General features: G+C 42.2%; 3 protein-coding genes across 3 annotated transcripts; 2 read left to right on the top strand and 1 right to left on the bottom strand.

Moving 5' to 3' along the window:
* Positions 1-5,466: 5,466 nt before the first annotated feature.
* On the top strand, positions 5,467-6,792 carry LOC308299916 (pyrin-like; the record flags this gene model as incomplete). The annotated part of the gene is made up of 2 exons (XM_080743694.1): positions 5,467-5,528; positions 5,871-6,792. 2 exons carry the CDS (start codon positions 5,467-5,469, stop codon positions 6,790-6,792), a joined length of 984 nt encoding a protein of 327 aa, XP_080599820.1.
* An 8,798-nt stretch (positions 6,793-15,590) lies between these two features.
* LOC308299915 (proteinase-activated receptor 2-like) lies at positions 15,591-24,379 on the bottom strand (the record flags this gene model as incomplete). The annotated part of the gene is made up of 6 exons (XM_080743693.1): positions 24,338-24,379; positions 22,353-22,621; positions 19,422-19,546; positions 18,567-18,776; positions 17,188-17,385; positions 15,591-15,891 (listed from the first exon to the last, which is right to left on the bottom strand). Exons 2-6 carry the CDS (start codon positions 22,497-22,499, stop codon positions 15,591-15,593), a joined length of 981 nt encoding a protein of 326 aa, XP_080599819.1. The 5' UTR covers positions 22,500-22,621; positions 24,338-24,379.
* A 10,802-nt stretch (positions 24,380-35,181) lies between these two features.
* LOC308299914 (proteinase-activated receptor 2-like) lies at positions 35,182-46,424 on the top strand (the record flags this gene model as incomplete). Its single annotated transcript, XM_080743692.1, has 7 exons — positions 35,182-35,272; positions 37,561-37,735; positions 39,140-39,284; positions 39,947-40,185; positions 41,905-42,117; positions 44,091-44,267; positions 46,307-46,424. The coding sequence occupies 7 exons, from the start codon at positions 35,182-35,184 to the stop codon at positions 46,422-46,424; spliced, it is 1,158 nt and encodes a 385-aa protein (XP_080599818.1).
* Between the last annotated feature and the right edge of the window lie 25,665 nt (positions 46,425-72,089).

Raw genomic sequence — 72,089 nt, 5'->3', positions numbered from 1 at the left:
ATCTGACTCTCATTGACTGAATAGCTGCTGCACTCAATGTGTTCTGTTTGGTCTTCATTTCTGTTAGTTTAAATTCTGTTGATTGAGAACATGGCTTGCTGTGCGTTTGAATGTATTGATGTAATTACCTTGCTTATTGTAAATCGCTCTGGATTAAGAGTGTCTGCTAAATGCTTAAACTGTAAATTGTTGTAAACAAGCCATAGTGCTTTCACTGGTTTAAAACTCCTATTAGTAGACCAAAAGCTCCACCGGCTGTCTGTCAGTCTGTCTGTCCGTCACGTCACACTTTTCCCCTACATATATCTCTGCCACCGTTGGCCTGTTCCATGCCAAACTTTGCACACACACTCCTTAGCTGCCAAACCACAACCTCCACCCACTCATTTCTCACATGGCCCTCTTCTAGCGTCACCATGAGGCCCATTCTTGAAAGACACATTTTTGGACATGGACACTGCTCCTACAGATTGTGCCCTAAAATCACGCAAAGTGGTACCAGGGGTATAGTTCTGCCGATTTAAAATGACTCCAATACGGAACTAAAACTTCCCATGATTGGCCGCTAGTTGCGCTGTTTCCCCCCCCCCCGGCCGATCGCAAAAAGAATTTCCCAGCATTGGATCCCATTCATTTTCCCCTTTCGTTTTCTAACCTTAATTAACATTTTCATGAATACTGTATGGTTCCTATCGCTAGTTATCGCTAGCCTTTCAATCACCATCATATTCGTTTTGTCGAAATGTGGTCCAATGTATTTTAAAATAAATGATAAAGTTGTGGGGGGAGGGGGGCAACTAAACTGATAGCAGCCGGCTGTGTTCTTCTTCGTGTGCTGTATTTCGGGAGGCTCCGACTACATTCTCCCATGTATCCCTGCGTTGCACGTGACCGTTGGCAGCCAATAGCATCTCTGATGCCTTTACAATTCTATTTATTTCTATGATGGCGACACCCATTCCAAGGGGTAGAAAGGGCCATTTGCGCTGCTTAGAAACCAACGGCTTCATTTCGTCCATATTTTTCTACAGTCTATGAGTGGTACACAGTATCTCTACAGTCATGTCAACAACATGGCATCTGTCCCATCTAGCGCCACCATCAGGCCGATTTTTGCAAAACACATTTTTGGACTCTGCTCCTACAGATTGTGCCCTAAAATCATGCAAAGCGGTACACAGTATCTCTACAGTCATGTCATCAACATGGCATCTGTCCCATCTAGTGCCACCATCAGGCCGATTTTTGCAAAACACATTTTTGGACTCTGCTCCTACAGATTGTGCCCTAAAATCATGCAAAGCGGTACACAGTATCTCTACAGTCATGTCATCAACATGGCATCTGTCCCATCTAGTGCCACCATCAGGCCGATTTTTGCAAAACACATTTTTGGACTCTGCTCCTACAGATTGTGCCCTAAAATCATGCAAAGCGGTACACAGTATCTCTACAGTCATGTCATCAACATGGATCTGTCCCATGTCCCATATTCCCTCCTGATTGGCTAACATTGCCTTCTAAAGTTTGTGTCTGCCCGATTAGGGAGTCTTACTGGTACTAGAGCTTGTATCTGAACCTATGTGAACTGCTAATAAAGTAACGTGACCCTCGTATCCCCATCCTCCGATGGAGAAAAGAAGTGCACTGAAGAACTCCATCAATGAGGTTGAAACAGCCTCAAGTGTTTGTTTGTCTCCCCTCCTCCTCCATACACTGTGTCCTTTATAGTTCCTTCTCAGCAGGGCGTCACAAGGGGGGGAAAGTGGGACTGAGTTACCAGGGCCCAAGGTGGAGGGGCCTTCATTATTTTATACTTTAGCTATTGAGAAATAGCAGATATACAAGCTCAGAGTGCCGCACTGTGAGCTTGTAGATCTACTATTTTTGAAAAGTCGTGAAAACGTGTGCTAATCTTTGAATATATGTATTTTTTAAGCAAACTTTTGTACTAAAATGTTGATTCTGGGGGGTCCCTGGAACGAAATATTTTGAGATGGGGGTCCGTGGCAAAATACATATAATTTTGGGGTTCCTTCACATGAAATAGTTTGAGCACCACTGACATAGAAACATAGGTTTTTCAAAAAACCTTAGAAGGATTGGAAATATTCAAAAATTTGCAAATATTTTCACGATCTTTTCAAAAATAGCAGATCTACACGCTTGTAGATCTGCTATTTTTCAATAGTTAAAGCACAACATAATGCATAATAATGCGTTCCCAGTCTAAATGAGTTAACCCATTTAGGCCTAGAATTATTGACTGCTTTAACTACTGAAAAATAGCAGATATACAAGCTCACAGCGTGGCACCGAGTGCCGCGCTGCGAGCTTGTAGATCTGCTATTTTTGAAAAATCATGATTTTTCTCTGAAAGTCTTTGAATATATCTATTTAAAAGCGAACATTTGTAACTCAAATATTTGCTTCTGGGTGGTCCCTGGAACAACATATTTTGAGATGGGGGTCCGTGGCCAAATACCTGTAATTTTGGGGGTCCTTAAAACATCTAAGTACTTTTTCCACCACTGGTGATGAGTCATGGAGGTTGTAGAGTGGCTGTGAGGATGTATGGAGAGATAACAGCTGTGAGGAATGTCTGGAATGTCACTCAGTGTTTCACTGAGTAGCAGGGGTGTCACACCAAATCCTGGGCCCTGGGCCCTGGGTACAAGGTACAAGTTCACTGCGGGCCCCCCATGAATGTTCTTTACAAGTGGGAGGGGGTTTAAGTAAAACTTACAGTACAGCCATGCAGATGATATTATTTACCAGTAAATTAGACCTACTGTACTTGTGTTCAAATATGTACTAGGGCACAATGTATTGGACATTGACATGTACTTAGAATAGGGAAAGAAAAAGTACTTAAAATGTTTCCGTTTAAAAAATAGCAGATATACAAGCTCACAATGTGTCAAGGTGTGGCACGTGGTGAGCCTGTAGATCGATTTGTATTGGACATTGACATGTACTTAGAGTAGGGAAAGAAAAAGTACTTAAAATGTTAATGTTTTAAAAAATAGCAGATATACAAGCTCACAATGTGTCAAGGTGTGGCACGTGGTGAGCCTGTAGATCGATTGATGATTGATTGAAGTACAGTATATATTTTTTTCTTTTATTTTATCTTTTTAAAAGCGAACATTTGTAACTCAAATATTTGCTTCTGGCGGGTCCCTGGAACAACATATTATGAGATGGGGGTCCACATTTAATTTTGGGGGTCCTTGACATGAAAAAGTTTGAGAACCGCTGATCTAGAAGACATTTATTGCGACCGTGAGGTCGCAGTTTAGTATGAAAACCTCCACCGGCCGTCCGTCCGTCCGTCCGTCGGTCACACGTGTGACACCTTTGCCCTGCTCATATTACGATGACATCACAGAGTCCACAGCTGATGATGTGGCGTGATGTCATACAATACACAATCTCCGCATCAGTATGACATCACACCACATGTGTACACAAACCTTTGTGTACGTTGCTGTGGCAACAGTCTGTTGTTGCTGGTCTGTTAGTGTACGTTAGCAACCACCTTAGCAACCATGGTTTTACCCTAGCAACCAACTGTTTACCCTAGTCTCAATATATTGAATCCACTTTCACAATGTAAAGTCCAGTTCAACATTTCAAACACCAAAAATGGTAAAATACCAAACAATACAGGTTCTCAGGGTTCTTGAAGATCAAGAGTCTTGGTCAAATACTTCTGTTGGTTTCTGCACTGATCATTTATACAATTCAGCTGTGTTTGCTCGTGTCATCATGATGAGGTCATAAATCAGCCATGCCCAAATATAGATTTTACGGGTTTACATGCTTACTCAGTTATTCGTTATGTGAAAGTCCTATGACGTCTATGATATCTGACATCATCATACATACATTCCCTTTTATGCCCATAAATGGAGATCCCCTCTGTAGAACCAGCCACTGACATCAATGTAATGTCAGGGGAACCAAATCCCTTTTATGCCCATATATGGAGATCCCTGTGATGCCAGGGGAACCAAATCCCTTTTATGCCCATATATGGAGATATGGAGATCCCCGTGTTGCCAGGGTAACCAAATCCATTTTATGCCCATATATGGAGATCCCTGTGATGCCAGGGGAACCAAATCCCTTTTACGCCCATATATGGAGATCCCTTATGTCATCAATATTAAGCCCATATCTGTGAATATCTATGGGTACCAGATGTCTCCATATATGGTTAAATGGTCCGATATACATCACTGGCCAGAAGACCAAGAAATGGTGCAACCTCGCCCTTTGCTTTTCTCCCTTAGGCATCTTACTGGTAGGTAGTTTAATGAGAAATGCACTATTGTGATGCTCGCGGGTGATTATCTAACCTGCCAACGCTCGCGGGTGATTATCTAAAGGGGAGCACACACTGAACGCGGGCGGCTGCGCAGCATCGCGTCGCGGTATCGACGCACGTGAAGTGCCGCGCGGTAAACCCCAACTGGATGTGGTGCGCTGCCTGCCACACAGCACATCCATTTCCCCCGGTGGGGAGAACCATGGGAGAACATGTTCACCGCGCGGCAACGCTGGACAAATAGAACAGTGGCGTATCGGCACGGCAGACGAGGCGTCAGATTGGCGGTTGTGCGCGTCTGACGCTGCCGGTGTGGGTTAGTTCATTGAAAATAACGGGGCCAATGAGGGAGCAGCGTTCTTGGTGACATCACCACCAATAAGCGCGACTTGATATAAATAACAACCAGTAAGACGCCCAAGGGCGAAAGCGACCTCGCGCCATCTGTCTCTGCCATATATGGATTTGGTCGTCTGACAACATATAAATACAATCCCTTTTATGCCCATATATGGAGATCCCTGCTCTGAGTATCTGACATCACTGTGACGTCAACTGTGATGTCACAGTGATGTGTCAGCCTTTTATGCCCATATATGGAGATCCTGCTCCGAGTATCTGACATCATTGTGACGTCAACTGACAGACCATACATGGTGTTCCATGCGAGCCCACACTGTTTCGTAGGAACAGTATTTCTAGTTTTTGGTTTGTATGTTTACCTAGTATTGCCAATCGATCGGTGTACTTGGAGGCCAGTCTGACATGCATGGACCTCCTTATTTGGGCATGGCTGACGGAACTCGTCGTCATGATGACATCACAGTGACGATGCAAGCACTGAGGCGCCCTGGGTATAAAAGTAGAGCGCAGACAGAGGGAACACCATCCGGTACGAAGCACTCTCCCTACTGGCCATCACCAACTGCTGGAAGACCACTTGAGCCTCCAAAACACCTTCAGCGCTTAGAAGAGGAGCTGAGCTTGTTAGAGCGAAACGCCAGGCTGACACGATACCCAAGGAACGTTGGAACTGTAGCCTCGTCATCAAACACAGCCACTGCACTCTCTTGAAAAGGACGCCCTCGTTCCAGTTATTATTGTTTCTACAATTGTATTCTCAATTCGTAGAAATGGCTCCTGCCAGCAGTCTCCTGTCCGAAGAGCAGCTCCTGTGTTCCATCTGTCTGGATGTGTTCACTGATCCAATCACCACTCCATGTGGACACAACTACTGCAAAGCCTGCATCACACAGCACTGGAACACCGAGGATGTGTGCAGGTGTCCGCTGTGTAGCAACGCCTTCCACAAGAGACCTGAATTCGCTGTTAATAAAGTTCTCGCAGAGATGGCCGATCAGTTCAGGGTTCACAAGTTGAAAGAAGAATATGAAAGAAAGACTGTGGCTGAAGTTCAGCAGATGGTCCAGGAGAGACAAGTGAAGATTCAGGAGGTCCAACACTCAGTAGAGCTCAGTAAGAAAGATGCAGACAGAGAGATAGCAGGCAGTGTGCAGATCTTCACTGCTCTGATCAGCTCTATCGAGAGAAGCCAGGCTGAGCTCATTAATGTCATCGAAGAGAAGAAGAAAACAACAGAGAAACAGGCTGAAGGCTTCATTAAAGAACTTCAACTAGAAATCGCTCAGTTAGAGAAGAGAATCTCTGAGCTGAAGCAGCCACACACTGAAGACCACCTCCACCTCCTCCAGAACACCACATCCATCAACACCCCTCCACCCACCAAGGACTGGACAAAGATCAACGTCCCTCGGTCTTCATGTGAGGGGACTGTGAGGAAACTCAGGAAAGCTGTGGCTCAGCTGGAGAAGACACTCCGTCAAGAGATGGATAATCTGTGTAATGATGATGAGCTGAGGAGGATGCAGCAATACAAAGTGGATGTGACTCTGAACCCTGATACAGCATATCCCTCACTCATCCTGTCTGAGGATGGAAAACAAGTGAGTGATGGAAACGTATGGAGGAGATGGAGGAGGAACAAAGAGAGATTCTCTCCATGTATCTGTGTCTTAGGAAAACAAAGCTTCTCCTCAGGAAGGTTTTACTATGAGGTTCAGGTTAGAGGGAAGACTGCCTGGGATTTAGGAGTGGCCATAGAGTCCATCAACAGGAAGGGAGTCATCACACCGACCCCCAACAATGGTTACTGGTCTATAAGGTTGAGGAATGGAAATGAGTACAAGGCTGCTGCTGACCCTGCTGTCCTCCTCCCTGTCAGAGAGAAGGTCCAGAAAGTGGGAGTGTTTGTGGATTATGAGGAGGGTCTGGTCTCCTTTTATGATGTGGAGGCCAGAGTTCACCTCTACTCTTTCACTGGCTGCTCCTTCACTGAGAAACTCTACCCATTCTTCAGTCCAGGTCGTAATGCTGGTGGTAAAAACTCTGCTCCTCTGATCATCTCTCACTCAAGTAAAAGTATCAATACTGCAATGTAGAAATACTCTGTTAAAAGTAAAAGTCTGGAATTCAAAATGTACTCGAGAAAAAGTATGAAATTGTTGTACCAAAAGTAAAAGTACAAAATGTTTGAAAATAGCAGATCTACAAGCTCACAACGCATCGCGATGCACACGTTTTGAGCTTGTAGATATTTTCAAATAGCCAAGGTATAAAATAGGGCTAAAGTGATTAAATTAATGTGTGTTTTATGATATAATAATTTATATCTGCAAAGTAACTAATAACTAAAGTTTTAAAATAAATGTAGCGGAGTAAAAGTACAATATTTGGATCTGAGATGAGATGTAGTGGAGTAGAAGTAAAAGCATTGGAAATTGGAAATATTCAAGTATAGTACAAATACCCCAAAACTGTACTTAAGTACATTACTTAGGGCTGTCACAATTATTACATAATCGTCTAATCGTGATTATTTGACATTATCGCAATTATTTTGTCATAATCGTCATAATCGTGAATGTTGAAAAATGTCAGAAATAGTGGAAATAGCAGATCTACAAGCTCACAACGCGTCGCGATTAGATCGGCTATTTCCACTATCAATGTTATTTTTTAAGTAGTAAGTTGTCAAATATGTCAGTAATTTCTTCGTGTATTTAGGTTTTGTGTCATATCTGCCATGTGCAACTTCAAAGCCTAAAAGCCAAACAGAAATGTAATTGTTAATGACAAAAACACAATTAAATCGCTAATCGCCAATTATTTGAGTGACAATTAATCGTCATGTAAAATGTCATATCGTGACAGCCCTAACATTACTTAAGTAAATGAACTTAGTTACTTTACACCACCGCTCTACAACCTAACATGACTCATCATTCATCCCCACAGCGCTCTACAACCTAACATGACTCATCATTCATCCCCACAGTGCTCTACAACCTAACATGACTCATCATTCATCCCCACAGTGCTCTACAACCTAACATGACTCATCATTCATCCCCACAGCGCTCTACAACCTAACATGACTCATCATTCATCCCCACAGTGCTCTACAACCTAACATGACTCATCATTCATCCCCACAGCGCTCTACAACCTAACATGACTCATCATTCATCCCCACAGCTCTACAACCTAACATGACTCATCATTCATCTCCCCTGAGGTCTGATCAGAGATGACATCACTGAACAGAAACCCAGATCATTATCCTGGTTCTTACTCATCATAACAAGAGCAGATCATTATCCTGGTTCTTACTCATCACAACAAGAGCAGGAGTCATCACCATGCTGGCGTGTGGACGACATTTGTGTCAACGTTAGGTGTTTGCCCCACGGACATGCAAACTGAGTGGACCATAATGTTACCAGAAACACACAGAGATAGACCCAGGGTTCACACACATTTTAACCAATGAATTTCTCAAGCGTTTCCCAAACTTTCCCAGAATATCCCAATTTCCAGGCCTAAACATATGTGTCCCAGCATAGCAGAGGGGCAGTCATTTCGGAAAGCACAGCTTTAGACCAGCCCTGAAATTACTTTTTTTTCTTCTTTTTTTTCCCCTAAAATGTGATAAAGCCACAAAAGCATTTCATAAATATCAGGCTACATTTCACTTAAACGCCAGAGCTTAACTATGCATGTAAATAAGACTTTTTTTAAATTAATGTGAAGAGAAACCTCACATTTTGCATTTCATCTAAAAGGCTGAATTTCTCAGATCTAGTATTTCTGCATGGCATAACTCTATAAGCCATATCTACAAAACTGTTGGGTCAATCTTCACAACCAATATATCATTCTGTAGCTATGAATCCAAGCTTTCAAATGAAATGAAAAAATGAAAATGAATTCAATGACTAGCCCTCAGCTGTGTTCGGACACATATGATAACTATTCAGTGCAATAACAAGTCTCTTACTCCTATGTGCAACAATGCTCAAAGACAGGCAGTAAAAATAAAGCATAGAATGGTGATAGAATGAGACTGTAGATGTGTTGTTGTCACATATTTAGGCTGCAATCACGCACGTTCTGCGAAAAACTACTTCATCTCTTATCTTATGTGCGATTTTTTACATGTTTTAGAAAATGTTTTTATTAACAAAATCAATAGCCGAAAACAATGTATAGCCAAATATTTTTTCCAGGACCCTTGATCAATTCCAAAAGTGTTCCAGTACTGGAAAATAAATACAAAAATAAATCTGATTAAAAAGAAAAAAAAAAGATCCAGGAATTTCATGACTGTGGGAACCCTGTAGCCTGAATAAACATAACAGGTCTGTAACTCTGAGAGTTTATAGTTATACACACGTTTGTACACAGAGTTATGGGTGTCCTTGCAAATAAAACTTTTTGAGAACCACTAGTACTAGCAGACTCATAATGTGCCATAGTGTCATAGGACATCAATGTCATACATATTCTGAGGATAATCTGGAGCTGTTATTATTGATGAAACTAACTAAGGCTGGGTAATATATCGAAAATATATCAATATCACGGTATCAGCATGCAAGGTATACATATCGACGAAGAAGGCTTGAAATGAGGTATGGGTGCATGTGTCAAATTAATTAACAGACACACTATGCATGCACGTAGCACATGCAAAAAAGCAGTCCATCTGTAACCAGGCGTGGTTATTTCAATAAAACCATTGTTGAAAAATGGAAATAAGGCATTTATTGTCTTTATTCTACATGTGTACTGTGCAGTGTGCATGCATGGATATTCTATTCATTATCTGGGTTAGGCAGGCAGTGGACCTAAAGCAGAAAAAACATGAAAAACTAATCAAAATCAAGGTATTCGACAATGTTATCGAATATCGAAGGTTTTCCTAATATCGCCCCAGCCTTAAAACTAACCAACATTATAAATCTAAATATGTATATTGATGACCCCGGTACGATAGTTTCATAAAACAAGTTTCATCAAGACTAAAAATAAATTGGTTGCTTTTACCATTTATTTAAGAAAATGTTTAACTTATTCATCTCAGTTACATTCAATACATGTTTAAAAAGAGAACATTAGTCGTACAGGCAAACAAATAAACGTATTTACAGTTGAGAGAACAAATCATGAGTAATGCTGCTGGTCTGAGGCCCCAGGCAACACATTAAACGTCTTATGAATGCTGGTGAAGGTCATGGCCTTTTGTAAGTCTGGTATTTCATTCATAACAGCATTGGTGTTGGGCAAGAGGGTCACACACACAAGTTGTGAAAATAGCAGATCTACAAGCAAATAAAAGATCTAAACCTAACAACCAGTTGCAGGGTGAGCTTGATGCTCACAATAATAACGCTTCAATAATGATAATAATAATGATTAAAAGATTAACGGTTTAGGACGTATAGGCCAGGGGTTCCCAAACCTTTTTGTCTCAGGGCACCCCATAAATATTTTTTTTTTAATCCGAGGCACCCCTACATTATAATTTTCACTCCCAGCACCTTATATTTATAGCATATCGTCGTTGTCGGGTGGAAACCTTGTATGTCCAAAACCGTTTTGTATTTATCATCTATAACTAGTGAAAACAGCCAATCTACAAGCACACAGATCGGCTGTTTTCACTCGTTTTGTGCGACAGTCTTGTATGATGAAGCAGAGCTTTGCTTTACCAAAAGACGTACACATTTGAAACTTGGAGATACAAGGTTTCTACCCGACAGTGACAATATTTGAGTGATTATGTTGCGCGGAAAACATTGAGAAAATAGCCATTTTGGTTAGAACTGACTTAGTACTTCAAGTTTAAAATGATACTAAATGTTTTTTCAAGTGTGTAAATTCCAAATATTATCAAATTATCTCGCGGCACCCCTGGACTGCCGTCGCGGCACCCCAGGGTGCCCCGTCCGCCACTTTGAAAACCCCTGGTCTAGGCAACAATAGAACAGAATAATGCTGACATTTTAACTGGGATATGCTTTCACATCAGTCCCACAAAGCATAGATTATGAGCTTTCACACATGTGTCAAGTAAAAGCAATATGATTATTTTAAGGATATGAAATATCAAATAGTAACGATAGATACGAATACTATGGGGCTGTGAGCAGATTGGAATTATATTCAAACATCTTTAACTGACCTAAATATTGTCTTTACATAATATATAGTATAATACAATTTACAGCAGTAGTTAACACATCACACGGCTTAAAAGAGAAAGGAAAAACATCATTTCATCATCAAACAGAAAGAAATAACTTAAATACAAGACATATTCTGTCATCTGATCCAACTATGTATAGTATACAGCATTAGTCACAGTGCACACATACAGTAGGATGGTTCCTGTTTTGCAGAAGGTTTCGATTGCTTTAGCGAGTGTTACTATGACTAATACAATGACGTTGTGTCTATTATTAAACACTCTACTCTTCTCTTGTACCATAAGGTGTAAATTACACTCACAACAGTAAGGGTGTGTCAGGGCTTTGAAGGACAGGCATGTTAACCCATTTAGGGCCTAGAATTATTGAATGCTTTAACCAGTAAAAAATAGCAGCTATACAAGCTCACAGCGCGGCACCGAGTGCCGCGCTGCGAGCTTGTAGATCTGCTATTTTTGAAAAAGTCGTAAAAATGTGTGCAAATCTTTGAATATATGTATTATTTTTTTTTGCTTCTGGGTGGTCCCTGGAACTAAATTATGTTGAATGGGGGTCCGTGGCCAAATAAATATCATTTTGGGGGTCTTTCACATGAAACGGTTTGAGAACCACTGACATAGTAGTCTCTCAAGAACAGACTAACTGAGCTCCAGTTAAGTGAAAAGGACCTTTTCTTTGACGATGGCTGGCCAGATTGCTGACATAGAAACATAGGGTTTTTCAAAAAGATCTTAGAAGGATTCAAAAGACACTTATAGAATCGGGTCAAAATTCAAATTATCACGGTTTTTCAAAAATAGCAGATCTACAAGCTCGCAGCGTGGCACTCGGTGCCGCGCTGCGAGCTTGTAGATCTGCTATTTTTCAATAGTTAAAGCATAAAATAATGATACACAATAATGTGATATGGCACTGGGTTTCTCAACACGTGGCCCGAGGGCCGCTGGTGGGCCGTGAGCCTGTTATCTGTCACTAAAGAATTGGCACTTAACATTTTGTGGGTTTTTTTATAGTAAATGAATGACTAAATTACTATTAATTAATTATTAACGCCCTACTTGATCATTTTACAATCAGCAGCTTGTAGATCTGATACTTTTGCCATTTTTGAATTTGAACCCTAAAAAGTAACAGTTTTCGACGACATATATATAGCAATATAATTAAAAAAATATATACTTTTTTTTTTTCAGAACGTAAGGATTTAAAAGGCATTTTTTAATGTCTGAATGGGTTCAAACTTGAGTTGTCGTTGTAAATACCAATAAATAACAACGTTAAAAGTATACTATGTTAGTTCAGTTGATCCAAACTGGAACAAAACAATAGATCGATTGATCATTAAAATAAAACAGACTCTGAAGATGCGAATGATCTAGAAAAAAAGGTTTGAGAAGAGTTACGCTGCTCTGAAGCGTAACTCTAAAAATTTCATTTCACATCAGAACGTGACAACTATGACGATAATCAAGTCACAGCGCACGCACTGAAAGAACGATAAAGCCACGTTGTAAGCTGTGCGTCAAAACGCTGCACCGCACGGACCAACCGAATACAAGGACAATCGCCCCCCAAAAAACACGCAATAATCAATTATTTTTGTCAAAATTGTGTTGCTGAAAACTGTTCACATATTTTCTTTTTTTTTTTCTCAGAAATAGTGGAAATAGCAGATTGTTGTGAGCTTGTAGATCGGATATTTCCACTAGTATAAAGGTCTTTGCACACTGCTGCGTTTTTCGGGCCAAATATCGGAGTGAATTTCGGAGCGTGTGAATAAGAAAATCAACCTCACGTTATGTCAATCACGTTTGCACACTGCCGCCCGTTTCGTATTTATTTTCGGACCAGGGTTGATTTTTTTCACATTTAGGTTTCTTTGTACATTTAGGTTACGTGTCATAATATCTGCCATGTGCAGCGTCAAAGCCTAAAAGCCAAACAGAAATGTGATGGCTCACCACAACCCATTATGTCCCAGTGTCCCTGATGCTGCTGAAGCCATATAATCATGTGTGATTATTATAAATCATCTTAAAGAGGTCAGCCTACCTGAGGTAAAGCCAGCTAGCTGAGACCTCGGCAGCCTCCTAGATGTCCTTCCCATGGAGTCCGAACGGCTGTCGTCAACGTTTCTATCGTTCATAAAAGTCATCCAAACCGTATCGTTCACAGCGGCTGTCCGTTGCTGCGGTCCTAGTCGTGGCGTGGACAGTGGACTCAGCCGTCCACTTCGGTTAGAAACGGCATAATATTGTTAAAAGCCAGTCAAAATATCTTGCCCAGTCAGTGCGAATGGCGCTTAAGAGTGTACAAATGCAACCAAATGGGTCTGTCTGGATGCATTCGTACACTCTGAAAGAGTCAAATTAAAAAGGTTTTCACAGTGTACGCTGCTGGGGTCCCAGAGATGGAAGAAAGAAAGAAAGGTATCAGATGGTGGTGGTCTAATTCATGTCGAACCGTCCGGGGGTCCTTGAAATCCAAAAGGTTTTAGAATCCCAGCTGTATCATCACAGATGGTCCCCCAGTGTCTTCACCCACTGTTCCCAGATCAGCAGCTTACTGGTCTCTGTATTCCACCGTCTACGGAAGACCCCATGTTTTCACTGCGTTTCACCACAGGTTATTAACCCATAATACCCATTTAGGCCTAGAATTATTGACTGCTTTAACTATTGAAAAATAGCAGATATACAAGCTCACAGTGCGGCACCGAGTGCCGCGCTGCGAGCTTGTAGATCTGCTATTTTTGAAAAAGTTGTGAACATGTGTGCAAATATTTGAATATAATGTATTTTTTTAAGCAAACCTTCACATGAAAAGGTTTGAGAACCACTGACATTGTAGTCTCTCAAGAACAGACTAACTGAGCTCCAGTTGAAGTGAAAAGGACCTTTTCTTTGACGATGGCTGGCCAGATTGCTGACATAGAAACTTAGGTTTTACAAATAAATCTTAGAAGGATTCAAAAGACACTTGTAGAATCGGGTCAAAATTCTAATTTTCACGATTTTTCAAAAATAGCAGATCTACAAGCTCGCAGCGCGGCACTCGGTGCCGCGCTGTGAGCTTGTATATCTGCTATTTTTCAATAGTTAAAGCATAAAATAATGAAACACAAAATGTGTACCCGTTCTAAATGGGTTAAAGACCAACTGTAGAAATTATAATAAAACTGCAGTCATATAATAGTAAATAGTAAAATTAGTCTGATATTCTGTATGCCTTCATGCTTGATATCCATCCAATTAAAAACATATATGAATGTATATTACTGTACTATAACTATAAATGAAGAGTATTTTTATGTTACCAAATGAAGTTATGGGCTGGTTTGAGTTCTAAAGCTTGAATCATTGGTCGAAAACTAGACCAGTCCTTCGGGAGTGAAAATGATAGAAAATATGGTATTTATGGGGTGAATTACTCCTTTAAATAGCCTGGGTCAAAACACAGTGAAAAAGAGGGTCTTTTTCCCCCCACAGTTTCAAGTCCTAACAGCTGCTGGTCTCGTCTAGAGCGTCATCCCCACCGGGAGCGATAAAGATAACCATAACGATAACGATATGTCGGCGTTCACATCGATTATGTGAGCTTTATCGTTGAGGTGTGGACGCTGACATCCACATGAGGTGAGAACAATCTTTAAAGGACACACTAAGTTGTTTGTTTGTTTTTTACAACAAGGGTTCATATTTTAGATTGCATTTAGAGAAAAGAAAAGATGAGTGTTAAAATGTTTTCATTTACTGCTTTTTTTTTATCATTTTAGCGATCTTGATTTCCGTGGGCATGCGTACAAGTGGCTAAACATGACAATAATCCAGTGATTTCTTTCATACTATTTACAGTAAGACCACTAGACCCCATAAGTCACATCTGCCCATGAAAGATTGTGGTGCATCTTGGGAATGGGATTATTGTGTCTAAAAAGACATATTTGGCCACTTGTACGCATGCCCCCACCCACTGAAAACAAAATGGTTAAAACCACAAAAAATAATAGAAATAAGTAAATGAAAACATTTTAACACTCATCTTTTCTTTTCTCTAAACAATCTAAAATATGAACCCTTGTTGTAAAAAAAAAAAGAAAGTTGTCCTTTTACCCATGTAGGCCTAGAATTATTGACTGCTTTAACTATTGAAAAATAGCAGATATACAAGCTCACAGTGAGCTTGTTGATCCGCTATTTTTGAAAAAGTCGTGAAAATGTGTGCAAATCTTTGAATATACTGTATGTATTTTTAAAGCAAACATTTGTAACTAAAATTTTGCTTTGGGGGAGGGAGGGGGGGCCTGGAATGAAATATTTTGAAAAGGGGGTCCGTGACCAAATACATAACATTTTGGGGGTCCTTCACATGAAAAAGTTTGAGAACCACTGATTTAGAAGTCGGGTCAAATATATTCAAAGACTTGCACACATTTTCACGATAAAAAGAAAAATAGCAGATCTACAAGCTCACAGTGAGGCACTCTGTGCCGTGCCGTGAGCTTGTAAAACTGCTATTTTTCAATAGTTAAAGCATAAAATAAAGGTGGTAAAAAAAATGTGGTTCAAATCTAACGCAACTCGAGCGCATCCAGGTCTTCTTGAGGGTTAAAATAATATCTTTCTCTTTATCGTGCCCGGTGGTAATGCCACTCATCAGCTACTGGTCCCCCACAAACAGATACCAGTCTAGCAGCCGCTGGTGTCGGTGGTGTCGGTGGTCTCGGTGGTGCCGGACACGTAGGAGCGTGTCTTCTTGGAGTACTTCATGGAGTCGAAGGAGACCTTGGAGCGCTCCACGGCGCGCGCGCTGCGGCAGCGCAGTGTGTTCTTCACGTGCTCCCGGAAACCGTCCGACACGAAGTAGTAGATGAACGGGTCCAGGATGGAGTTGAGACTGGCCAGGCACAGAGTCACCACGTAGAACCCATAGCCGTTGTTGGAGCGTCCCGCGCCCAGGAGGGAGTAGTGGACCACTAGCATGATGTTACTGTAGGAAATATAGTTATTATAATTAATATAGAGTTATTATAATTAATACACTCAGGAGGGAGTAGTGGACCACTAGCATGATGTTACTGTAGGAAACATAGAGTTATTATAATTAATATAGAGTTATTATAATTAATACACCCAGCAGGGAGTAGTGGACCACTAGCATGATGTTACTGTATGAAACACAAGAGTAATTATAGTTTAGAGCAGGGGTCTTCAACATTTGCAGGCCAAGGACCCCTTAGCTGAGAGCGAGATGAAGCAGGGACCCCCACAACCTGTTCATAGATTCCATATAGTTTCATTGTTTGACAGCACAATCATCAGTGTATTTTGGATTCATGTCAATTTGTGTTTTCAGATATTTAAACACTTGAACCGTCAATACTTAATAAACTTGACCTTTCACTCTGTGCTTAGTCTGCTCTTTTCCCCTCTACACCAAACCTCTTTGCCGAAAATAGCCGATCTACAAGCTCACAATGCCTTGCAGCACGAGGTGTTGGGTCCATTATATCTCCCCTTTAATAATACCAATTGGTATTGTGTTCTATATCATCTTTATCGATGATTAGTCAAGCATCTGGCATTTGTGGAATGAGCAACACAGCCAAACAGTGCAGACCAAAACGTTTGCCAAAATGCTCATGATGAGAACCAGGGCTTTCTATTAACCCATTTAGGCCTAAAATTATTGAATGCTTTAACTACTGAAAAATAGCAGATATACAAGCTCACAGCGCGGCACCGAGTGCCGCGCTGCGAGCTTGTAGATCTGCTATTTTTGAAAAAGTTGTGAAAATGTGTGCAAATCTTTGAATATCTGATTTTTAAAGTGGACATTTGCAACTCAAATTTTGCTTCTGGGGGGGGGGGGGGGGGGTGGCCTGGAACTAAATATTTGGAGATGGTGGTCAAATAAATATCATTTTGGGGGTCCTTCACATGAAAAGGTTTGAGCACCACTGACATAGTAGTCTCTCAAGGACAGACTAACTGAGCTCCAGCTGAAGTGAAAAGGACATTTTCTTTGACGATGGCTGGCCAGATTGCTGACATAGAAACACAGGGTTTTTCCAAAAACCTTAGGATTCAAAAGACACTTATAGAATCGGGTCAAAATTCTAATTTTCACGATTTTTCAAAAATAGCAGACCTACAAGCTCGCAGCGCGGCACCTGTGAGCTTGTAGATCTGCTATTTTTCAATAGTTAAAGCATAAAATAACAATACACAATAATGTGTACCCGTTCTGAATGGTTTTAATAATAATAAAAATAACTCTAATAACCTTGGAACGAAGCAGATCAGGAAGGTGACCAGAACAGTCATGATGAGCACCAGGGCTTTGCGGCGGTTCTTGGTAGCGGTGGAATCCACCATGTTGTCCTCTAACCAGCGGAACAGCAGAACGTAGGAGACCACGATCACCAGACAGGGGAGGAGGAACACCACCGTAGACATCAACATGAAGTAGTAGTAGGGAAACCTGACAATATAATATATATATACATATAAACATCATGAAGTAGTAGTAGGGGAACCTGACAATATAATATATATATACATATAAACATCATGAAGTAGTAGTAGGGGAACCTGACTATATAAACATCATGTAGTAGTAGTAGGGATATCTGACAATATAAACATATAAACATAATGTAGTAGTAGTAGGGGATCCTGACAATATAAACATAACATAGCTGTATTGATGTTGGTGCCATAGGAGAGATAACAGGCAAACATTGATCAAAAGAACAATTCTTCTACATTCACTAATTTTGTTAAACTTCTGGTTGCTTAATGCAATCAGATAGGACATTTCTTTATGGATGTATGGGCTGTCAAGACCAGAAAGTAGTTTTCTGTGTGGATGTATGGGCTGTCAAGACCAAAAAGTAGTTTTCTGTTTGGATGTATGGGCTGTCAAGGCCAGAAAGTAGTTTTCTGTGTGGATGTATGGGCTGTCAAGACCAGAAAGTAGTTTTCTGTTTGGATGTATGGGCTGTCAAGACCAGAAAGTAGTTTTCTGTGTGGATGTATGGGCTGTCAAGGCCAGAAAGTAGTTTTCTGTGTGTGTGGATGTATGGGCTGTCAAGACCAGAAAGTAGTTTTTTGCCACTCAGTAGGCGTTCCGGGTATGATGATGATGATGTCATGCGCATACCCTCTATACCAGGGTTCCCCAATAGGCGGCCCGCGGGCCATTTGCGGCCCGCGGGGGGCTACTGTCTGGCCCCCATCAACCCCAGTAATAATGGTGGTATAAGAGCAGCAACAACACTAGTATATCGTCGTTGTCGGGTGGAAAGCTCGTATCTCCAAATTTGTACGTTCTTTCGCAAATCATACAAGGCCGTCGCACAAAAGTTGTGAAAACAGCAGATCTACAAGCACACAACGCCTCGCGGTGCGAGGCGTTGTGTGCTTGTAGATCGGCTGTTTTCACTAGTTTAAATCATTTTTAATATGATAAGTTCAAAACGAACGGTTTTGGACATACAAGATTTTCACCCGACAACGAATGAAAACTGTCACTGGAGTAGCGGGAACGCCACCGTCGCCCCCTGCAATGTTGTGCCTGTAAAATGCCCTCGGCTTGGTACCCTAGGGTACCCTGACTGAGTCGAAGGGCTTCAGGGGGTCCCTGATAGGGTTGATGTTTACCTGACTTGATCAAAGGGGGGATGCTCGGTGTCGATGGGGTTGATGTCGTGGCAGGTGGTGATGTTGAGGTCGCGGACCCTCACGGTGTGGTCGTACTGGTACAGAGGCACCGTGGTGAGGCCGATGAACAGCCAGATGGCTGCGCACACCGCTATGGCCACCTTGTTGTTCCCCTTCTCCCCCGACAGAGGGTGGCTCACCACCCAGTACCTACAGAGAGAGAGAGAGAGAGAGAGAGAGAGAGAGAGAGAGAGAGAGAGAGAGAGAGAGAGACAGAGACAGACAGAGAGAGAGACAGAGAGAGAGAGAGAGAGAGAGACAGAGACAGACAGAGAGAGAGAGAGAGAGAGAGAGAGAGAGAGAGAGAGAATAAGTGGTGGGGAAAGTACTGGCATTTTTTACCTAACCCATTTAGGCCTGGGATTATTGAATGCTTTAACCAGTGGAAAATAGCAGATATACAAGCTCACAGCTGTGAGCTGAGCTCCAGTTAAGTGAAAAGGACCTTTTCTTTGACGATGGCTGGCCAGATTGCTGACATAGAAACATAGGGTTTTTCAAAAAATCTTAGAAAGATTCAAAAGACACTTATAGAATCGGGTCAAAATTCAAATTTTCACGATTTTTCAAAAATAGCAGATCTACAGGCTCGCAGTGTGGCACTCGGTGCCGCGCTGTGAGCTTGTATATCTGCTACTTTTCAATAGTTAAAGCATAAAATAATGATACACAATAATGTTGTATACCCGTTCTGAATGGGTAAATGGGGTCTTCTGAAATCGCGAACAGACCACGGCCGTGCCCACGTAAGAAAATGATAGCAGTCAACGCAAAAATCGTAAAAGTAAAGATTACCTCTGTACAGACAGACAGGCGATGAACAGAATGGAACAGTACATGTTGCCATAGAAGAATCCCACCAGGACTTTACACAGAGCCTCTCCATAGATCCAGTCATTCCCCTTCAGGTGGTAGGAGATCTGCAGGAGGTAGGAGATGTGTTATTATAATTATAATGACTTCAATTAACTGAAGATCAACATTATTATACTGGTAGTTGCAGGTGGTAGGAGATCTGTAGGTGAGAAATCAACGTTATTAATTGTACCCATAGTTAACTCATTTAAAGCCTCTGATTTTAACGGATTATAAAGTCCACGATTCCACCTTCAGGCTCCCATTCACTCCCGTTATCTTATTTTGAAGGCCAGAAGTCCACGCGCTGAACACTTCCGGTCTGACGTCATCGCATCCTGCGCCGGAACCGATCGTTGTTTACGTGGTGCCATGCTGGATTGCATCGGAGCTTTTATATATGTGTTATATAAGCGAGCATCTGCCTCCATCTTCGCTTCTAAAGTGTAGTTTTGAGATAATGGACATTAACACATTGACCGCCATTTTAACATACCTCCGTACTCCCACCTGCCATTCGTCTCCATAGACTTCCATGTAATTGGGTGTGCACGGATCATGCACACCCATGCCTAGATAATGCACCACGTGTGTCCACATTGCTCACAGCTTTCAAACAAAAAAATCCGAATGGAAATCCGTTCAGGCATTCATGAGATAACAGCCACTATGTTTAACAAAGATGGCTGCCAAAATGGCTGCCATGCTTGAAAGATGGGGTTGCTATGGGGGTTAAACATGCAATTTCGCGATTGCTATCATGCCTACTCCATTTTTGGGATTTTTTTTTTTTTTTTTGTTTTTTTAATTCTCGGGACTATCGGGCCTGGCGGGGAAAGACATTGGAATAATCTCGGGACTATCGGGCCTGGCAGGGAATGAGTTAAAGATGAGATCCCCCGTCCACCTCAATGTTATGGGATTACTATTTTGTGCTCGTGGAGCCGTGATGATGACAAATCAGCGACAGATTTCGTCTCCGGAGCTTCCGCCATTCTTCTCGGTATTGTACTCGCCGTTACAGTAATATATTACTTTTCACGAGTATACTCGGGATCGGCACTCCGGGTACTCGAGTACTTTTCACGAGTATTCTCGGGATTGGCACTAAATCGGTTAAAGGACAACTTTACAACAAGGGTTCATATTTTAGATTGTAATTAGAGAAAATAAAAGATGAGTGTTAAAATGTTTTCATTTACTGCTTTCTATCGTTTTAGCCATTTTGATTTCAGTGGGTGGGGTACAAGTGGCTAAATATGTCAGTTTAGAGAGTGATTTCTTCATTACTATTTTCAGTAACCCAACTAGCCTCCATAAGTCACATCTGCCCATGACATATTGTGGTGCATCTTGGGAATGGGCTTATTGTGTCTAAAAATACATGTTTAGCCACTTGTACGCATGACCCCATATGCCCGGTATTAAGCACAGTCCAGTAGTCCACCCCTGCAAATAACACAAAGTATGAAGAAAAAACATTATAATAACAATAAAACTAACAAAAACTAAACTACACAAACTTGCAATAAAAAACAAATTAAAACTAACTGAATTAGATAAAAAGAAAAAGAAAAAATCGAAACAAACTACCTAACAAAACTCTAATGAAAGCTGGAAGCGGTCTAACCTTGAGGGGTATCCAGACCACGAACAGCAGGTCTGAACCATTAGTTCATTAGCTTTAACTATTACAACATAGCAGATCTACAAGCTCGCAGAGTGGCACTCGCAATTCTTTTTATTTTTTTAAACGTGAAATTTTGTGCAAATCTTTGAATAAATATTTTTCAAAGCAAACTTTTGCATTCAAATCTCTGCTTCTGGGGGTCAACATATTTTGAGATGAGGGTCCGTGGCCAAATACATGTCATTTTGGGGGTCCATGACGTGAAAAGGTTTGAGATCCACTTAATTAGAAGAAGGACATTTATAGAATCATGTCAATATATTCAAACTAAAGACTTGCAAAAATGTTTTCAAAAATAGCAGATCTACAAGCTGTATAACAGGAACATGCAGAGAATGTTAGAGGGGCAGGGGCTAACATTTCTAAAATGGCCTTTTGGTGGAAAATTGCAGACCTCTAAACTCACAACGCATCACAGCGCGACGCATTGTGAGCTCGGATGTCGGCTATTTTTGGTGCTTGATACCAAACTGAACTATAAAGCATAATCAAGTGAATACTGGAGATGTGGCGTAACGGCATGGATTTCTACAGAGAGGGCAATTCTTCCAACATAAGATGCTGCATTCAAGTTCAGGAGAGTTTGGACAAGGCAATTCTCTTGAATGCTGCCTTCAGACAGGCATTGACACCAAGGCTTGCCCACCTGCCCCCGGCAGGTATATAGAACTTTCAGGCAGGTGGAGTTTGCTTTCAGGTTGCCCGACAGGGCAAGTGCTCATTTGAGAGGGGACGCAACCGTCTATAAACACAACACCAGATATCTGTCTAAACACCTGAACGTGGCCAGAAGGCTCTGTCTTCTGGTCTGTGGAATGTAAAATAAGAGCTCTGTTTACCTAAAAAGAAATAAGTTTTAAATTGAGCGGTAATTAAAATCTTGCCTATCATTTTATAATTGACAATTTACTCTTCGGGCAAGTGGGCATGACCTTTGAGCAAGTAGAACATGACCTGTACTTGCCCGACGGGCAAGTGCCTGACTGAGACCTTAGTGTCAACCCCTGGGTATGCCATGGAAAGAGGGGCATTTGTGTTTCTTTCACCATAGTAAAAACTGCATTTATGATCTGGAGAGGGCACCTTTTATAGTTGGATAAAAGGGCAGGGGCTCAAGCCCCCTTTGGTGTCTATGTGTGCACGTGGCTGCCCTATACTGAAAGTTCCAGAAGTGTTCTAACCTTGAGTGGAATCCACACCACGAACAGCAGGTCAGCCAGGGCCAGGTTGGCCATGTAGATGGAGGCTGGGTGCTTCTTCTTGGTCCTGAACAGGAACACCCACAGTGCCATGGCGTTGGTGGGCAGTGCCACCACGAACACCAGCATGTAGAGCAGGGGCAGCAGCACCGTGGTCAGGGGGCTGCCCAGGGCCCACGCTGCCCCCTGGTCCAAGGTCACCAGCCCGTCGTCCAGGGGGTCCACGTGACCCACGAAGCCCCGACCAAGAGCTGCAAATGAGAAGCACCGGGAATGAAGACTAAATGTCAATTTGATTGTTGTTTAACACCCATTCAGGCCTAGAATTATTGAATGCTTTAACCAGTGAAAAACAGCAGATATACAAGCTCACAGCGCGGCACCGAGTGCCGCGCTGCGAGCTTGTATATCTGCTATTTTTTTGGAAAAAGTTGTAAAAATGTGTGCAAATCTTTGACTATATGTATTTTTAAAGCGAACGTTTGTAACTAAAGTTTTGCTTCCGGGGGGTGGTCCCTGGAACTAGATATTTTGAGATGGGGGTCCGTGGCCAAATACACATAATTTTGTTCTTCACATGAAAAGGTTTGAGAACCACTGACATAGTAGTCTCTCAGGAACAGACTAACTGAACTCCAGTTAAGTGAAAAGGACCTTTTTTTTGACGATGGCTGGCCAGATTGCTGACATAGAAACATAGGTTTTTCAAAGAATCTTAGAAGGATTCAAAAGACGCTTATAGAATCGGGTCAAAATTCTGATTTTCAAGATTTTTCAAAAATAGCAGATCTACCAGCGCTCAGCGCGGCACTCCGTGCCGCACTGTGAGCTTGTATATCTGCTATTTTTCACTGGTTAAAGCATTCAATAATTCTAGGCCTAAATGGGTTAAAAGCAGTCGTTCTTAAAGGACAACTTTAGTTTTTTTTTACAACAAGGGTTCATATTTTAGATTGTAATTAGAGAAAAGAAAAGATGAGTGTTAAAATGTATTCATTTACTGCTTTCTATCGTTTTAGTGATTTTAACGATTTAGATTTGCATGCAGATAATCATTTGAACTGGGTGGTACAAATGCTGCAAACTGGAGTTATAGCTGTTTAAAACGCAGCCAATAGGAAGACAGAGGGGGCGGGGCTTATCATTACAGCTCGTCCCTATTGGCCATCTAAGTACTCATGCTAAGTTTCGAGACGGTAACATGCTGCTGCAAACTGGAGTTATAGCCGTTTAAAGCTCAGCCAATAGGAAAATAGGGGCGGGGCCTAGGAGAATGCTAATGTTAAAGCAAATGCTAATGTAAAAAATTCTAATGCTAATGCTGATGTAAATGTTAATGATAAAAATTCTAATGCTAACACCATCCGCTACACAAGGTTGCACACACTTAGCGAGCTGCAGGCACAGATGGGGGTTCATTTTTTTAACTCTCAAATACCGGGAACGCGCCCGAGTCGCGTTAGATTTGAACCACTTTAACCATTATCTTATGCTTTAACTATTGAAAAATAGCAGATATACAAGCTCAAATCTTGAAAATGTGTGCAAGTCTTTGAATATCTTTGACCCGATCTTTGACCCGACTTCTAAATCCTTCCTCTAAATCAGCTGTTCTCAAACTTTTTCATGTTGAGGACCCCCAAAATTACATTTATTCGGCCGCAGACCCCCATCTCAGAATATGTTGTTCCAGGGACCCCCCCAAAAGCAGAGATTTGAGTTCCAAAAGTCTGCTTTGAAAAATATATATTGAAAAATGTGCACACATTTTCACGATATGTGAAAATAGCAGATCTACAAGCTCGCAGCGCGGCACTCGGTGCCGCGCTGTGAGCTTGTATATCTGCTATTTTTCAATAGTTAAAGCATTCAATAATTGTAGGCCTAAAGGGGTTAAATCGTTTTATAAACTGTTTAGTTTCATGCATATTGAAGTCAACAACAATCACGATTAAAAAAACTCTTACTTTTAACTTTCAGATGTACCCAGGTGTAGAGGTCTCTCCCTGTCCTGCTCACTCCACACCAGTATTGTCCTTCATCGCTGTCCTGAAGGTTCGAGATGGTGACTTCAAATGTTCTTTTCCCAGCATCATCACGGATAGAGTATCTGCCCTGCTTGATCTCACCAGAAACACCAACTCTGCTCTCAATGAGAACGTCCGCATCGCCACAGTCTCCTCTACACAGGTACTTCTGGTAGTCAGACCCATAGCCCTCCTGGTAGGGGCACAGGATGGTAACTGCTCTCCCTTGGTGTCCGGTCACTAGAGATGGAAAGAGGAAAGAAATATAATAGCAACTTATTCCCGGCCGAGCCGCACGCTTTGATGTATATATTGCGGGGGTGGCGTAAATCGTGCGGCGGTTATTACGTGCCGAAATTTGTGGCGACATTATACCCTTAATGACTTAAAGGGCCAGTTCACCTCTGGGACAACCAGATCTTATTTTATTGTTGTTTGGGACACGATCAACACAATCCTGAGTTATTTGTTGTGTTCAGTCTTTGTTTTGAGATATTTTAGTATTTCAGCATGAACGATGATGCATTTTGCATCATATGAGTCATCATGCTGCATCATATGATGCAAAATGCATCATCACTCATGCTGAAATACTAAAATATCTCAAAACACAGATTGAACACAAAAAATAACTCAAGGATTGTGTTGATCGTGTCCCAAACAACAATAAGATAAGATCTGGTTGTCCCAAAGGTGAACTGGCCCTTTAAGTATGGCGGATTACAATAAGCTTTTGCCATTGCATGGCAGGCACACTTAATAAAGAGTCATTTTGAAAAGGTTACAGAACGCTCTGTGTTGTGAAGTAAGGACGCATGCTTTCTGAACATTCTTGTCAGAGTTGCCAGATACGGGAAAGAAATAAGCAGCCAGCGTCTATGAAGTCAAGCCTAACGGAAGCGACGTGATCACTTTAAACCTATATACATTGGCTATTTGAAAATAGCCGATCTACAAGCTCACAACGCGTCATGATGCAACGTCTTGTTAGCTTGTAGATCTTCTATCTTTAAAAATTAATTCAGATGGGGGTCTGAAAAAAAAATTGGGGGTCCTTGACATGAAAACATTTGGTTTAAACAATAATCGAAACATTTGGAAGCAAGCACAAACAAGCATCTACACTTTAGAAACAAGCCCCCGAAAAAAAGGGGGGAAAAAAGCAACCCACCTAATATACTACCAAATATTTACAAGCAACTATACAGAAAGAAACACGCCCCAAAGTCACTTATAACAAGCAGACCTGGCAACGCCAAAGGCAGCTATGATGAAGTGAACATTTTGTAACAGAACATTCCTGTGTTGTGATGCAAGGACCTTCTGCTCTGACACATGCTGTACAAGGCTGTCCTGTCTGTCTGATCCGCGACCGCAGTTTTCCCGGTGACCCTGAGCGCAAGGGTGGGGGCGCGGGAGTGTGGGGAACACACACCACTGACTATTGCCGATGATGGAGAGGTTATATTTATTCACGTGTGGCAAGATCGCGGTTCTAGTTTTACTAGCAGGCTAGTGTAGGCCTAGAAGCCTTTTCATAAGTTCATTTAATGTTTTCCATTTCCTTTACCCTCATCTAATCTTGCGCTAATTCGACAGCTTTTAAGAACTAGTTGGCTTTTCAGAAGTCAATGTAATGTTTTCCATTTAATGATTTCCTTTATCGTCATCTTGTGCTAATGCACGCAACTGTTTTCGCCAGGTTTTAAGGTCTTATTTTAGTTGTTTCTCGCGACCCTCCTTGCCCATCGGCCCCCACCGTTGCACTTAGGTTCACCGGGAAAACTGCGGTTGCGTCTGATCCATTCACGTTTATTTAACATAAGTGGATTTTCAGGGCTGCTATACGCAATCACCATCAGTGTTAGACACTGCTGTGACTGGGCCTGTCACCATTATGACATTTTATGTGGCCATTAATTACATTCCTGTTTGGATTGCAGGCTTTGAGGTTGCACACGGCAGATATGACACATAACCCATGACACGTAATCTACAGTATATACAAAGAAATGTCAACTTTATACTTGATGAGCTTGTGGATCGGTTATTTCCACCATCTTTGAAAATGTTTGAAAATATAATGAGCATTTTTCAACATGGAAATAATTTTGACGAATTAATCGTGATTATGTTAAATAATTGTGATTAGACTATTATCATGTGATAAATGACGCTGCAGGGTAAATGGACCGTTGGCCCTCGATGGAGGGATTGGTGATGTACTGTAGATCCATGATTACCAGGCAGGATTACCTCTAGTGATGGGACGATAAGCGATATCATCGTTTATCGTGATAAAAAAAACACTCAGGATAATCGTATCGTGGATATTTCATTCATCATGATATCGTCCTCCGTCATGCACTGGGATCAATTCACCTTTTATTTGCAGAGCTGCATATCCAGTACCACTTAAACCCTCTATAATTGGTAAAAGGTACTTATAATATACGTACTTGATACAGCGACGCGTTGTGAGCTTGTAGATCGGCTATTTTTGGCAAATGTTCTTTCCCAGGATAATGGATTTTGATTATCGCGATAATATCGTAAATCGTGATTTCTTTTGTCATAATAATCGTGATATGACATTTTCATATCGTCTCATCCCAAAGCGATTTACGATAGTACCTCTAGTCTGGACAGTGTTTTGTGGGGATGGCAGTAACGTACGTGTGGCCCTTGGGTGACCTTCACCCAGGGGCCCCTGAGGCCAGGGCTGTACTCCACGAGCGGTGCTCGTGGAGAGGTTCAAGGGTCACTTTCACAGCTATAATTTAAAGTGCACAGTGACGTGTACAGACATTTAGGACAGTGGTTCTCAACCTTTTCAGGCCGCAACCCCCGAAAATAATCATATTTTAACTGGGGGGGAGCTTGTAGATCTGCTTTTTTTGAAAAGCCGTCAAAATGTGTGAAAATCTTTGAATATATGTATTTTTTAAGCGAACATTTGTAACTCAAATTTTGCTTCTGGGGGGGGGGGGTCCCTGGAACATCTATTTTGAGATGGGGGTCCGTGGCCAATTACATATCATCTTGGGGGTCCTTCACATGAAAAGGTTTGCGCACCACTGACATGGAAACATAGGTTTCTTGCACACATTTTCACGAATGTTCAAAAATAGCAGATCTACAAGCTTGTAGATCTGCTATTTTTCAATAGTTAACATTGATGGGGGGCCCGCAGTGAATCCTTGTACCCAGGGCCCAGAATATGGTGTTTTTGTCGCTAAACACTGGATCATATATGAATTAGGGCATTCACCAAATATTTGAATATTCGAATATCAAAGTCACTATTCAACATTGTTCACCAAAGTCGAATATTCACTTATTTTAATGTTTTTATTGTTTTCTCTTTAAAAAGATATATAGTTTATAAAGCTTGGCTAGATAGGAAGTCATAAGAATGAGTTGTCAATGCCCCTGGTGGATGAATTTGTTAATGCTCTATACCAGGGGTTCTCAAACCTTTTTAGGCCGTGACCCCCACAATAAACATATTTGAAATGGGGACCCCCACCCTGACAAGCACTTGGAATTGTAGGTATTACATTTAATGTGACTCGGTTCCGCGAATAAATATTGGGAAAATAGCAGATCTACATGCTCACAACGTTGCGAGGCGTTGTGAGCATGTAGATCTACTATTTTCACAATGTTCGCCTCTTGCTTACTTAATATTTGACAGTTTGGCCAGTCCTGTCCAATATTCGACTATTCGAATACTTTTAGGTAGAATAATTTGAATACTAAAAATCACTATTCGTGAATGCCCTAATATGAATAAATGTTTCATTTCTGTTTGGTTTGAAGTTGCACAGGGCAGAGATGACCAATAACGTAAATATAAAAAGGAATGACTGGCATATTTAATAACTTTATCCTCTGTACATTAAAGGAGTAGTTCACCCCCACAATAACTTTTTTTCTCCTATTGATTACTCATGCCATGGAGACTTGAGTTCAATAATATGTTTTGTTTTAGTCGTGTTCCTAAGACAATAATTTCATCACAATAAAATGTACCCCCATTGATTCCGGATGGGGACCCGAATGCATTTGGGTCCCCATCCGGAATCAATGGGGGTACATACACTAAAATCATTTTTTTGCCGTAGGAATGCAAAAATACAAAAACATATTATTGAACTCAAGTCTCCATGGCGTGAGTAATCAATAGAAAAGAAAATCATTTTGGGGGTGAATTACTCCTTCACTACTCCTCCTGCAAGCAGACTAAGTACAGAGTGAAAGGTCAAGATTATTAAGTATCGACGGTTCAAGTGGTTAAATATCTGAAAACACTAATTGACATGAATTAGGTTTCATTGTTTGTGCTGTCAAACAATGAAACTAGATGGAATCTATGAACAGGTTGTGGGGGTCCCTGCTTCATCTCTCTCTCGACTAAGGGGTCCTTCAATAAACATAAAGAATTCCTTCTAGTGAGTGCTGGTGTCCTTGGTCTAGGTTCATTATGGCAGCAGACCTGTGGACAGTGTGTGTGCACATCAGAGAGAGGGCAGTGCTGTAGTCTAGGTTTTTTTTTCCAGACGTCATACCACAATTATTCCCTCCAGCGCACCATGCACGCACGTGGTGTGAGTGTTGCTGCTGCTGCTGTGCTTTGAATAGGTAAATTAGCATCTTTTGTTACGTTAGGGTGTGGCTGTGAAGTTAGGGTGACCAGACGTCCCGGTTTGGCCGGGATTGTCCCGGTTTCAAGCTTCGTGTCCCGACAAATATCTCTAAAACACCAACATTCACTACAAAATTGTCCCAGTTTTCACCAGAAGTACAGTAATGGTAGCTGTTTTCAGTGGTTGCAATAGACATTTATCATGGCCCTTTCATGTAGACATGTTCACCTAAACAATCAGAAAACATGAACAAATGCATTGCGTGTTTGAATTCAACGCTGAGGCTGTTTGACAATCAGTCACTGCCTGTATGCCAGTGTTTCTCAACCACTGTGCCTGGGGACCTTTGGTGTGCCCCTGAGAAGGGTCAAGTGTGCCCCTTGAAACTGCTTGAAAGCCAGTATTGTATTTATCATTTTAAAAATGATTTATACTAGTGAAAAGAGACGATCTACAAGCACACAACGCCTCGCGGTGCGAGGCGTTGTGTGCTTGTAGATCTGCCGTTTTCACTACTGTTGTGCGACAGCCTTGCATGATGAAGCAGGGCTTTACTTTGTGAGGAAACGTACACATTTGTAACTTGGAGATACAAGGTTTCTTCCCGACAGTGACGATATTTACACCCCCGTATTATGTTGGTGTGCCCATGGATTCTTGGGACATGAAAAGTGTGACCATGCAGAAAAAAGGTTGAGAAACACTGCCCAACTGTATGTGAAGTAATGCATGGCCAGCAGTCATTGTCACCTCTTCCTATCATTCTTTGGTTACATTTCTGGTTTTGTTTGAGTAATACTACAGATCATTAAATGTGTAACCCAACTGAAAACATGTTTTACTGAAGTAAACTGGAGGGACAGGGATACACCTGTTACTGAACAAGCACAGTACCAGGGACCCCTTTAGCTGAGAGAGAGATGAAGCAGGGACCCCTTAGCTGAGAGAGAGATGAAGAGAGAGATGAAGCAGGGACCCCTTAGCTGAGAGAGAGATGAAGAGAGAGATGAAGCAGGGACCCCTTAGCTGAGAGAGAGATGAAGAGAGAGATGAAGAGAGAGATGAAGCAGGGACCCCTTTAGCTGAGAGAGATGAGGCGAGATCCCAGGTAACAGCTCCTTGTCAACTCATCAGTGTTCAGTTTAGTAGTGTTGCCAATGCAACAAACCTTACATTATTAGACATTAACTGTGAGTAGTAGTAGGCCTACATTTGTGTTTTTTGTAGGCCAGTTGAACCAAGTTGCCAAAGTGACACAGCTCTGTTTACACAATGCTGTACTATTCTCTTCAAATATGCACACATTTCTACGTTTGTCATTGTTTATTTTGACACTTGCTTTCTTTGGCAACGTAGGCTAAAGGCATGTTTTCTCAATTATCACGCCAATATAAAGCTCCTTGGAATTTACCTGAATCAAACTGAATACACAATGTTAGGCATGTAGCCATGTACAACTATTCATAACAGCAACATAATCTTTCCCCAGTTGGAAATGCAACACAGCCTCTAGTTTACACATTATCACCCTCAATACAGTATATTATGTATAGTAGGCTATATATGGGTATATGGGTTTCTTGTCCACGTTACACTGATAAAACTAGATGCGTGCACAGGGTCCGTACCAAAATTAGCCAATGAAACCAGCGCTCCCCAAAACAACATGATACAGTCAGCTGTGCATTTAGTCTCAATGTTTGTAAACAAGAAATTGATTGATTGAAGACTTTATTAGAAGTTTGCATAGGAAAAGGTACAGTTTCATGACGGTACAGTTCACTGGTACAAGGTCTACTAAAAGGAGATCCATGAAAAGACTAAGCTTATTTCCACTGGAAACCATTGAAGTATCTCATATAACATTGAATGACAGACAAATAGAACACAGTACTATGCAGTAGATATGTAAAGAAAAACAAAATAGAAGACAGTAAGTCAAAACAAACAGTATATACAAAGAAGGGGCAAGGGGAGGGTAGGGTTGGGCTAGATTCTTTTTTACCAGTTGCGAACGGCTGCTGCCTGTAAGTGGTTTTTCAGGGCAATTTTAAAGGATGCTAGTGATCCACACTCCTTTGTGGCCTTCGGTAAGGCTTTCCACATTTTGGTGGTATAGCAGAAAAAAGAGTTTGACCCTTTGTTGGTTTTGACTCTGGGTTGAAAGTGATCTGTGGCGCTGCCTCTGGTGTTGTAATTATGGACATCCTTAATGTTTATAAAGTATTTTGACAGGTACTTGGGTATCATAGTGGTGTAGTGTATCTTGTACACCAGGCCCATTGCAAGTTGCTGTACTCTGTCAACTACTCTGAGCCACCCCACTCTTAACTGGTGAGTAGCGGTGAGGTGAGTCTGATAGGGAAGTCTAAGCAGGACCCTAATTAGTTTATTTTGGGCTGTTTGTAGTTTAGTTTTCAGGGCTTGTGGGGCGTCACAATACCATACGTGGACTCCGTAGTCAAAGAGGGGCTGGATTATTGCACCAGCTATGGTCTTCAGTGTGTTGGAATTGACCATCGGGGCGATCCTCTGTAGGAAACGAGTTCGTTGGTTGATTTTATTTATTACTTTAGAAGTCATCTTTTCACTGGAAAGATTAGCTTCAAGGATACATCCTAAGTAAGAGATTTCGTTTTTTCGTGTTATGACCTTGTCACCCACTTTGATTGTGAAGTTATCAACTTTTTTGAGACCCGTCTATAGTTTTTTATACTATACTTTATTTGTATTGTGTTTTTGACACTTGCTTTAGTATTGTACCAGTGAACTGTACCGTCATGAAACTGTACCTTTTCCTATGCAAACTTCTAATAAAGTCTTCTTCAATCAATTGTCTTCTCATGCCAATATGAAGCTCTAAGTCATATTCATGAAACTATTTATAACAATAAACTAACTAACAATACAGGTTTCTGTTTTTTTTTTGTTTTTTTTTGCTTTGCCAAGCAACACAGCCTGTGTTTACACATTCTATAACCCCCCCCCCCCCCCCCCCCCCCCCATGCATGCTTTACCAGTTTCTGATGGTTTAATTCTGTTTCTGACAGTTTGCTTTGGCCATGGAAACTTCTGTTTTCTCACAACAATATAAAACTCCTTTTGTTTTAGGCTACTGGAAATTGGAAATGTTTGTTTTCTCACAACAATATGAAAACTCCTTTAGTTTGAACTCAGCAACACGTTTTTAGGTCAGAGGAAGAGCAGATTAGAACCGTGTCTGACTGGTTATGGTAGCCTAAACAACACACATAACTTCACAGCATCATAAATAGTTATAAACTAGCTGTGTCACTGACAACCCGCTGCGCTGCAGAAAGCCTGCTCACCCTCTGGTCTGTAGTAGAAAATAACAAACACACTTTCTCTTCTCACCAAAACAAATATGGTTTTATGGAGTTTAAAGCCTACTTTCCTGAGTGGCAACACTCTGAGCCCCCACCTCACCTCTAAAATACACTTTTTAAGCAGAAAATAACAGATTTCACCTGAAGGTGACAAATCTGCTCAATGGACATTTCTATTGACAAGATCTGTAGAGGGCGCTGTGGAGTAGGTAAAGAATTCCGGGGAAATATTCACCTTTGTGTCCACAAAGTGTATTTTAGAGGTGAGGTGGGGGCTCAGAGTGTTGCCACTCAGGAAAGTAGGCTTTAAACTCCATGAAACACTCTTTGTTTTGTTGAATAGCGAAAACATATACTTTATTTTGACTACAGAAGAGAGGGTGCGCAGGCTTTCTGCAGCGCAGCGGATGGTCAGTGACACAGCGTTGAGGAGGGAGAACTCCTTCTATCGCTATGGACCAGAGCTAAAGTTATAAACATAAGATATAAAGCAACATACCTGGCTGAGCATTAGATGTATAGATCCACGTGGAGAGCAGTAGAAAGGACAGTAATAATCGCGCTGAAGCCATGCCTGTAGTAGGGGTCCGCGTGTCCGTAGGGGTCCGCGGTGTGAGTGGTTTCATGTGTGACTGTTGGGTGACAATAGGAAGGAGAGGTGAAACTTTAACTCACCTAGGATACACCACACCAGACACACCCAGGCTGCGGCGTGACGTCACCAGCTCATCCTTAGTATCGGGTCCGCCTCCTGCATTCTTTCCATTCATTCGTTTATGTGGGGGGAAAAAACAGCAGATCTACAAGCTCACAACGCAACGCTGGAGCGATGCGTTGTGAGCTTGTAGATCTGCTGTTTTTTTATTGACGGGAAATTAATGAATAATGAATGAATAATGCAAAAAAAAAAGTAAAAAAGTAAGTAATACTATAAATTTTAAAAAGCCTAAACCTAATAATAATTGGTAAACTGTAAATGTTTAAATATTTACAGTTATATAATATTTAAATAAATATTACTTTATTAGGAACTACTCATTCCATAAAATAATAAACCTAATGTGTATAATTTTCCAACCTGATGATAGTTTAGCTTGCTTCTAGAATGTAACCTTTAGTCTATTCAATCATTATTTATAGCAGTGTTGATTTGAGATGGTAATAAATGAGTTGTAGTGATTTTCCACAACCATTTACCTGTGGTCATTCCTCCAGGCTATGGGATAAAGTGGCCGTGGCAGCACAGGGACCAGGAACTATGGTGAACATTTCCATGGCAACAGCGGGCTCCACCAATCAGACACGTCGCTGACTGATACATACAAATAGAATTGTGGGTAGTGTAGTATTTCTCCATGACGTCGCCAATCGCCAATAAAACGTGTTTTTATCTGTTTATCTGGCCCAGTGGGAATGTGACCTACTGGCTTTCTGTGTTGAACTGTATTGCTTTTATGCTCTTTTAAGTTGTGTTCATGTAGGCTATTTATATGAAGTATTGCTTTCTGATTCTTGTAGGCTACTATGCTGTTGTTTATTATGCTATTTTTAATGGAAGGCATTTTTTAATGCAATCACATACCTTTAAATGTGCTATACAAATAAAGGTGACTTGACTTGTTCTTCATTTTGACAACAATACAACGTGTTTGCTGTGTTTTATTTAAATGACTTGACAACGTCTTCAAAGTTTGAGAAACACTTTGAGAAAACAAACAGTAGCCTAGAGCTGTATTTTAAATGCACACACACGCACACACACACACACACACACACACACACACACACACACACACACACACACACACACACACACACACACACACACACACACACACACACACACACACACAGTGGTAGAAGGGTGACCGTGCAGCAGTGTTAGAAAAAAGTACTCAAAATGTTGAAGTAAACTCCTGAGGTAGGCCTACTCCTGAATTGAAATTGACTTGAGAAAAAAAAAAACATTGTAGAGGATTAAAAGTAGATACACTATTGAAGGGATCTGACATGTAGTGGACTAGAAGTAAAAAGTATTGGAAATACTCAAGCAAAGTAGTACAAATACCTCAGAATTATACTTAAAACAGTACTTGAGTAAATCTACTTATAGTTACTTTCCACCACTTGCTGTGCAGTGACGTCACACAGGCAGGGGCGTCAATTGGGTATGGCAAGGGTTTTGATTGAAGACTATATTAGAAGTTTGCATAGGAAAAGGTACAGTTTCATGACGGTACAGTTCACTGGTACTGTGGTACAAGGTCTACTAAAAGGAGATCCATGAAAAGACTAAGCTTATTTCCACAGGAAACCATTAAAGTATCTCATATAACAAATGAGATGCAGGGTATGGGTATGCAGCTGCCATACCCTGGGTCCAGGGGGGGAAATAAAAGTTACTTTTAAATATAAATCCATGAATGTCTCTTTGTCTATCTGGCAACATGACTGGTGTCTTGCATGAGCGCGAAGGCGCGCGTTCAAGACACCAGTCATTTTGCCATACCTTAGCTTTTTTCTGCACTGACGCTACTGCACACAGGTAGGTATGTAGGATAATAACGCCTACAGGAACTTCAGTTCACACATTTATTTTCTACACCAGTTCAGACCTGACTGGAACCCAACGGTCACACCTTAACTGTTCTGTCTGTTATTTATTTACTCACAGGTTGCTTGTTTCTGTTTGTAAAACTAGCCTACTCACACAGCCTTTACATTCTATTCTCACTTTATTTTCTTTGTTTTGTTAAACTTTAAATCATAATTTTGATTTAAATCAATGATGATTCCACGCTGGTTTCTGCCGTTGCTTTTATTGTCCTGTTGCTTCATTCACGGCTGTGTGGCGAACACTGAAGATCCCAATGATCCTGGTAAGATCTGACTTTATATTCTTTTAAGTTATTTATCACTGTTACTGTTTGAGTCTTTCATGTAGCAGCTATCGTTTGGGTCGCAAAAAAACTGAGAGACAAAACAAAAGCCCGTAGAGATTTGTTGTAGTTGGGGAAAGGTAGGCTGCCGACATAAAATGCTCTGGAAACAAGACCGTTCGTTTCTCACCTCCGTCATGGATGGGGTTGAACCTGGTGTTGAGCAGATTAGCCCATTTGCCACGTACATCCACACAAACGTTCAAATGTCAAAGTAGAGTTCTTACTGAAGGCTCAATGATGTCCCAATATGATCCGCTTAAGCAGAATTACCCGTATCTTCCGTACTGTTTAATAAAAAGCATTTTAATCCGATCGGTCGCCATCTTCCTTAAAAGGTTTTAATGTATACAGAGTGCAGTACACCTCCCAACCGCTGTGGTCGCGTAGTTGAAAGTTCAGGAAAAATCCGAGAACATGGCCGTTGATCTGATTAAAATGCTTCTTATTAAAGAACACGGAAGATAAGGGTAATTCTGCTTAATCGTACCATGTTGTGACATCCTTGAGTATTCAGTAAGATCTTTGTTTGAAATGTGAACGTTTGTGTAGAAGTACGTGGCAAATTGTCTAAACTGCCCAACCACAGGTTGAGGTGGATCCATGTTTCAGGGCTGCTACAGAGACAACTCTGGGGTCCATTGTTTACTACAGGGTCTTCAATAGGGGGCCTGGGACACCTAGGGGGCCCTCAGAGTTACTACAGGAGGTCCTCCAAATCTTTGTGTGATAGGAACTTTATTTTTTCTACACTAACCACTGGAACAATTCTTCTATTCTATAATTGTGTTAGACTTCTTGTAAATAAATAATGCAGATGTTTAATAAGAATGTAGCACTTGAGAGCGTAAACGGGTCCATTTGGTTTCATTTGACCCTTTCAAGAGTTACAGATCTATAAGGGTCCATTTGGTTACCAACTCATCATTTATTATTTAGCTGGGGACCACCTGGAACTGAAGACTGAATATAATGTATGCTCTGGGAAAATGATCTGAAATAACAAATAAATAAAGTAGGATATACGTGATTTCAACATTCAGGATATGTCATCATCAGAGAATGTACCGGCTTCAACTTCCCAAAATGTATGGACGTCACAGGTTGTTGTGTGTTCATTTGAAGTATAATGTAGACATTGACCTTAAATATATAAAAACAAAAGGCAAATTATTATGTTTATTTGGCACCTCATTCATAAAAATAAGTTAAAGTTAAATAAATCAGTACATTTCTTCATGGAATTTATAAGGACATGACTTAAAATGGTACATTTTGGAAAGCTGAGCATGGAATATCACAGTGATGCATCATGAGCTGTAGTGACTGTACTTCTGTACTTTGATTACAACACAGGACTATAAATGAACTATAAAATGTCTAGCATTTAAAAGCAGATATCTTTGCAACGCTCCAGAAGCCACTCTAGTCTACCAGGGAATGACGTCATTTTATGGACAAGAACTCTTAGTCTTTGCTGTTGTAAATGTTTTGAGGTACAAAGGACAACTGCCAGGGCGGGAAAGCCATCAAATAACTTCTCTCACTTCTCACCCTTAGCTAAGAGAGAGATGAAGGGACCCCCACAACCTGTTCACTCTGTACTTAGTGTGCTCTTTTTTCCCCCCTCGACACCAAACGTCTTTGCCGAAAATAGCTGATCTACAAGCTCACAACGCCTCGCACTGCGAGGCGTTGTGAGCTTGTAGATCGGCTATTTTTGGCTAAAGTTTCTCAGAATATGGACGCTAGGGTTCAAGTGGTTAATATAAACAAGGACAAAAAAAGTTTCTATCACACAAAGATTTGGAGGACCCCTTAGAGTCCCGGACCCCCTGTTGAAGACCCCTGCTATAGAGAAAGCATGTTTTTGTCTCAGTTTGTAGACATTAAGGTTTTCAATGTGAAATTAACTTGCGTGTGTGTGTGTGTGTGTGTGTGTGTGTGTGTGTGTGTGTGTGTGTGTGTGTGTGTGTGTGTGTGTGTGTGTGTGTGTGTGTGTGTGTGTGTGTGTGTGTGTGTGTGTGTGTGTGTGTGTGTGTGTGTGTGTGTGTGTGTGTGTGTGTGTGTGCGTGCGTGCGCTATCCCTGCTCTGCCTGCACGTAACCGTGATGCATGAAATCTGTTTTATGTACACTTCTGCTTTGGCAGAACGTGTGTTTTATGTAAACGTATGTTTTCTCATGCCAAAAAAGCCCTTTGAATTGAATTTAATTGTGTGTGTCCAGATTGGAACAGGGGTTTGACGGGTGAGGAGGAGGTGAACGGGGTGAGGGTGAGCTTCAAGGACCGTAAGACCCTGGACAGCTGGCTGACCACCATCTTTCTGCCCGTCCTTTACATCGTGGTGTTCGTGGTGGCACTGCCAACCAACGCCATGGCACTGTGGGTCTTCCTGTTCAGGTAGGTTCATTATGCCAACCAACGCCATGGCACTGTGGGTGTTTCTGTTCAGGTAGGTTCATTATGCCAACCAACACCATGGCACTGTGGGTCTTCCTATTCAGGTAGGGGTGATTCCACCCACTAAAACTATGACGGAAAAGGATCGTCGAATAACCCATTTTACTGAGTAAATGGTGCATTTATATATCGCTTTTATCCAAAGCGCTTTACAGAGATTGTGCATTACATTCACCCATTCATGCACACATTCATACACCGGTGGTGGAGGAAACCATGCAAGGCACCAACCTGCTCACAGGGAACAATTAGGGGTTCAAAGTCTTGCCCAAGGACCCTTCGACATTAACTCAGGGGGAGCCCGGATTCGAACTGGGAACCCTTCGTGCTCTAGTAACGGTTTCTCTACCCCTGAGTAAAACCTCAATGAAATAAATAAAAAACTAGGGGCACCCGCTGGCCTACTGGTCCAGTCGCATACCATTTAGGCATTGCCACATAAGCATGGATGCCTGGCAGCGTCGCCGGTGCGATTCCCGATCCGGAGGACCTTTGCCGCATGTCACTCCCCATCTCTTCCCCCATTTCCTGTCAGTCTACTGTCCTATCAATAAAAGCATAAAAAGCCCCAAAAAACCAACAAAGCCCAACAAAAAACTACGATGGCTAAATATATTTTCGTCAACAAATAAACACCAGACTAAAATGTCAGGGAGGGACTAGTGGAGAACTAACTAAAAGACACGTCATTTCTTGTTTGGTTGCGCTCGGGCGGTGCGCTCGATCTACAAGCTCACAACACGTCACTCACGCGTTGAGCTTGTAGATCTGCAATTGTCAGCGTGGAACCAAGTGTAAAATCAGCCATTATGAGGATGCCATCAAAGTCTGCCAAAATGTGTATGTTTATTCAAAAGACTATGACTAAAACACTAAATGATACTGTCCTGTGTTCAGGACCCAGAAGAAGACTATATGACTATAAAACTAAATGATAATGTCCTGTGTTCAGGACCCAGAAGAAGCATCCAGCTTCCATCTACATGACTATAAAACTAAATGATAATGTCCTGTGTTCAGGACCCAGAAGAAGACTATGACTATAAAACTAAATGATAATGTCCTGTGTTCAGGACCCAGAAGAAGACTATATGAATATAAAACTAAATGATACTGTACTGTGTTCAGGACCCAGAAGAAGACTATGACTATAAAACTAAATGATAATGTCCTGTGTTCAGGACCCAGAAGAAGACTATATGACTATAAAACTAAATGATACTGTACTGTGTTCAGGACCCAGAAGAAGACTATGACTATAAAACTAAATGATAATGTCCTGTGTTCAGGACCCAGAAGAAGACTATATGACTGTAAAACTAAATGATAATGTCCTGTGTTCAGGACCCAGAAGAAGCATCCAGCCTCCATCTACATGGCCAACCTGGCGCTGGCTGACCTGCTGTTCGTGGTGTGGATCCCTCTGAAGATCTCCTACCATCTGAACGGGAACAACTGGATCTACGGGGAGGCCCTGTGCAAAGTGCTGGTTAGTCAAGAGAATACAGTCAAATCTGGGAATACATTCCTTACGTTTCAATACGTTTCTTCACCATTGTGTTTGTAAAGGTGTCTACTAGTAACACATCCCGCTAAGATTGAAATCCACTTTCCCCCAGGGGAATCTGTGACTAGGGATGAGACGATATGAAAATTTCATTTCACAAAAGAAATCACGATTTACGATATTATCGCGATAATCAAAATCCATTATCCTGGGGCGTATAAACATTTTCCAAAAAATAGCCCATCTACAAGCTCACCACGCGACGCGTGGTGAGCTTGTAGATCAGCTATGTTTTATGTCAGAACCACTGACATAGTAGTCTCTCAAGAACAGACTAACTGAGCTCCAGTTAAGTGAGAAGGACCTTTTCTTTGACGATGGCTGGCCAGATTGCTGACATAGAAACATAGGGTTTTTTCAAAAAACCTTAGAAGGTTTCAAAAGACGCTTATAGAATCGGGTCAAAATTCTAATTTTCACGATTTTACAAAAATAGCAGATCTACAAGCTCGCAGCGCGGCACCGAGTGCCGCGCTGTGAGCTTGTAGATCTCCTATTTTTCAATAGTTAAAGCATAAAATAATAATACACAATAATGTGTACCTGTTCTGAATGGGTTGTAATGACTCCTATCCCCTGATCAGGTGGCCTTCTTCTACGGTAACATGTACTGCTCCTGCATCTTCATCGCCTGCATCAGCGTGCAGCGCTACTGGGGCGTAGTTCACCCTCTGGCCCAGCAGAGGGGGACAAACCGCGTGGCGGTGGGCGTGTGCGTGTGCGTGTGGGCGGCGGTGTGGCTGCTGACCACGCCCCTCTACCTGTACGACCAGACGGTCAGGGAGAAGAACCTGGACATCATCACCTGTCACGACATCACCAGGTAAACTGCTTAATGTTCTATTGATTGGTAAGACTAGTTTAGTTTAGTTAGTAGTTAGTTTAGTTAACGCCTTGCGTTGTGAGGTGTTGTGAGCATGTAGATCTGCTATTTTCACAAGTTCTGCCTCTAATATTTGACAATTTGGCTAATATTTAATTTGTCATTTTAGAGGTATTAGAAAGTCCTTACATTGTCACTTTAGAAATGTTCAGATACCCTCTATACACTTAAACTTTATGTTGGTTTGTTTACTGTTGAGTGAGAAAACAATGTTGCACATTAAGTTAATCATCTGGGGACCCCCCCCCCCCCCCCCAGAATCATTTGGGGACCCCCGACCCACAGGTTGAGAACCACTGCTCTAATTGGTAGTTCTAGTTTGACTGATCATAGGACCACAATGGAAACCAGTCCCCAGGACATTTTTGTGTGTGATCCTTTTAACCTGGATGTGTGGCTGTCCTGCTGCTAGTCAGACATTAGGCTAAAAGGGTCTCATATGAGAACAACCTCACCCTGGGGGGAGAAGACAGCCTCCATGTGACCTCGCTCCCCCGCGAGGGGCTGAAGAGGAGTTTTAAGGTTTGACATGGAAATCCTACTTAATGTACAGTATGGACTTAATGACTTAATGTACAGTATTGACTTAATGACTGAAGCCCAGCGGAACTGAAGACTCTCAAAAGACCAGTAAACCTTGTAGTCCAGTCAATCTGAGGTTTGACCCAAAAGAAATTGCAATAGTAACGGTTCAAGGTTTTTTATGATCCTTAGGGTCATCCAAAAAACATGTTAAAAATCTTCCAAAATATTCTAGTAGACTGGCCTATTATCAGCAGCTGTGTCTCAGCGTCATGTTCTGAAATCTACAACTGGTGTTAGATCCAAGTTCTCAGGACTCACACTCAAACTATCAATAATAATGATATAATAAATACCTACTTCATCCCGAGGGGGAAATTCAGTATTTTCAGCCCAACCCAGCTGATTCTCTGCCCACAAGAAAGTAGAAATATAGCCGATCTACAAGCTCACAAAAGAAGTGTGCCCGTCAAATTCTAATTTCTATTTTGAATCCCGAGCCCTCTCCCCAGGTTGGCAGAGGGAGAGCAGAGCCCAGGATTAAAGCTTAGCCTTAGGCTATCGGCTCTGGGTGAAAAAAAATGGGGTTACAAAATCGTACATACAAATATAAAAGTATTCAATCAATCAAAAATCTAAATCGAAGCCAATAAGATAGGGTTCTCCAATTAGTTTTCCCCAAGGGCCAAATCATGTCTAGGGTACCAAGCCGAGGGCCACAACATTGCAGGGGGCGACGGTGGCGTTCCCGCTACTCCTGTGACAGTTCAGATATCGTCTTTGTTGGGTGAAAATCGTGTATGTCCAAAACCATTTATCATTTTAAAAATGATTTAAACTAGTGAAAACAGCAGATCTACAAGCACACAACGCCTCGCAGTGCGAGGCGTTGTGTGCTTGTAGATCGGCTGTTTTCACTATTTTTTTGTTTGATCAAGCAGAGCTTTACTTTGCGAAAGAACGTACACATTTTGAGATACGGGTTTTCCACCCGACAATGACGATATACTTGTGTTCTTGCTGCTCTTATACTATTATTACTGGGGTTCGTGGGGGCCAGACAGTGCGGCCCGCGGGCCGCCTATTGGGGAACCCTGCAATAAGATGTATAAATAACCATTGTATTCCATCCCCCAGGCCCAGTCAGATGCACATGGCTGCAGGGTACTTCCTCACCATGGCCCTGTTGGGGTTTGTGCTGCCCTCTCTGGTGTGTCTGGTGTCCTACACCCTGATGCTGAGGTCTCTGAAGAGCTCCATGAGCTCTGCTGCTGTTACCAAGAACCGACGCAAGGCTGTGGTCCTCATCATCACTGTCCTGGTCATGTTCCTGGTCTGCTTCACTCCCAGGTTGGTGTTGGTTCACTCGCCCCGATACCGGCCTATTTTGCTGTACTCGTCCCATATTGCTCACGGCAGCGCCAGATACCATTTTGTTTCATAGGGGCGGCATAGCTCAGGGGTAGAGAAACCGTTATTAGAGCACGAAGGGTTCCCAGTTCGAATCCGGGCTCCCCCTGAGTTAATGTCGAAGGGTCCTTGGGCAAGACTCTGAACCCCACATTGCTCCCGGTGAGCAGGTTGGTGCCTTGCATGGTTTCCTCCGCCACCGGTGTATGAATGTGTGTGTGAATGTAATGCACAATCTCTGTAAAACGCTTTGGATAAAAACGCTATATAAATGCACCATTTACCATTTATAAATATGTTGGTAACTACATATCAAAAGTCCTAAGACACAGTTTTGTGTGTGTTAGTTCAACTAATGAACAGTGTTTTCACCTTCTCTCACTCTAGGCATGACAACATAATTATTAAAGCATTGTATTTTGGAGCGCCACACACTATTTAAGCACTTGTACAGAAACTCAACTTACAGTATGGGTATTCGGTATTGGCAATTACTCAAATTAAGTACTCGTACTTGTACTTGGTCAGCAAAAAAGTGGTATCGGGACATCCCTAGTTCTGATAGCAAACTTTGATTTAAAATGTATTTTGCTCTTGAGAGTGTGTTCTTGGTGAGTACACCAGCGTCAGGGTTACTGAGGTTTGGGTTAGGTTTAGGCATTACTTACTTACTTAGGCCCATCGCTCCAAGTGGAGCATAGCATAGGCCATCGACGACTCTTCTCCATCCAGCACGGCTTTGGGCTGTCTTTTCTGCCTCTCCCCAGCTGGTTCCCTGTCTCTTCAGCTCTGCCTCAGTGTCTCGTCTCCAGGTGTTTTTAGGCCGCCCTCTCTTCCTCTTCCCCTGGGGGTTCCAGGTCAGGGCCTGGCGTGTGGTACTGGTTGCCGGTTTCCTCAGGGTGTGACCGATCCATCCCCACTTTCTTCTCAGGATCTGTTTCCCCACTGGCTCCTGGCTCCCTTTCCTCCAGAGTTCCTCATTTCTGATTTTGTTTGGCCACCAGATCTTAAAAAATGCGCTTCAGACAGCTGTTGATGAACGTCTGGATCTTTTGCAAAGTCTTTTTTTTTTTGTCATCCTCCACGTCTCTGAACCGTAGAGAAGAATGGATTTGACGTTGGAATTAAAGATCCGCACTGATATGGCACAGTTGATATGGCTATTTCTTTTGAGGCCCAGATGTTTTTCAGGATGATGAAGGTTGCTCTAGCTTTACCTATTCTGGCCTTGACATCACTGTCTGTGCCACCCTGTTTGTCTGAGATGCTGCCGAGATAGGAGAAGGAGGAGGTTTAGGCATAGAGGTTAACATTCACCAGCATCGGGATACTGGGACATAGAACAAATGTTATGTCGAACTATCGACACACTCCCGCTGAAAATAGCCGATCTACAAGCTCACAACGCGTTGCAGCTAAAACTAAGACAATGACACACTGGAAGGAGTTACTGTTGCCGTGTACATTTCTGACTAACAGAAGTATTCACTCTAACAGGGCACGGTGGCAGGTTGTAATGTTTCAGTATAGTCTAGTTTTAGTTCGTTTTGACACTTTTTTCCCCCCTTCTAATTCAGTTAGTTTTTAGAGCGGGTTTGCTACTTTAGTTGTTTGTTTCATACTTTGGGTTATTTGTCAGGCGCAGCAGGATTCAAAAACGTCAGAGTAGGGAGGCTTATGGTGTAATATAAAAACTCAACAAAAGATGCAATTTTTAAAATGTTGGCAACGAGAGAAGGGCATTTTATCTATAATTTCATTTAGTGTGTTAGTTTTGTAAATACAGTTTCAGCTAGTTATCATTCTTTATTATAGTTTTTATGTAGTTCAGTCAACAAAAACAGTTTTACATTTTTAGTTTGTTATATTTTAGTTTTATCTGTAACTAACATACCCTTGCCCTCTCCCTACAGTAACATCATGCTGGTGGTTCACTACTGCCTCATGCTGGCCGAGAAGCCTAACAACCAGTATGCTTTCTACATCACCACCCTCTGTCTGGCCAGTCTGAACTGCTGTGTGGACCCTTTCATCTACTACTGGATCTCTGAGGAGTTCAGGAACCACGTCAAGAACACCATCATCTGCAGGTCAGTGTTAAAGCCCCCTGTCCACTACAGCAGTGTTTCTCAACCACTGTGCCTGGGGACCTTTGGTGTGCCCCTGAGAAGGGTCAAGTGTGCCCCTTGAAACTGCTTGAAAGCCAGTATTGTATTTTATCATTTTAAAAATGATTTAAACTAGTGAAAACAGCCGATCTACAAGCACACAACGCCTCGCGGTGTGAGGCGTTGTGTGCTTGTAGATCTGCTGTTTTCACTACTCTTGTGAGGCAGCCTTGTATGATGAAGCAGGGCTTTACTTTGCGGAGAAACGTACACATTTGAAACTTGGAGATACAAGGTTTCTCCCTGACAGTGACTATATTTACACCCCCGTATCATGTTGGTGTGCCCATGGATTCTTGGGACATGAAAAGTGTGCCCATGCAGAAAAAAGGTTGAGAAACACTGGAATAAAGGGGCAAACCAGAACCAGAACCAAGAACTTTCAAGAACCTGTGAAATTCCAGGACCGAGTTCTGCTTAGGTTTCCATATAACCAGAACTAACCGGGAAGGTCCCAAAAAAGAGTAGCAGTGAATCAAGTTTAATTTGCGAGAATCTGCAGCATTATGCAAACGGCAAAATATTGTATCATTTGACTTTGTATCGAATCGTTTTGCAATGCAAATAATCAATACGAAGTACTTGGGCGTTGTATTTAGACATTTTAAGAGGGGCTGAAATTTCTAAAACGGTATTTTGGTGAAAATATCGAAAATAGTAGACCTCGGCTATTTTCAGTGCTTGATTTCTACACAGAGAGGGCAATTCTTTCAACATAAGATGCTGCATTCAAGTTCAGAAGAGTTTGGACAAGGCAATTCTCTTGAATGCTGCCTTCAGGTATGGCATGGAAAGAGGACATTTGCATTTATTTCACCATAGTAAAAACTGCATTCATGGTCTGGAGAGGGCACTTTTTACAGACGGATAAAAGGGCAGGGGCTCAAGCCCCCTGTGGGCACTTTTCCACCGGCAAAGAACCGATTCTGGTTCTTTCTCCCGCCTATGGGATGAACCAGAGGTGAGCTTTTCCACTGAGAACCGAGTTGGTTCAGAACCTAAAAGTTGGTTTGGAACGGGAACCACAAAATCCTTGGTTCAATCTGGTTCAATCTGGTGGAAACGCGTGTTTCCTAAACCCACCAGGATTGAGTTAAGACTCGCCTCCTTGCCAGACACATGGAGGGTGGATAAAGTCAGACCTAGTAAAGGCATGAAGACAATATAAAACTTGTAGGCTACTGAGAAAAGCCTGCATTTGCACAATGCACAGATATTAATTTGTCACTACAGTGCTCAAAATAAACTGTGCTTGAAAAAAAAAGAAAAAGAAAAATTGAAACTTACTTTGTACTGTGCTTTAACCCATTCAGGCCGGGAACACATTTTGCTGTTAGGGAGGGGCTTACAGTACATGTACAGTATGTAGCAACATATTTGTTTTGTAGGCTAATTTCTGATTTAGCCCTATTCTATAGGTTAGGCCTAAATGGGTTAAAAAGGTAAAACTTTGTAACTTTGCTATAGAGAAAAACGTACTGAGAAAGCTATTAATTTGTCACTACTGTGACAAAGTAGACTAGTATACACTAGTATACTGTGCTCAAAATAAAAACTCTTACTAATTATCAGTTAAATTGTTATAGTTTGGATATGGCTTTGGGCGTATTATGCTGCGTGTATTATTGTAATGGATCGGAAGGGCATAGGTACAGTATTGCTTTGCACTTGAGCGAGCAGCACTAACGTTCATATATGCACTTTCATACTTAAGATTATTGAGAGGGGCGCTTTCGGCGAGGCGGGTCTTAACTCAATCCTGGTGGTTTTAGGAAACACGCGATGGAAACGCAAGCTGGTTCGCGGCCGGGTTCGCAAGAACGAACCAAGGTTCCCAAGAAAGTTGAACGGCACTGGTTCTTGAAGCAAGGTTCTTTTGGTGGAAAAGGCCCCTAGCTGTGCGCGTGCCCGATGTATATGGTATGGCTGTTAAATGGTGTCATTGCGCCCCCTGTCTGCAGGAGCGTGCGGAAGGAGAACAGGATGAAGGTGTCGTTCAGCGCTCTGAAGACCTCCAAGAAGAGCAGTGGAACCTACACCTCCTCCACGGACAACAACACGCAGAGCACCAGCTGTTAGAGCACCGCTTCTCACAGCGCAGGGGTCCACCAGGGGGGTCCAGGGGTCCTTGGGGAGGTCGCGGTGGTCCTCGAGGGGGTTCCGGTGGTCCTCGAGGGGGTCCCCGCTCCCCAGCCAAATGAGGAATAGTTTAAAACAATCCAAGCACTGATTCGTACTTGTTTTGCCCGCGACATGCAAGCTCACGATGAACACAGCCGATCTAGAAGCTCATAAGATCTTTTGAGATGGGCGGGAGGGGGGCGGGGGGGTCCACGGCCAAAATACATATCAAAAACGGGGGTCCTTGACATGAAAACGTTTTGAGAAGCTCTGCTCTAACCATGAAACGTGATTAACGAGGGGTGTTGTTTAGAAGAGCGTCCGGTTGTGGAAGATCGGAATGTGTTTTAAACTTTTCTTTTATGTTTTTTTATTTATATTCTTTTAAATGCACTTTGAGTTGTTCCTCTACGTTAATTAATTAAGCCTGTCTGTTCTCGCTCCAACTCTGACACGACACGGTGACATTTTATCTTTATGGTCACCGTCCGGTGGAAGTCCAGAACTGTTAGTTTTCAGGAAATATTAAATAAATGATCTGTTTTCCAAATTGATCCACAGTGTAGTTATCAATCATGTAGTCAAACGCTCTTGTTAGTTATTAATACTTTTTAATGGTTCAGTATTCATGAAACCCTCAATCAAAAAATAGATCTACAAAAAACTCAGTGCGGCACTGAATGCCACGCTGCGAGCTTGTAGATCTGCTATTTTCTTTTTTTAAATCATGAACATTTGTGCAAATCTTTGAATATATCTTTTTTAAACATAACATTTGTAACTCAAGTATTTGCTTCTGGGGGGTCCCTGGAACAACTTATTTCTTTTTTTTACATGGGGGTCCACGGCCAAACACATGTACTTTTGGGGGTCCATTCACATGAAAAGGTTTGAGTACCACTGATTTAGAAGAAGGATCAAAATATTTGAAGACTTGCTCAGATGTTCAAGATCTTTTAAAAATAGCAGATTTACAAGCTCTCTATGCTGATATATTACAACTACAGTATTGGTGTGTAAAAAAGAAAGAAAAGAAAAAGGCCAATACGTTTAGAGATAAAAGGAAAGATGTCTCTCTTCTGTACATAAATTAATCCACTTTGTTTTATTTACCCAATTGAAGTCTCTTTCCATTTGTTTTGGTGCCATTTTGTATTGATTTTACTACTTATTCAACTGGACGTGAGTCTGGCTCTTTATCATAAAACCTCTTTTTTCATATCTACACCAAATCTGTTTGCCACAAATAGTCGATCTACAAGCTCACAACACGTTGTGAGCTTGTAGATCGTATATCTTTTAGGCTAAAGATCCCAGAGCAGAATATGGATGCTGTGGTTGAAGTGGTTCAATGTTAAATCGTTTACATACAGTATTGTTGTCTGTCAGGTCGCCATGGTTACACAGGTTTATTATTTTATAGCTGATTTCATGTCATCGCGCTTGAAAAGTGGAGAAAGGACGTTGTTGCTGATTAGTTTTTTTTAACGACACAAGCATGTTGTATAACGCATAGCTGAATCGTTTTACTTTGAAATATATGTATATATTTTTATATTATGTTTGTATATTTGTGATATGGTTATGTTCTCTTCATAATAAATGCACATATTTTCATTGTTTTATTTTATGGTTATTGTTGTCACGAAACAGATTTACAAAAAAATTTTTAAGGTAAAAGCTCTATATGTGACAGTAATCATTGCTTAATAGTATACTATAGAGCAGGGGTTCCCAAACTTTTTTGTCTCAGGGCACCCCATAAATATAGCCGATCTACAAGCACACAACGCCTCGCATCGATCGGCTGTTTTCACTAGTTTTGTGTGACAGTCTTGTATGATGAAGCAGGGATTTGCTTTACCAAAAGCCACATTCGAAACTTGGAGATACAAGGTTTCTGTCCGACAGTTAATTTAGTGATTATGTTGCGAGGAAAACGTTGAGATAATAGCCATTTTGGTTAGAACTGACTGAAAATAACTTTACAATGATACTAAATATTTTTTCAAGTGTCCAAATAAATTCCAAATATTTATCAAATGATCTTGCGGCACCCCTGGACTGTCGTTGCGGCACCCCAGGGTGCCCCGTCACCCACTTTGAAAACCCATGTTGTAGAGCGTGTGTTCAGTAAACTTTTTACGCTGCTGGAATTTCATCATTTTAGGGTCAAGGCCACTTGGTGTTGTCCATTTACTGAGGGATCAAAGGCCAAACGCCAGGGCAGGAAGGCCATGAAAAAGAAATGAAAAAATGACATAGAAACATAGGTTTTTCAAAAAAACTAAAATATTCAAAGACAGATTTACATGACTTTTCAAAGATAGCATATATACAAGCTCACAGCTGTGCTGTGAGCTTGTATATATGCTATTTCTCACTTGTTAGAGCACATGGGGGGCCCTGTGGTGAATCCTTGTACCCAGGGCCCAGAATTTGGTGCAAAACCCCTGTCTAATTCTTATCTAATCAGGGTTTCCACACATTCTTTACCAATGAACTTTACCAAAACTTTTCCAAAACCTTTCCAGAATATTTAACCCAATTTCCAGGACTATATAACAATCATTCAGCGCAATAACAAGTCGCTTACTCCGATGTGAAATGCCCAAAGAGTGAATGAATGACTGTCATTTGCATGTCATTGACAGATCAGATCAGATCAGATCAGATCAGTGGTGTGGTGTCACTTTCAGCACAGTGGTGGGAGGGGCTGTGTGTCTACTATAACAACACGTGTGAATGAATGATCTGTCGTCAACTTTGACCACAAGACTTTAGCATTCATAGCTTTCTGATCATGTCTGTCACAGATTGGCATGTCTATGATTTCAGATGAAGTCATTTGACTATAAACTCAGCACAAAAAGAAAGGAAACTTGACTTGGGTCCATTATATCTCCCCTTTAATAATACCAATTTGTATTGTGTTTTAAGGCTGGGACTTTAACTGATTAATTGCGATTAATTAATTACAGAAAATTAACGTGATTAAAAACATTAACACATTTTAATCACACTTAGTTTTTTCACCACAGAACCTTCAGTTTCGGGCCGATCATAGCGATGCACCAACCAAGAAGAGACAACACAACGCAAAAGGGAGAAGTAGCCGATCAGAGCGTTTTGCTTGGCCCAGTGGATGCGAAATTTAGATTTAAAAAACTCACTCGTCGATTCACTCAAATGTGTTTTACTTGAAAAGAAATGCTTCTCAGGTCAAATATCGATGTGCGATTAAAATGTGATTAATTAGTCACAGAGCCTGTAATTAATTAGATTACAATTTTTTATCACATCCCAGCCCTACTTTTGTATCATATTTATCGTTGATTTGTTACCTTTACACCGAGGTACAGCTTGTAAGCATCGGGCATTCGAGGTATGAGCTACACAGCCAAACGTGTGGGTAGCGTCGACCAAACTTTTGCCAAAATGGCTTGCAATATACTGTTCTGCTGGCATAAATTTACTCACGTTTGGCTGTGGTGCTCATTCTACGAATGCCAGATGCTTACAAACTGTACCTCGTTGCAAAGGTGACGAATCAACGATAAATATGATATACAACACAATACTAATTGGTATTAAAGGGGAGATATAATGGACCCAAGTAAAGTTTCCTTTCTTTTTGTGCTGAGTGATATATCAGTGAGTCAACCTGCGGTGACAGTTACAGTCCCTGTGTGGAGGAACTGTCTTTAAAAGAATTATTGAATGCTTTAACCAGTGAAAAATAGCAGATCTACAAGCTCGCAGCGCGGCTTGTAGATCTGCTATAAGTCATGAAAATGTGTGCAAATCTTTGAATACAAAGCGAACGTTTGTAACTCAAATTTTGCTCCTGGGTGGTCCCTGGAACTAGATATTTTGAGATAGGGGTCTGTGGCCAAATACATATCATTTTGGGGGTCCTTCACATGAAAAGGTTTGAGAACCACTGACATAGTAGTCTCTCAAGAACAGACTAACTGAGCTCCAGTTAAGTGAAAAGGACCTTTTCTTTGACGATGGCTGGCCAGATTGCTGACATAGAAACATGGGTTTTCAAAAAAAAAATCTTAGAAGGATTCAAAAGACACTTATAGAATCGGGTCAAAATTCTAATTTACACAATTTTTCAAAAATAGCAGATCTACAAGCTCGCAGCGCGGCACTCGGTGCCGCGCTGTGAGCTTGTATATCTGCTGTTTTTCAATAGTTAAAGCATAAAATAATGATACACAATAATGTGTACCCGTTCTAAATGGGTTAAACACAAACCTTCTGCTATTATCATCTACCATAGGGGTCTTCAACAGGGGGTCCGGGACCCCTAGGGGGTCCTCAGAGTTCCTACAGGGGGTCCACCAAATCGTTGAGTGATAGGATCATGTTTTTTTTTTGTTTTTTTTTACATTAACTATTTGATCCCATCATCCCTAGCATCCCTATTCTGAGTGAAACATTAGCCAAAAATATCCGATCTACAAGCTTATAACGCCTCACGCTGCGAGGCGTTGTAAGCTTGTAGATCGGCTATTTTGGCAAAGAGGTTTGTAGAGGGACAAAAAGAACAGACTAAAGTATTTGACGGTTCAAGTGGTTAAATGACTGAAAACACACATTACTCCTACATGATGACATGCTGTCAAACAAGTCTAAGCTGTCTAAGCTTTTCATAGGAATCTATGAAAATTTGTAATCGGCAAAACCCAATTTTATACAACATGTAGTGGGGTCCCTGCTTCATCTCTCTCTCAGCTAAGGGGTCCCTGCTTCATCTCTCTCTCAGCTAAGGGGTCCCTGCTGCATCTCTCTCTCAGCTAAGGGGTCCCTGCTTCATCTCTCTCTCAGCTAAGGGGTCCCTGCTTCATCTGCCTCTCAGCTAAGGGGTCCCTGCTTCATCTCTCTCTCAGCTAAGGGGTCCCTGGCCTGAAAACGTTGAAGACTCCCGATCTACCAAACAAAGTATGACCATCTTTATGTCTAAGTTACCTTATGTTCTACCTGCTGGATTATGCCAGTGGTTCTCATCCTGTTCAGGCCTCGGACCCCCCAAAATAATCATATTTTAACAAGCTCACAACGCGTCTATTTTTTGGCAAATGTTCTGCCCCAGGATATTGGATTTTGATTATCGCGATAATATCGTAAATCGCGATTGCTTTTGTCACAATAATCGCGATATGACATTTTCATATCGTCCCATCCCTGGGCCGGACGGGCCAATCATTTCCCCTCATGTACCTCACAGTTAACACTGTTTCAAGTTTCTTTCTGTGCGCAAGTTTTGCGTGTGCAAAAGACAGCGGGTCAAGAGGGGGAGGGGAAACAATAAGGAATCTATGGGGTTCAAACAGTGAAAAACAATGGACAGGATGTTGTTGGTCACTTCATTTTATACATTTTAGTGATCATTGGTATTGGTGGTATTTAGGCTACTGTTTGACATTCATTTGTTTCACTACTGTAGCTCTGTATTATTCTAATTGAATTAAATGAAACTAAAAAATAAAATCTGAAGTAACAATGCAAATGTAATTAAGTTTAGAAAATATAGTTTTTGTTTTCCCACCATGTGGGACCGCGTGCACATCACGTCAATAAATAACCGTCCGTCCCTGAAAATAGAATCCAAAGCACCGCTGTGGAGGATCTAAGCATGAGGAGACATTATCAACGTATGTCCTCTCTCACGCAAAACAAGCACAACATCAAACCTACAGAACTATAAATAACCCTTTTTAAGCTCTGGTCACCGTGCGGGGCCACAGTGAAGACCCGTAGGACACATTTCAACATCGCACAAAATAACAGGATCTGAAATGAATATAAAACAATTTAATCATTTTTTTATTCTCCCTGAACACAACAGCACAAGTTGAACTATCAAACTAAATAAGTGCTAACAACAGGGGTATACTTGACCTTAAACCACTTGACCGCATCCCTATTCTGAGGGGGAGGTTTCACCAAAAATAGACGATCTACAAGCTCACAGCTTGTAGATCGGCTATTCTTTTGGGTGGACAGAGTTGTCTGTAGATGTCAAAAGAACCCATGGGGTTCAGTGTAAATCAGGTGTGTTTTAGCTATTAATAGTGCAGGGGTTTTCAAAGTGGGTGACGGGGCACCCTGGGGTGACGGGTCACCCTGGGGTGCCGCGACGGCAGTCCAGGGGTGCCGCGAGATCATTTGATAATATTTGGAATTGGACACTTGAACAAAATATTTAGTATCATTTTAAACTTGAAAACTAAATGGCTATTATCTCAACTTTTTCCGCGCAACATAAATCACTAAAATATCATCACTGTCGGGCAGAAACCTCGTATCTCCAAGTTTCAAATGTGTACGTCTTTTGGTAAAGTAAAGACTTGCGTCATACAAGACTGTCGCACAAAACTAGTGAAAACAGCCGATATAGAAGCATGTGCTTGTAGATCTACTGTTTTCACTAGTTCAGTACATTTCATAGATGATAAATACGAGGTTTCCACCCGACAACGACGATATGCTATAAATATAAGGTGCTGAGAGTGAAAATTATAATGTAGGGGTGCCTCGGATTGAAAAAGATATTTATGGGGTGCCCTGAGACAAATAAAAATTGGGAGCCCCTGCTATAGAGGGTCTTTCCGTTGTACTTCAAGTTTTAAAATGATACTACCGGTAAGTATTTTTTCAAGTGTCCAAATACATTCCAAATATTATCAAATGATCTCGCGGCACCCGTGGACTGCCGTCGCGGCACCCCAGGGTGCCCCGTCACCCCAGGGTGCCCCGTCACCCACTTTGAAAACCCCTGCCGTAGATGGCAGAAGAACCCATGGGGTTCAGTGCAAATCAGGCGTGTTTCAAGTGTTAGTTCACCTATTTTTGACATAAAGCTGTGTGAAATACTTGCCATTAAAATAGTGGTTAAAAATGTATTAATTGATTACCAGAGTCCCGTGGTCAGAGTTCTGGTCAGTTTCTAATGAATATTAAGTAGTTCCAATGGGGTGGGGGCCATTTGGCGTGGCCCAATCATTGAAAATAGATTAATCCACAAAACTAGCGTAATTTGTATTGTTGGCCTATTTCTACCATATAGAGTGAGGTTTAATTCTGATCAGCTGACTGCAAAGAACCTTGTTTTGGGGGAAATACGTTGCAGCGGCGTAGTGATACTGGACAAAGTTGAACGACAGTTGGTCTATTTGGTAGAAATATAGGTCAACAATACAAATGACGCTAGTTTTGTGGATTCATCTATTTTTAATGATTGGGCCATGAGCCCCTGCCAAATCTCCGGAACCACTTTATATTCATCTAAAACGGAGCAGAACTCTGACCACAGGACTCTGGTAATCAATTAATACATTTGTAACCACTATTTTAATGGCAAGTTTTTTCACACAGCTTTATGTCAAAAATAGGTGAACTAACACTTTCAGCTACAGAGGGTCTTTCCTCTGTGGTCCGCTGGATGTCAGCATCGCTGTGGCCCACCCCAGCCAGCTGTCAGGAACCCTGAACCTGCTGAGGTCCTGCAGAACATGTCCTGGGCCGGGTTCATACACGTAGCTGAACGGGGTTCCGTCGCTGTGCACGGTGGGAGGGGCAACCTCCACTGTGGGCGGGGTCTGCTCCGTCAGACCACTCCCTCTGGACCCCTCCTCCTCCTGCTCCTCCTGCCTGTCAAACAGAGGTGGAAAAACTACTCACATCTTTTTCCTCAACCCATTTATTTAAGGCCTAGAATTATTGAACGCTTTAACCAGTGAAAAATAGCAGATCTACAAGCTCACAGCGCGGCACCGAGTGCCGCGCTGCGAGCTTGTAGATCTGCTATTTTTGAAAAAGTCGTGAAAATGTGTGCAGATCTTTGAATATATGTATTTTTTAAAGCGAACTTTGTTAACTCAAATTTTGCTTCTGGGTGATCCCTGGAACTAGATATTTTGAGATGAGGGTCCGTGGCCAAATACATATAATTTTGGGGGTCCTAACTATAGTAATTAAGTACATTTCCTTAGTTACTTTACACTAAGGCTGGGCGATATTAGGAAAACCTTCGATATTGTTATTACTCACGATATTAGTAAAAACAATTGCATTATGTATTTTAATGTTGTTTTTTTCTGGTTTAGGTCCACTGCCTGTCTAACCCAGATAATGAACAGCATATCCATGCATGCACACTGCACACTACACATAGAAGGGTTAGGTAGGTTTTATTGAAATAACCACACCTGGTTACAGATGGACTGCTTTTGTTGCATGTGCTACGTGCATGCATAGTGCGTCTGTTAATTAGTTTGACACATACACCAATACCTCATGTCAAGCTGTCTTCGTCGATATGTATACCTCGCATGTTGATACCTCCATGAAGGTATATTTTCCATATTTAATTAATTACCCTCCCGACTATCGGACCTGCGTCTGAAACGGGACCGATTATCGGGCATACATTTCGTCTAGTGTGAGGGCTCACAGATTCAATCTGAGCACAGCTGAGTGGCTCGCAGGACGATCGGAGCCAGCCCGACTCTTTTCAAAAATGTTTGATATTTTTCTGGATCGCTATACTGGTATGGAACATCAAGCGGGGGACCGAGAGAAAGAGATACCGTCCGTCCGTCCGTCCGTCCGTCCATTAGATTGTATCATGATTGGGATGGGAATTAAAACTCGACGGTAGCGGGTTTGTTTTATATCAAACCGTAACAGCAGCAATAATCGCTGCCAGTCACAGACTGGGAACCACGCACGTCCATCTCGCTTTGCTCTCTCAAGTCAAAGTACACGCCCAGTAGCCTGATCTACAAGCCCTACAAGGTGGCGCGGAGGAACACGTTTTGGTCTGGGAGATCTAATGTTCTGTGCGCTACACAGTCATACGACTAATCCTAAATCAGGCACCATGAGAAGCAGACAGCACACAGCAGTGGAGAGAGCGGGGGATAGATCCATGGATGGACATGAAACGTGTCAAAGTGAACTCATATTATCATCAAAATGGGACAAAATGTCCATATTGAAGCTTTTTTTTTTGTTTTTTTTGCATGAGGCATGGTGTGTTGACTGGATAACATGAATGTGTTTGTTTTTCTACATGCGCGTGCGTGCGTGTTGCAAGGCACAGCTCTCAGAAAAGCCCCCGTGACATTGTGAATTCATTATATTATTTATTATTGCTGTGTTCGATCCCGACTCAATCTGGATAGAATCCTGTAGCGTGCGGAGCCCCAGGCATTTAAATCGGCTAGTGTGAGCGACTGAGCGCGTTTAGATTATCTGGTGAGAGAATCTGAGAAGATTATCCTGTAGTGTTTAATGCTACCCGATGTCATCTCGCCCCATGATCTGCTAATGTAAGGCCAGCCAGGGGCGTCACACCAAATTGTGGGCCCTGGGTACAAGGATTCACTGCGGGCCCCCCATGAATGTTAACTATTGAAAAATAGCAGATATACAAGCTCACACCATCCACCATCTCAAAATATTTAGTTCCAGGGACCCCTCCCAGAAGCAAAATTTGAGTTACAAATGTTCGCTTAAAAAAAACGCATATATTCAAAGATTTGCACACATTCTCATAGCAGATATACAAGCTCGCAGCGCGGCACTCGGTGCAGCGCGGTGAGCTTGTATATCTGCTATTTTCCAATAGCTAAAGTTACTAGGGCCCCTCCACCTTGGGCCCTGGTAACTCAGTCCCACTTTCCCCTCTGTGACCAAGGTTTTCCCGTTGACCCTGAGCGCAACGGTGGGGGCCGATGGGCAAGGAGGGTCGCAAGCTTATGAGGAACAACTAAAATAAGACCTTAAAACCTGGCGAAAACAGTTGCATACATTAGCGCAAGATGATGATAAAGGAAATCATTAAATGGAAAACATTAAATGAACTTCTGAAAAGGCTTCTAGGCCTTAAAACCTGGCGAAATGAGGATAAAGGAAAATCATTAAATGGAAAACATTAAATTAACTTCTGAAAAGGCTTCTAGGCCTACACTAGCCTACTATTAAAACTAGTAGAACCGCAATCTTGCCACACATGAATAATTGTGGTTGTAAACAATAACACAGAAAATATAAATCCTTATTAGTCTAGTATGAGACTAATAAGGATTAGTCTCATAGAGTTATATTTCGTCATTGTTGGGTGGAAACCATGTATGTCCAAATCCGTTTGTTTTGTATTTATCATTTTAAAAATGATTTAAACTAGTGAAAACAGCCGATCTACAAGCACACAACGCCTCGCGGTGCGAGGCGTTGTGTGCTTGTAGATCTGCTGTTTTCACTACTTTTGAGCAACGGCCTTGTATGATGAAGCAGGGCTTTACTTTGCGAAAAATGTTATACATTTGAAACAGGAACATTTGAAACAGGAACGAAGGCTGACATTTTATTTTTATTTTTTTCCTAATGGCCGGCCTGGACCGGCCGGGAATGAACCGGCCGTTCGGTTTTCCCAATGGCCAGCACGTCCCTGGTGTTCCCCACAATCCCGCGCCCCCACCGTTGCGCTCAGGTTCACCGGGAAAACCGCGGTCGCCCTTGTGACGCCCCTGAGGTCAGTCTTACTCTCCATCACTGCTTGATGACAGCCATGATGGAAGAACCCTCTTCCTCCTGGAGGAGGCCTGGACCTCCTCTTTCTCCTCTTCCTCACAGGAAGGAGAGGCTGGATGGACTTCCTGTCCTTCCTCTTCCTCACAGGAAGGAGAGTCTGGATGGCAGTGATGACGTTTCCTGAAATAACCACACCTGGTTACAGATGGACTGCTTTGTTGCATGTGCTACGTGCATGCATAGTGTGTCTGTTAATTCATTTGACACATACACCAATACCTCATGTCAAGCTGTCTTCGTCGATATGTACAGTATACCTCACATGTTGATACCTCCATGAAGGTATATTTTCCATATTTAATTACCCTCCCGACTATCGGACCTGCGTCTGAAACGGGACCGATTATCGGGCATACATTTCGTCTAGTGTGAGGGCTCACAGATCCAATCTGAGCACAGCCGAGTGTCTCGCAGGACGATCGGAGCCAGCCCGACTCTTTTCAAAAATGTTTGATATTTTTCTGGATCGCTATACTGTAGGGGTGTAACGATACATTGTAATAGCGATTCGATACATATCACGATACATGGTAGACGATACGATACATGGACGATATTGGTTTATTCATGGCGATACGATACGATTCGATTCAATGATTTAAAATCGATATAGTAACTATTTAGCAAAGACATTAAATCTGTGTGAAAGGTGTGGATAGTGCAGGTTTTTAAGGGAAACATGTATTATTATGGATATAAATAAGTAAACACAGTGATTATCTGCCAAATGCATGGACATTGTATATTGATAAACCTGCACCTTGACATGAACCCAGAGATTACACACATTTATCGATAGACCAGTGTAGCTATATGGAAAGGAAAAGTAATTAAACCCCTCCTTTTAATTTTTTCTTCTTAAAAATGCTAAATACAATGCCCAAGTAGGTAGTATCGATACAATTGATTCTTTGCACTGCCGATTCGATACGATACAAAATAAAACGATACGATTCGATTTTAGCTGTTTTCATTTCGATTTACTTCGATTTTTTAAGTTAAAAACGATATTTCGATACAGTTACTATATCGTTACACCCCTACTATACTGGTATGGAACATCAAGCGGGGGACCGAGAGAAAGAGATACCGTCTGTCCGTCCGTCCGTCCATCCCTTAGATTGTATCATGATTGGGATGGGAATTAAAACTCGACGGTAGCGGGTTTGTAACAGCAGCAATAATCGCTACCAGTCACAGACTGGGAACCGCACACGTCCATCTCGATTTGCTTTCTCAAGTCAAAGTACACGCCCAGAAGCCTGATCTACAAGCCCTACAATGTGGCGCGGAGGGACACGTTTTGGTCTGGGAGATCTGCCACAATCTCCGAATGCTATATAGAGTCTGGAACGGCAGCTCCCGAACGGCGAGTATCGGAAGTAGCCAGTGCTGCACTGAACTGTAGTCCCATTGGAAACATAACAGAAACACAATAGCTCAGACAAAGTCATTCGAGCGTCCTATTCTTGTTATGGGTGTATAGTTTAAGAAAACATTTGAAAACATCATGGAAGTAACACCAATAACACCAGAGAAAGACGAAATAACGGCCAAAGAAATGTTGAAAGGAGACTTAACGCTTCCAGTAGGACATGTTATTGCTACTGCACCAAGGGAGCGGTTGCGTCACATCCGCTTTATCTCGCACTCATCGTTTCTATTTCCGTTTGCCAGACTGTATGCCGGGAGCATTTGCCCAAATCGCGGAGGCAACAGTCTGGCCACGCGAGACTACTCCATCATCGGCAATAGTCAGTGGTGTGTGTTCCCCAGAGACATGCTGGGCCCCTGATTCAGCCCGGGAAAAAGAGTTGGAGAGGCCCTCATATAGAGAGATCTCTCTCTCTCTATAGCGCTGCTGCTACTCAAAGATTTGCCATTTCAGATCATGACAAGTGACAAGCCAGTGGGCCAATTATTGTACATGAGTTATATTTCGTCATTGTCGGGTGGAAACCTTGTATGTCCAAATCCGTTTGTTTTGTATTTATCATTTTAAAAATGATTTAAACTAGTGAAAACAGCCGATCTACAAGCACACAACCGCGAGGCGTTGTGTGCTTGTAGATCGGCTGTTTTCAATACTTTTGTGCAACGGCCTTGTATGATGAAGCAGGGCTTTGCTTTGCGAAAAAATGTATACATTTGAAACAGCCTCTAAAATGGAACGAAGGCCGACATTTTATTTTATTTTTTTTCCTAATGGCCGGCCTGGACTGGCCGGGAATGAACCGGCCGTTCGGTTTTCCCAATGGCCAGCACGTCCCTGGTGTTCCCCACACTCCCGCGCCCCCAGCGTTGCGCTCAGGTTCACCGGGAAAACCGCGGTGGCCCTTGTGACGCCCCTGAGGTCAGTCTTACTCTCCATCACTGCTTGATGACAGCCATGATGGAAGAACCCTCTTCCTCCTGGAGGAGGCCTGGACCTCCTCTTTCTCCTCTTCTTCACAGGAAGGAGAGGCTGGATGGACTTCCTCTTCCTCTTCCTCACAGGAAGGAGAGTATGGATGGACTTCCTGTCCTTCCTCTTCCTCACAGGAAGGAGAGGCTGGATGGACTTCCTGTCCTTCCTCTTCCTCACAGGAAGGAGAGTCAGGAAGGCAGTGGTGACGTTTCCTGGTCCGTTTCCTCCCTGGCACCTCCACCTCCTCCTCCTCCTCCTCATGTGTTTCTGCCAGCCTCTCCACCAACACGCAGGGCTGGGGAAATAACATGTTTTATTTGATTGATTGAAGACCAAAACCTCGACCAGCTGTCCGTCAGTCCGTCCGTCAGTCTGTTTGTCACACGTTACACTTTTGCCCTGCTCATATCTCCACAGCCGTTGCCCCGATCCATGCCAAACTTTGCACACACACTCCTTGTCTGCCAAACCACAACCTCCATCCTCCATAAATTCTCACATGACCCTCTTCTAGCGCCACCATGAGGCCGATTCTTGCAAAACACATTTATGGACACTGCTCATACAATTTTTGCCCTAAAATCACGCAAATCGGTACACAGTATGTCTACACTCATCTCATCAACATGGATCTGTCCCATTTAGCACCACCTTCAGGACGATTTTTTAAACACATTTTTGGACACTGCTCCTACACATTTTGCTCTCAAATCACGCTGCGACGTGACGGTCGCTTATCTCCCGATTAGGGAGTCTTACTGGTTGAAGACTTGATTAGAAGCATGCATAGGAAAAGGTACAGTTTCATGACAGTACAGTTCACTGGTACAAGGTCAACTAACAGGAAATCCTGGTAAGCACATGACTTGAGATCCTTTTTTTTAAGTCATATCAAATTGCAGAAGATATCATATCATGCAAAAACAATGCAAAAATAGATGGTATTTACAATAGAAAGGTAAGGGTCATGTGAGAAATAAGCGGAATAAATGGAGGTTGTGGTTCGGCAGGCAAGGAGTGTGTGTGCAAAATTTGGCATGGATCGTGGCGACGGTGGCGGAGATATCAGTAGGGCAAAAGTGTGACGTGACAGACAGACTGACAGACAGCCAGTGGAGGTTTTGATAGTAACTCAACTGCGACCTGGCGGTCGCAATCAAAACATAATCATCTATAGGACAATGTAGACATCATGTGTCTAAATCAGGGGTTCCCAAACCCTTTTGGCTCGGGGCACCCCTATACATATCTTTTTCATCCGAGGCACCCCTACATTATTATATTTCTAATTTTCACTCCCAGCACCTTATATTTATAGCATATTTTAGTGATTATGTTGCGAGGAAAACGTTGAGATAATAGCCATTTTGGCTAGAACTGACTGAAAATAACTTTGATACTAAATATATTTTTAAATGTCCAAATAAATTAAACATATTATCAAATGATCTCACAGCACCCCTGGACTGCCATCACGGCACCCCAGGGTGCCCCGTCACCCACTTTGAAAACCCCTGGTCTGAATAACATGCTATCTAAGTGGCATTCAAACCTTTGCATAACAAGCGGGACACATTATTATCTGAAATAGTTGTGTTTGTGTACTGACTGTGAAGGGTCTTACCTGCATGTTGAGTTGACCTGACAGTGGGAGAGGGTGTGTGGAGATCTGTGAAGAACAGATCTGAGAACAGCCGTTCCTGCAGTGAGGGAAGCAACAGTTAATAGAGCAGCTCCATTTAACCCAGCATCACTTTAACCATTATTATATGCTTTAACTATTGAAAAATAGCAGATCTACAAGCTCGCAGCGCGGCACCGAGTGCCGGCACAGCGCGGCACAGAGTGCCCAAAATATGAGTTCTATTCAACCAATTTCTTTTGACCAAATTGACAAATGGGCAGATGAGAACATCAACATCCCCAAAAGGATTAAATAGAAGGGCTACAGTAACTGGATTGATTACATCCATGGTAACGATATTCAAGGTAAGTTAGGTTGCAGCCTTACTGTGTACAAAGACTTGCTATCTGTGCAGTGCTTGCTCCACCATCATATTAACTATTTGTTGTTAGATTGTTCCTGATTAATATGCAAAATTCACAATACAGTAATATTAACTATATGATGGCAGAGCAAGCACTAGTCTGCATACTGTAGCAAGTCTTTGTACAGAGTAACACTGCAACCTAACTACCATGAATATTGTGGATATACCCTTCTATTTAATCATTTTGGGGATGTTGATGTTGTCATCTGCCCATTTGTCAATTTGGTCAAAATAAATTGGTTGAATAGAACTCATATTTTGGGACCATCTCTCCATTGTTCACAATGGTTTGTAATGCAGGCTGCTATCCCAGGAAGTCATGTGATCCAAGATGGCCACGGTGTGAATATGGTCTGTAGTGCCAGTTGCCAAAAACGCTTTTTAGGCCTTTTGTATTTTTATGTGTGTTTATAAAACAATACGTTTGATGGCCCAGTCATGGCAGCAGTGCCCAGTTGGTTATAGTTCCGGAGCGAGACGCTTCTCTATGCCTCTGTTTCTTACTGTTTGCTCACATAGTGAACGCCACTGGAGTTAAAGGGATATTTCACTTTCATAAAAACTTTTAGTCATTTTATTGTCTAATCAGGCTTTTATGAACACCCTGAACAGTTTTTAATTTGCTTCATTCAATATTTAGATATTTGATATAAATGTTATCTGGCCCTCCAGGCCCAGGGCCTCTCCCCACACACACCCATTGTAACTTCAAACTTCATTTTAACCATGATAGATTCATTAAAAACACCCATTATTTTTTTTTCTGGTGACTCATACTACCCTCCCAATACATGAGCAGGCCATGTTTTTTCAATAATGTTTTTATTTATTTTGAATTATATTTTATTGTATTTAATTTTTCCATTTTCCAAAATAATTATTAAAAATAAATGAAAAACGTTATTGAAAAAACACGGCCTGCTCACGTATTAGGAGGGTAGTATGATAATGGGTGTTTTTGAATCAAGCAAATTAAAAACTTTGGACAAGTAGAACATGACCTGTACTTGCCCGACGGGCAAGTGCCTCTGAGACCTTAGTGTCAACCCCTGATGGTTATGGATATATTATATACTGTAATATAAAAAAGGAGGAAAACAACTTTCTATCACTCAAAGATTTGGAGAATCCGTCTGGTAGTAACTCTGATGACCCCCTGGGGGTCCCGGACCCCCTGTTGAAGAGCCTTGAGTTAAATAGTTAATAATGATGAATAAATCAAGCTCTCTGCCGTACCTGTAGACAGAAGAAGAAGTGGAGCGGGGACCCAGACAGATCCGGGGGGTCCGCCTGCCAGGGGGGGCGGTGGGCCGGGGGTCCTGGGACGGAGGGAGGGAAACGTCTGAGGACCCCTTGGAGATAGAGGACGAGGAGAGCTGTGTGCTGGTGGCCAGGGGTTGGGGACCCCCAGCGTGGACCAGGGTTTGGGGACCCCCAGCATGGACCAGGGTTTGGGGACCCCCAGCATGGACCAGGGTTTGGGGACCCCCAGCATGGCCGACAACTTCTGGAGGTGTCATAGATCTAGGGATGGAATGATAAGAAAACGCTCACGGTAATCGTATCGTGGAGATTTAATTTATCGTGATATCGTCCTCCGTCATGCACTGGGATCAATTCACCTTTTATTTGCAGAGCTGCATATCTGGTACCACTTAAACCCTCTATTGGTCAAAGGTACTTATAAATACGTACTTTTTTTCACTCTATCAAATGTCTTTGCCAAAAAAATAGGCAATCTACAAGCTCACAACGCGTTGCATTGTGACGCGTTGTGGCGCATTGTGAGCTTGTAGATCGGCTATTTTTTGGGGGCAAATGTTCCGCCCCAGGATAATAGATTTTGTTTAGAGATCATAGGAACAAGCTCACCCAGGGAGTTAATCAGGCAAGTAAGATCATTGGAAACAAACAATTGCAACTTGATGATATTATATACAACCACACCATAACCAAAAAGGCAATTCAGATCTATAACGACTCTACACACCCTGTTCTCCCCTCATTTGAGCTGCCTGTTACCATCAGGCAGGAGGCTTAGAGTACGTCTAGCAGAGAAGAAGGGCTATAAGACATCATTTGAGCCAAGTTACTGCAGTGGAGATTTTTAAATAAGAAAATGTTTGAATAGCTCCAATCCCCACATCCCTTGATCACTGTTGCTATGTCATGGGATGCATTTTATATAGTTTTAATGCATTGTGTATTTCATGTATGTTTTATTGTTGTATATTACTGACTGCCTGTGTGCCAAAAGCCATGTTTCCATAAACGTATTCGAATTAGGGAAGCGAATTATCAGAAATGCGAATTAAGACAAAGCAAAGTTAGCCTGTTTCCATTTGCGGGTGTCATTTGAATTAGCCACGGTCGCATGGGTTGATCGGGCTGATTTTTTCAGACCGAACAGAGACGTGAGCACTGCACGTCTGACTGCTGTGACTCAATCGCTGCACAGTGCTCATCCTGCAAGTTTCAGCGTCCTCTGGAAGGTGGCCGATCTGCAAGCTCACAACGCGGCACGGAGACGTGGATGCGAGCTCCTGTGAGCTTGTAGATTGGCCACTTTTGGCACACAACACTGTGTGATGAGGAAGGGTTAGCCACGGATGGCTTGACTCCGGGAGGTGAAAACGGGAGGAATTTACACACGGTCCGTGTCACTCTGTGTGTAACAAACAACCGGTTTGTTTTGTGGGCTACAAACACTATACAATGGACGTTAAGCGGCAGGGGAAAGTGTTATAGGAGGACAATATGGACCCAGAACGTCATAATCTATTCGCATTTATTATCTGACCCGTTTCCATTCACAAATGCGCATTTAGTTTATTAGATAAAGCCTCAAAATCCTCCTCCTCCAAGCGGATAAAAATGCTTGCAGATAATGAAAGTTTATTCGCATTTTGAAGTGTTTCCATTAAAAGATTTTGCGAATAGAAGAAGCTTTATGGAAACGCCATTAAAGACACATTTCCATTATATGCAAAATTTGAGAGACAATAAAGTTTTCTTATCTTAATATTATCTTATCGCAATATCGTAAATCGCGATTTTATTTTGTCACAGTAATTGTGATATGACATTCTCATCTGGTTCCATTCCTTACATGGAGGCGGAGCTATCAGAGATCTGATCATTCCTTACATGGAGGCGGAGCTATCAGAGATCTGATCATTCCTTACATGGAGGCGGAGCTATCAGAGATCTGATCATTCCTTACATGGAGCTGTCAGAGTGATCATTCCTTACATGGAGCTGTCAGAGATCTGATCATTCCTTACATGGAGCTATCAGAGATCTGATCATTCCTTACATGGAGGCGGAGCTATCAGAGATCTGAGGCGGACAGAAGGCGTCCCAGGGGTCTGACCTCCTGGCCTCCTGGTGGTCATCCTCCAGCACTGCACTCTGGTCTGCTCCGTCCAGCAGCCAGTCGTCCTGGTCAGGGACCTGCAGATGATGTTAGAGAGGCAGAGGCTGACATTTATAAAAGGGCCTTTTGGTGGAAATACCGAAAATAGCAGACCTCCAAGCTCGGAGGTCGGCTCTAAAGTTCTGTTGTATTCTATTGCTAGTCTGGACAATTCAAATACTCTGATCTTGAAATTATAACTGCTTTTTAGTTTGGAGATCACTTGGAGATCACTTGATGCTAATCAAGTGATCTCCAAACTAAAAAGCAGTTATAATGTCTTTGTTATTCATCGCTACACCTCCCCCTTATTTACCAGTAAGACTCCCTAATCGGGAGATAAGCGACCGTCAGGTCGCAGCGTGATTTTAGGCCAAAATGTGTAGGAGCAGTGTCCAAAAATGTGTTTGGAAAAATCGGCCTGATGGTGGTGCTATATGGGACAGATCCATGTTGATGAGATGAGTGTAGACATACTGTGTACCGATTTGCGTGATTTTAGGGCAAAATCTGTAGGAGCAGTGTCCAAAAATGTGTTTAAAAAAATCGGCCTGATGGTGGCGCTATATGGGACAGATCCATGTTGATGACATGAGTGTAGAGCAAGTGTGTACCGATTTGCGTGATTTTAGGGCAAAATTTGTAGGAGCAGTGTCCAAAAATGTGTATGAAAAAATCGGCCTGATGGTGGCGCTATATGGAACAGATCCATGTTGATGAGATGGGTGTAGACATACTGTGTACAGATTTGCGTGATTTTAGGGCAAAAATTTTAGGAGCAGTGTCCAAAAATGTGTTTTGCAAGAATCGGCCTCATGGTGGCGCTAGAAGAGGGGCATGTGAGAATTGATTGGTGGGGGAGGTTGTGGTTTGGCAGGCAAGGAGTGTGTGTGCAAAATGTGTCATGGATCGCGGCAACGGTTGCGGAGATATGAGCAGGGCAAAAGTGTGACGTGTGACGTGTGACTGACTGACTGACGGACAGACAGCCGGTGGAGGTTTTGATAGTAAATGCGACCTGACGGTCGCAATACATTTCTTTGCAGATCTGCACTGATCTCAGAAACAGCCCCTATGGAATACTCAAGACTGAAACCAGTCCCCAGGACTGAGAACTTTAACCCATGCTTGAACGCTGCCTTCAGGTAATGCATGGAAAGAGGGGGCATTTGCATTTCTTTCACCGTAGTAGAAACTGCATTCATGGTCTGGAAGAGGACACGTTTTTACAGACGGATAAAAGGGCAGGGGCTCAAGCCCACTTTGATGTCTATGTGTGCACCCTACCTGTTCTGGACCCTCTGAGCCTCTGTGGGGGAGACTGAGGGTTCCTGCTCCTCCCCTGGGCTCCTCTCTGCTGCCCCCTTGTGGTGGCTCCTGCTCCTGCATGAGGAGGTGACAGACAGGGATGGAGAACTGCTCCTGGTTCTTGTGCGCCAGGCGGTCTGCGTCCCAGGAGGTGGGCGGAGCCAGAGAGGAGGACCGCAGTGCCGTGACCATGTCCGCCTGGGTACAAACACACAGGGGGAGGGTGTTGATTGATTGAAGAGTTTATTAGCAGTTTGCAATAGAGCAGTATACAACCAACCAGTATACAACTGCTATACAACCAAAATGTGGAACGCCCTACCGAAGGCCTTAAAGGAGTGTGGTTCCCTAGCATCCTTTAAAATCACCCTGAAAAAACAATTACAGGCAGCAGCCATTCGCAACTGGCAATAACAAACCTAGCCTAGTTTATTTTGTTTTTATTTACTTTTGCTTTTTTCTTTCTTTTTTTTACTATATCTACTGCATAGTACTGTGTTCTATCCGTCTGTCATTCAATGTTATATGAGATACTTCAATGGTTTCCTATGGAAATAAGCTTAGTCTTTTCTAGGATCTCCTTTTAGTTGACCTTGTAACAGTGAACTGTACCGTCATGAAACTGTACCTTTTCCTATGCAAACTTCTAATAAAGTCTTCAATCAATCAATCAAAGTGTGACGTCATTTACCCATCCTACCTGGTTTGCGATTTTCTTCCCCCGTTGTGAATTCCCATAAACCTTTTTCATATGGCGTCATATAAGAACTGTGTTCCAATTATAAACAAATGATCTCAGCGGTTTGACTCATATGGATATGAAGAATCAACTGATGGTGAGAAAACGTTATGTTACTGTCGCCAAATCAGTTAAATTTTCACCAGAAACAGACTGTATCAAATATGAATGAATGACTATCATAAACCATACAGAGCCACCTCCCCGACAATATCGCAAAGACCGTTTCTTTATTATTTATGGACCACAATGCTTATATGAGACGACTTTAAGATGACCCAATGTTATTCTAAATTACTTCCATGGAACCGGGGGATGAGCGAGTCACCTCATGACTTTGTTGCTCTATAGAAAAAAGTCCAGCACAAATCACTGGTACAAGGTCAGCTAAAAGGAGTTCCTAGTAAGCCTTACGGCTTATTTACACAGGAACCACTTCATGTTTCTCATATAACGTTCAAAGATAGACGGATAGAACACAGTGCTTTACATAGGATAACATCAATCACCAAAGCAGAAAAGAAAAAAGAATAAAAATACGTCATTTTACAAGTCACTAGTAGCAGCCGTCTGAAGGTGAGTTTTCAGACCAGAGGCTAGGGATTTGCTCTCCTTTAAATGACAACTTTGTTTTTTTCGTATCGTATCGCCATGAATGAACCGATATCGTCCATGTATCGTATCGTTAACCATGTATCGTGATGCGTGTCGTATCGCTGTTAAAATGTATCCTTACACCCCAACTAGGGCATTCAGGAATAGTGATTTTTAGTATTCAAATTATTCGACCTCAAAGTATTTGAATAGTGGAATATTCGACAGGACTGTCCAAACTTTCAAACATTAAGTAAGCAAGAGGCGAACATTGTGAAAATAGCAGATCTACATGCTCACAACGCCTCGCAACGCGAGGCGTTGTGAGCATGTAGATCGGCTATTTTCACAATATTTATCTGTGGAACCGAGTCACATTAAATGTAATACCTACAATTCCAAGTGCTTGACAGGGTGGGGGTCCCCAGTTCAAATATTCAACAATACTGCAACAAATATGTTTATTTTGGGGGTCACGGCCTAAAAAGGTTTGAGAACCCCTGGTATAGAGCATTAACAAATTCATCCACCAGGGGCATTGACAACTCATTCTTATGACTTCTTATCTGGCCAAGCTTCATAAACTATATATATTTTAAAGAGTAAAACAATAATAAAACAAAAATAAGCGAATATTCGAATTCAGTGAACAACGTCGAATAGTGACTTTGATATTCGACTATTCGAATATTCGAATATTTGGTGAATGCCCTAACCCCTACTGTGAGGCGACAGCGTTACAGACTGTGGTCCTACCTGTACGTCTTTCAGAGCGTCCTTATCCCAGGCCCCCAGCATGAGGGACACTGTTCCTACCTGTACGCCTTTCAGAGCGTCCTTATCCCAGGTCCCCAGCATCAGAGACACTGTTCCTACCTGTACGCCTTTCAGAGCGTCCTTATCCCAGAACCCCAGCATCAGGGACACTGTTCCTACCTGTACGCCTTTCAGAGCGTCCTTATCCCAGGTCCCCAGCATCAGAGACACTGTTCCTACCTGTACGCCTTTCAGAGCGTCCTTATCCCAGGTCCCCAGCATCAGAGACACTGTTCCTACCTGTACGCCTTTCAGAGCGTCCTTATCCCAGGTCCCCAGCATCAGAGACACTGTTCCTACCTGTACGCCTTTCAGAGCGTCCTTATCCCAGGTCCCCAGCATCAGAGACACTGTTCCTACCTGTACTCCTTTCAGAGCGTCCTTATCCCAGGCCCCCAGCATCAGGGACACTGGTCCTACCTGTACTCCTTTCAGAGCGTCCTTATCCCAGGTCCCCAGCATCAGAGACACTGTTCCTACCTGTACTCCTTTCAGAGCGTCCTTATCCCAGGTCCCCAGCATCAGGGACAGGTCCACCACACACTGCGGACGCAGCCGGCCGCCACCGGGGGCGCTGTGGCGCTTCCAGGTCTTCCAGATCTTCTCTCGGACCGAGAACAGGGTGGTGCAGGGAGGGGGGAGGGGCTTACGCTTCCCCGCCGCCACGGTGGCCATCTTGGCGATGGACAGGTAGAACCTGCACCTGGTGACCTGTGGAAGGGCAATTCATACTTTTTTCAAACACATTTTTGGACACTGCCCCTACAGATTTTGCCCTAAAATCACGCAAATCGGTACACAGTATGTCTACACTCATGTCATCAACATGGATCTGTCCCATATAGTGCCACCATCAGGCCCATTTTTTCAAACACATTTTTGGACACTGCCCCTACAGATTTTGCCCTAAAATCACGCAAATCGGTACACAGTATGTCTACACTCATGCCATCAACATTGATCTGTCCCATATAGCGCCACCATCAGGCCGACTTTTTCAAACATTTTTGGACACTGCCCCTACAGATTTTGCCCTAAAATTACGCAAATCGGTACACAGTATGTCTACACTCATGTCATCAACATGGATCTGTCCCATATATTTTTTCAAACACATTTTTTGGACACTGCTCCTACACATTTTGCCTTAAAATCACGCTGCGACCTGACGGTCGCTTATCTCCTGATTAGGAAGTCTTACTGGTTACACAACCTGGTGACCTGTGGAAGAGCAATTCACACTTATTACACAACCTGGTGACCTGTAGAAGGACAATTCACAATAGACAGACAGTAGGACAGACCTGTGTATTATAATGGAATCCCAGAGTGTAGGACAGGGTTCCCCAATTAGTTTTCCCCAAGGGCCGAATTATGTCTAGGGTACCAAGCCGAGGGCCACAACATTGCAGGGGGCGACAGCGGCGTTCCCGCTACTCCAGCGACAGTTCAGATATCGTCGTTGTCGGGTGAAAATCTTGTATCTCCAAAACCGTTTTCAATTTATAATTTTTACAATTATTTAAACTAGTGAAAACAGCAGATCTACAAGCACACAACACCTCGCACCTCACTACTTTTGTGCGACAGCCTTGTATGATTTGCGAAAGAACGTACACATTTGGAGATACAAGATTTCCACCCGACAACGACGATATACTAGTGTTGTTGCTGCTCTTATACCACCATTATTACTGGGGTTGGTGGGGGCCAGACAGTAGCCCCCCGCGGGCCGCCTATTGGGGAACCCTGGTGTAGGACATCAGACAGACAGACAGACAGACAGACAGACAGACAGACAGACAGACAGACAGACAGACAGACAGACAGACAGACAGCCTACCGTTGTGTTATAATGGAACCCCAGTGTGTAGGAGATCAGTCGTATGGTGGCGTCCGTCAGACTCAGTCCAGACGAGCACTGAGACATGTCATGTTTGTCCCGAAGATCCTCTGTGGCCGACAACGAGAGGATAGCTGGGATCTGGACAGAAGGACATTATACTGTAAAAATAATGGTTGTTTTTAAGGAATCTATCATGGTTAAAATTTAGGTTTTTTTAAGTTACAATGGGTGTGGCCCTGGGCCTGGAGGGCCTGGTAACATTTACATCAAATATCTAAATACTGAATCAAGCAAATTAAAAACTGTTCAGGGTGTTCATAAAAGCCTGATTAGACGATAAAATTACCAAAAGTTTTTTTGAAAGTGAAATATCCCTTTAAATTGTTTAATCACCAGCACCTAGTCTCGCGTAGCCAGACAACTATTCCACAATCTCCGAATGCTATATAGAGTCTGGAACGGCAGATCCCGAACGGCGAGTATCGGAAGTAGCCACTGCTGCACTGAACTGTAGTCCCATTGGAAACATAACAGAAACACAATATCTCAGACAAAGTCATTCGAGCGGCCTATTCTTGTTATGAGTGTATAGTTTAAGAAAACGTTTGAAAACAACATGGAAGTAACACCAACAACACCAGAGAAAGACGAAATAATGCCCCAAATTTTTTTGAAAGGAGACATAACTCTTCCAGTAGGACTTGTTATTGCTACTGCACCAAGGGAGCGGTTGCGTCACATCCGCTTTATCTCGCACTCATCATTTCTATTCCGGTTTGCCAGACTGTATGCCGGGAGCATTTGGCCAAATCGCGGAGGCAACAGTCTGGCCACGCGAGACTAACCAGCACCGAACGTCACCTACTCCATCATACTACCTGTTATTACCCGGCTTGGTTGAATGCTTGATTCTGATTGGTCAAGCGCTGAAATCAGCAGTGAATTATAGGTGAATAATGACCGCTCCGCTCTTTAACAGAAGACTCAGAACACCTGCTGCAGTCAGGCTGCGCTGTTAATAAGGGGATTTTATCAGATATTTGAAAAATCTGCGAACTAAATCGTTACCAAGAAATTTCTTCACCAATGTGTTTCTAAAGGTGTTTAATAATATGTACTAAAAGGTTGAAATTCAACTCCCGGGGGAAACCTCATAAAAAAACTGATGAAAGTGTGTATCCCATTAACCTTACTATACAGGAAAAAAATACAAAAAGTAAATCTGCTTTAAGTAGCATGTGAGGGGTCCAACTATTTTTATGATGCTGAATCCATTGCAAGCATTTGTTTTGCACAAAAAACATTCCGTGGGCTACAAATGGGCCCCACAAAACTGGAAAAGTGATGACTCATCACTAAAGCATCATTCAGCCATGTCAACAAACACACAGCGTCATTCACAACTAAACGTTGCTCTCAAGAATGTTTTTAAAAACATTTGAGGCGAGAAATAGACAACGCAGTATCAAAAAATGGATTCTATTTTATCAGCACTTCCTTGTTTGTTTTCCAAGGCGACCGTGTTGCAGCGCAACACTTGTGAACACTTTCAGCAGTCTGTAAACATGGAAATACTTTGTTTTGTTTAGAGCTGTCAGTTTGCCTCTAAAATCCCATTCGAATTTCATTCATTCATTTTTATAATTTTTCGAAAATAGTCGAATACGGTATGTTATATAATATATAAAAAAATATATATATATTTCTTTTATATTTTTTATAAAATGTATAGTTGTAAAATAATAAGCACTTTATGTGCGCAAATTCAGATGCTATAACAGGCTGGGAAAAAAGCTAAGCTACAAGCCCTAACTACATTGCATCATCGATGTAGAT

This window comes from Nannobrachium achirus, assembly GCF_963921795.1.
Source record: "Nannobrachium achirus genome assembly, chromosome: 15".
Classification (NCBI taxonomy): domain Eukaryota; kingdom Metazoa; phylum Chordata; class Actinopteri; order Myctophiformes; family Myctophidae; genus Nannobrachium; species Nannobrachium achirus.
This window is presented reverse-complemented; position numbering and strand designations above follow the sequence as displayed.